Raw genomic sequence first — 72,089 nt, forward strand, 5'->3', positions numbered from 1 at the left:
AAGTCATGGTTTCATTTTAAGATCTGATATATAGTCACTTTACATGTTTTTTTGATAGCCAGTCCCAGCGGGATTCACGCCAAGAAATGTATGGGATCAGACCAAATGGAACCAAACATGAAATTCATGGTCCCGGCGGCCAGTCTATCTGCAAGAGTAAGAGTTCTCTTATACTTTGAAAAATAGTCTTACTATATCTGAGTATGAGAGCTGTAGAATATGAAATACAATCTTATTCTCAGACTTAATTGATTTCAAAGGTTCAATCTGCAGATTCAATGATATACATATTATATACAGTTAACTGATAGAAAGAAAACAGTTTATACAATTCTATCAACTGATATAAGAAGAACATTTCACATCTCTGATATAGAAGAGTTAAATCTGCTTACACATTAATAAGCAAAGAGAATAATTTATAAGATCTTATTCAAAAGCATTTTGTATGTCATATAGAACTCAGAAGTGAAGAAAATCAAGATAAAGAATATATGAAAGAACAAGCATATAAAGAAACTTCTGAAGAAGTATGAAAAGGTTTTTCAAACAGATCTTTCACTGAAATTGCTGCTAAAATGAGGATTCATATATAAGATTAATATAAGAGATGTAAAATCAGTCAATCAGAATGTATACTCTCTCTTATAAATGCATCTTGAAGAGCAGAAGTATCAGATCACAGACCTTCTAGAACATAATCTTATATAACTCTTATTAAGTATGTGAGACTTCTCAGTTCTATTCATAAAAAAGGCAGGTGAAGAGTGATGAATATGTATTGATTATCAAGCACTTAATAAACTTACAATTAAGAATGAATACTCATTGTCATAAATTCAACAATAGTTGAATACAGTTGAAAACACTCAATATCTATTGAAGATCAATCTTCTCTCAGAATATTAGTAGATCTGTGTAGATAAACTGTCAGTATCACAAATCACATTTAATATACAATGAGAGAAGTTTGAATTTCTGACAATGTTATTCAGTCTGATAAATATGTAGACTAACCGTGTGACCGTGTCTGAGACCAGGACCAGATTTTTTGATAGTCTTATTACCAATTCGACTGATCTCATTACACGGTTTTAACATTAGATAGTAGTTTCATACTGTCTCAGTGAGACTTACTGTCTACTCTTGTCACATTTTTCAAATGAGACCATGATTTCCACTTCTCAATTTAAATTATTTTCAATGCTTTAAATGACTTTAAATCTCATTTGAGTGTTATCAAAAAGCATTAATTTTTAAAAAATTAAAAATAGTCTAAAAAAAACCTTAAAATGTCTAAAAATAGTAACTTTATGCCAAGAATAGAATTAAATGGGACTAAATGAGACCACTTTCTCATTTTTTTCAAGTCATGATTTCATTTTAAGATCTGATATATAGTCACTTTGCATGTTATTTTAATAACTAGTCTCAGCGGGATTCATGCTAAGAAATCTATGAGATCAGATCAAATGAGATCAAATGTGAAATTCATGGTCTCAGCGGCCAGTCTATAAATATGCCTGTCATCTTTCAAATAATGATGAATACAATTCTTTATAAACAGAATAAAATCTTGTGTCTTGTATATCTAAATAACATCTTAGTTTTCTTAAACTTATATAATGAATATTTCAAGTATCTTGATAAAGTGCTTATAACTCTGACAGAGTATATGCTCTATATTAAATCAATTAAGTATGTGTTTGAAATGAAAGAGTTGAAGTTTGTGAGACATGTGATAAGTGATGACTGTATATATCTCATTTTAGAGAAATTGAATGTCATAGTGAATTGACCACAGCTGAGAAATGTACATTATATACAATAATTTCTTAAGTTGATCTTATACTACTGCAGATTTATCAAAGATTTCACATGAATAGCTGCATCACTCTCAGATCTCTTAAGAGAGATAAATGCAAATCTATGAAAGAAGAAGTTTTATTTAATTATCTAAAATGCTGTGTATAAAGAGGTCTTTCTCACACTGAGAGAATATATGATAATATTCTCAGTGCTTATTTAATCAGATTACGATAAATCTTTCTACATTGAGATAAATGCATCTGAATGAGCTATTAAAGACACTCTTCTATAAATAAGTAAGAACAGCAAGCTGTATCTGATAGTATATAATAGTAGAAAACTATCAGATACTGAGCTCAATTATTCAGTGTATAAAAAGAAATTGCTAGTGATTAAGCATACACTGATATTATAAGATAGATATATTAATAATGAGTATATAATAATAATGATCATGAATTATAAAAGCCTTATCTATTTACAATCAATAATGAAACTCTTGAAATACTTAGTATATTAAATCTCAGAGTTCTAAGTATATAATCTTCATATTAAATACTGAAAGAGATCAGACACTGTAATACCTAATATAATCAGTCACAGACCTGATTTCATAAGTGAGAGTTCTGTGAATCAGATATAAGAGAAGTTTGTATTAAACACACTGAGAAAATGTAAGAAATTAGAATGAGTAAATACAATAATCTAGACTGACCGTGTGACCGTGTCTGAAACCAGGACCAGATTTTTTGATAGACTCATTACCAATTCGACTGATCTCATTACACAGTTTTAACATTCAATAGTAGTCTCATACTGTCTCAGTGAAACTTACTGTTTACTCTTATCACATTTTTCAAATGAGATCATGATTTTCACTTCTCAATTTAAATTATTTTTATTGCTTTAAATGACTTTAAATCTCATTTGAGTATTATCAAAAAGTGTTACTTTTTAAAAATTAAAAATAGTCTAAAAAAAACCTTAAAATGTCTAAAAATAGTAACTTTATGCCAAGAATGAGACTAAATGAGACCAAATGAGACCACTTTCTCATTTTTTCAAGTCATGGTTTCATTTTAAGATCTCATATATGATCACTTTGCATGTTTTTTTAATAACTAGTCCCAGCGGGATTCACACCAAGAAATGTATGAGATCAGACCAAATAAGATCAAATATGAAATTCATGATCCCGGCGGCCAGTCTACAATAATCTCTTACTTAAAGAATGAAAAGATATCAGATAATAAGTATTTTATAAAAGTAGTAGAAGAGATGCTTTCAAACTTCAAGCTGAGAAAATTGAAAAAGAATGTTATACTTTGCTGTAATCTAGAATATATGAAAGCTCTCTATCTAAAACATTTATTTAGATGCAACTTGATAACTCACATGTATAAGAAATTCAGTCACTTAGAAAGTTCTGAACTTATGAATGTACTTAAATCAAGAGTGTACTAGTTAAGCATAGCTGAGAATATTCAGATATATACTTATAAGTATCTGAATTATCAGATTGTAAAAGAATCTAAGAAAGAGTTAGAATGTGAGAAAGTATAATATCAGATAAAATGTATAATACAACTGTTTAAATAATGAAAGATGAATCTTATAGACATATTACTATAAACATCAAATGAAAATTGTTGAATAATTACTACTATTGACTATGCTACTGACTGATCAGTTGTGAAAGCAGTTTCAGAGATAATAGAGAAGATAATAATGAAGTTTCTATATAATAAGATCTATGTTAACTATGAATTACTGTGTGAGATTCTAACTAATAATGATGTGAATCTTACAGAAGAAGTGATGAGGCATTTTATAAGTTAGTTATAGATAAGACATTGTAGAACAATGTCATATCACTCACAGATGAATGAGAAGATGAAACACTTGAATAGAATCTTAGATAACATGCTAATAAAATATCTAGTAAGCAAGCCTATAAGACTATAAGATGAATATCTCAGACAGGCACTATTAGTCATGCAGATTCAACAGCATACAGTCTTCAAGTGTTTATCATTCTACCTGCTGTATGAATTACATCCGCGCATCCCGGAGAATGCTTTGAAAAAGGTGAAGGAGAGAACAGCGGTTGTAGATGCAGTGAGAACAACAGTTGTAGATGCAACAGTCTATTATATAAGAATTATTAACTATCTTCTTTAAGATTTATATTTATTAGATAAGCTTTTTAATAATATCTCTATTATATTTAATAGTGATTTTACACAGACTCTGTCTGTTATATTATGTGATACTTATACTATAGTTATTACAGCTTATCTACAGTGTTTATATATATAACAGCAGTTAACTATACTCTACTTTATAAGAAATATAAGACTTACTATGAATAATAATAATATAATATTTATAAATTAACTTGATTAAATATCATATAATTCAGACTATATTAACTGTATTACTCTTTTATCATATATTTATTAAGTCACTAATATCAGTATACTATGTAAGAAAGTATTTTCTACAGCTTAATTCAGAACTGTAGCAGTTCACTTTAATTACTTTAAAAGTTATATTATTCTCACTGTATTAAATCAGAATATATTTTATATTAATGAATAGATTATAGTAATTATATCAGAGAATATTCATATATTCTATACTATAAATATAGCTTATATAGATAATCTGACTCTGAGCTGTAAGAAGTTCTTCTATAAATATCTGACTATTATTAACTATTCAGCTCTGTTATTATTTATATTAAAATTAAAAGTGAGTACTTTTATTATATTTCTGTATAATCTTCAGCTATCTGAAGAGCTCTGCAATAATATAAGAATAATTATTTAGTAAATAATAACTCATTTACTTAAGATGAAGATTATATCTAATATATATAAGAGTTCAGTTCATATACTGCTGCAGATTAATCTATATACTTAATTTATTAAGATTTTATTTAATATAACTCACTATTAGTTTTCAGTTCATTTATACTTTATAATAAAAATTAATAAGTCTCAGAGACAGTCTCTTTATACTGTTAATATTAATCTCAAAAACTCTGTACTTTTATATAATCAGCTATATATTATACTTTCTTAAACTATAGATATTAGTCAGTTGACTATTCTAGTGAATAAGAATAATAGAAGATATATATTAAATAAGATATATTTAAAGATTCTACAGTTTCTTAATTAATTCTTCTACTACTGCTGTTTTTTCTTTATTATTTTTAGAATATTATTTTCAGATATTAAAATAGAGATCTTTGAATATATAAAAAACTATCATTTTAAATTAATACTAACTATTAAAAAAAAGAAAAAAGTTATAATATTTTATCAGACTTATACAGCCTGCTTACATTACTCTCTATTTTTCAAATTTTTTAATCAGAACTGTAATATCTGTGAAAATACTCTATTAATTAAACTGAGTTATTTATAACAGACTTACAGTCTCACTTTACTCTTTATATAAATACTTCATCTCTTTCTCTATCTTACAGAGCTGATGTATTTTTACTTATAGCTATAATAACTTTAACTTTATAATCTTACTATTATTTATCTTATTATTCTACTCTTTATTCTTCAGAGTTATAAATATTATATTATCTCTTTTTAACTGAATTGAACAGCTTAGCTGTCTAATCTAACTTTATACTGATAGCTTACTTCTTCTTCTTTCTCTTCTTCTTCTTATTCTCTTCTACAGTAGTTATATTAATAAGAGCAGTAGTCTACTAATTCTCTATTATTTATATATCAGTATATATATTTTATACATATATTTTACTAATGAATTTATATACTGTAGAAATAATTTATTACTTATTAAATTACAAACTATACTATTTATTCAGTGAATTATAATAATAATTTATATAGACTCTCTTTAATATATCAGACATTATAATATACTTAATAAATAGATTATAGTTCTTCTTATATAAGCTGTATAATGAAGTGACTTTAATATCACAGTTATAAGTAAGTACTAATTTTATATTTATTACTCTTTTTAGCTAAGACTTAAAATTCTTCTTATATAGTATTATATCTCTCTTAAGCTTTATCTCTTACAGCTGTATAATAATCTTACTATTATTTTTAATAATCTGTTCTATCAGTAGTTATAGTCTATATTCAGATATTTACACATTGAGAGACTGCCGATATGACTATTAAGAGATAAGTATAGATAAGTTAATAGACTACTGAGACTGCTAAGAGTAGAGTAAGAGTAGATTAATAAACAGTGCAGACTACTAAGTCTCTAGAGCTTACTGAACTTACTTTATACTATTATTAGTTATAATTTCATTATTTCTGAGCTGTTTTTTTTAATTTTTCAATAGTTCTCTACTTATATTCAGTCATTTCATCTGCTTTAATATTTTAAGAATTGATAGATTTAAATTATGATATTTTAAATGCTTACTATTTAATTATAATTACTATATTCTTTATATAAGCTGTCTGATATTTAATTATATCTTACTTATAGACTGATTATATAATCATGTCTGAGACTAGAATAAGAATATTTAATAGTTTTATTATTAATTTAACTGATTTCATTACATAGTTTTAACATTAAATAGTAGTTTTATACTATTTTAGTGAGACTTACTATCTACTCTTATTACATTTTTCAAATAAGATTATAATTTTCACTTCTCAATTTAAATTATTTATATTACTTTAAATAACTTTAAATCTTATTTAAGTATTATTAAAAAGTGTTACTTTTTAAAAAATTAAAAATAGTCTAAAAAAAACCTTAAAATGTCTAAAAATAGTAACTTTATATCAAGAATGAGACTAAATAAGATCAAATGAGACCACTTTCTTATTTTTTCTAAGTCATGATCTCATTTTGAAATCTGATATATAGTCACTTTGCATGTTTTTTTAATGATTAGTCCCAGCGGGATTCACGCCAAGAAATGTATGAGACCAGACCAAATGGGACCAAACATGAAATTCATGGTCCCGGCGCCAGTCTACTTACTTAGAGCTTCTATATTTACTCTATAACACTACTACAGTGTTATTGATTTTTTTCATCTATGTGATTATTCTCTATTAACATATTAACAGCTGTGGATTACATGGAATTCACCTATACAAGTCATGTGCAGTTGTTCATATCTCATTACATTCGCCCGAGGGATTAAACAGCGTGTTTTTCAAGCTGAATAAGCAAGCGCAAGCGAGCGATTGAGGCTTGTTGAATGATTCTAGAGAAATGCGGATATTTTGATTTTTTTGTGGTGTTTTGCTACTAATTTTCATTGGGAAAATTCTGTTTTCGCAAGCAATACGTCCGCCACAATAACGCACCGCATCACAATACCACGCATCGCCCGCATGGTAAATAATATATAAAACCATGTCTGTGGTTAACTGGATATATAATAGAGAGAACGTGCGCCTCGATGCCGCGCATTTGGGACGGGCACACCATGCCATGCGCTGCCATGCAAATGTCATAATGTCTTGATAGTTAGGGAGGGGGTTTGAAAAAATTGATGGATATAGATAGATGATTTTAACAACTCCCATCCCCAAATCCCCCACCCCTCAAAATTCCCGTAATATAAGGGGAGGCAAACGGAACGAGAAATACCCATCCTGGATCGACATCGACCGCTAGACTCGACTTTTCTCAGACGGGGTTTTCATAAATCATATCAGCAGCAATGCTGATGCTGGTGTGGTCACTTGCTTGGTTGTCAAATTAAAATTGAGCGAGCGGGTAACTAAGGGAACGAGGAAAAAAAAAAAAAAAAAAAAAAAAAAAAAAAAAAAAAAAAAAAAAAAAAAACCGGTTGTTGCAACAGACAAGCATTTAATTTATGCGTCAAGCATTCCGTGCATTTTGCTCTCGTAACCCTGTCTTGGTATGAGGTGACATTTGTTCAAGGGGACGGGCGGGGATGGGGGTAAATACATACCTTTTCTTTCCATCCAGGTAAATAGTAACGATGATATAGCAATGCAATGGATGCCAACCACTCACTGATTACCGATTACCTAGGTATGTTGTAGGTATGGACAGCACAGAGTACAGATAGGTTGACGGCAGATTCTCCAAAATCATACCTTGCGACATGGTTCACAGAATAATAATAATCAACAATCAAACCACGCATGCCGTTGTTCTCCTTGGGGAAGACGAACTGGGGCCAAAACAAGCATCTGCTTCTCTTTTTGACTTCAGCTCTTCTCAACACTCAATAACTACAATAATGGATCGTCTTTTCCGCATCTGTGAACCCTGGCAGTTAGGCCTTAGTGCCCTTCCTTCGCCTCACCTCAAGGCTCAAGGTTCAGGGCTCGACTTCTCAACCTTGTCTCTTCCCCCCTTGCACTCCTCTCCCTCCCGCTGATGCTGCTGATGGCTTCCACGAGGCACCCCAGCAACTTCCATCTGCGTCGTAGTCTGTCTCTGTCCCGTTATGATTTACTTATGATTTATTATATTTATTTATTGGTTTTCCCACACACTGCTTCAAACAATAAGACATATAATAAGGGGCTGTTAAGTCAGATCGCGGACAAGGATAATAATAGTAGTAGTTTGTAACACCGCGCGCCGCCCCCCCTCCCCCCCTCCCTTCCTTCTGATGTACTGTAACTACACTACCGTACATCGTACGTTCATGGCCATGCCCATGTCCACAAGTGTGCATGTACGGCGTATGCATGTATGTGGCCGGGCGGCCGTGTGTGGCCCCGGGGCCAATAATAAGAATGACTTTTCATTTTTTATTTTTATTTCCCCTCCTCTTCCCCGCTGCGGCCTTTTTCTTCTTCGCTCTCGTCTGTCTTCCTTCTTTCGGACGCTGCTGGCTGGGAGAAGAGAGAGGAGAGAAAAAGGTGAGATGAGATGAAGTGTACTAATAATCATCATCAGAAGTTAATAATAATATCTCTCACTCCCTCGAACCTCATCAAGCGCGGTTGTCGACGGGGGCTGATAGGTAGAATATGTATGCGATGAATAAAAATGATAGTTATATTAGAAGAATATGGGTGAAGGTTTTAATAGAGTTTTATCATTATTGGATATTATGGCGAAATAAATAAAGAAATAAAATGAAATGTTGATGATGAAGATAAGTCATCGATAAAGCGGGCTGTTTTGCTTTTTGATTGGTTGGTAACTTAATAAACCATTTCGACCATTTGATGTTTTCTCACCAGTAGTAGCAAAGGGAGGGGTATTTTTGCCTGTCGGTTTTCGAAAAGGCAGTTAAGACAGAAGATGAGAGAGAGAGGGAGAGAGGGAGAGAGAGAGAGAGAGAGAGAGAGCAAGGAACCCTTGAACGTGCTTCATTTTCTCGACGACCTCGCATACTGCGTAGTTAGTCATGCAAGGAGCATGGAGGGATGAGGGGTATGGATACCACTATGTCGTAGTCGTAGGGGATGCCTAGGAGAGTTAGTAAGATACAGTAGTACATCGTCGAATGGACACTCAGCGTCCTGCGTGCATACATACTAGACAAGACATCGTCAGAGTTTCTGCTACGGATGTACGGGGCAGGACCATGCAGTCTGAATGTCTTTATGTCTCAATTTCTGTACTCCTTTCCTTCACACTGAGGCGATTTTTCCCCCTGAAACTGTTTGCCTTGCAGCGGAAGTCAGTGCTGAAGGCGGGTTCACAAGAAGAAATGAAAAAGAGGGAATCTCCAGAGGGGTGATCATCCATTGATAAAAGACGACGTAAGAGAAAAAAAAAAAAAAAAAAAAAAAAAAAAAAAAAAAAAAAGAAAATTGAAAGCTTTTCCAGTTCACAGAGTCATCCCCGGAAGCCCTCCTATATCAGACTGGTTCAGGCCGCACCCGTCCGTCCCGCACCTGGGTTCAAAGGCTGGCTGGCTGTGAGAACAATATTAATGGCACCACCGCCGGCTCGAGTCCGTCGCTGCAGAGACTCCGCCGGAGTCCGAGCCGTTAGCACCCCATCCATCACTTTGTATGTACCCGGACAAAAGCACCACTCATGGTTGTTGAACGGATGGAGTAGTTAACTTACAGTAACTTCTGTGATGCAAGCTGGAATTTAGTTTGTCTTGTTTTTTTTTCCTTCTCTTTCTTCCCTCTGTGCTTCTAGTCTCATACTGTAATTGGAGGCAGAGGGCAAATCGCATGCATTATGGAGAGTAAATTTTCTTCTTTTCTTTTTTTTCTTTTTTTCTTTTCTGACAATGCAGCAGTAGCATTGTACAGTATTTTGTCTAGAGTTAAAATTTGTTAATGATGATGATGAGCATTGGCGTGCACGGAAGCTGGTGACGGAGAATTTTTTTTCATATCCCTGCCCATGCGAGATTCCGTGTGGTTTGAGGAGTGTATTTTTGTCATTTTCCCACCGCTGCTGCTGCTGCTACTACTGTTGCTGATGATCATGATGATTTGCCTGCTCCATACAGTTTTACGATCTGGGGACGGATGGATGCGGGTAGTTTCGAGAGCCAAATTCACCGCCTTAATTTTTGATGCCCGTTGTTGAAGTGGTGGATTGATTGTCCCGTCCTGTGGTAAGAGTAGCGATCCGGCCACGCGAATCTTGGGCCCTGTTTGAGCCATGGTATATCGATGGATGCATTTTTGAGCAGTCCAAACAGACAAACAGACAAACCCTTTCCCATTTGTAAGAGCACGATACCATAGTCATGGAGGAGGTCTATTTCTATTTATTATTATGGAACTTACGCTGCGTATGTGTTGGCTGTGGGGAGGAAGGAGTTGCGTATATGAGGGGAGGGAGGTTCTGCCCCATTTTCTCTCCCTCTCCATCCGTTTCCATCAAGCTGGTAAGGTAGGTAGAGCAATACGCTGTAATAGAAGCTAATAATGGGGCAAAAAAAAAAAAAAGAGTTGACTCTTTCTTTCCCCCCACGATTAGGGCGCACTCTGTCCATAATGGGTCTTGGGAACAAAACGTGACGAGAAGAAAAAAGTCCACAGAAATCATCATCGTTAGGAATAGCGCCAATCAGAATGACAGAAGGGCAAAGTACAGTATGGCAAATAAATTACGGGGAATATTCAGACAGTACAGACTGTACGGGCACCAACAGCCCGAAGCGGCAAGGCGTCGTCTAATCTACCGACCCCTGCCCCCGTCCTTACCTGCAGCGGGTTCAACAGTCCTGCTTCCGCGGCTGGCGCTGGGGTGTGTTCGGGATTTGGTTTGCAGCTTCCCCCCCGGCTTAGGTTGTTTAGGCGGTTTGGCTTGGAGCTAAATGAAGGCCTCCATATCCCGGTGCCGTAGCGTGTATTTAGCTGTCATCATTAATACCCTCCGTTACCCGCGTATAGATGTTACTGTACATTACGTCCATCATACTATGTATGCCCCTGGTAGAAACCCTGGCGGGCCTAGCCCACTCTCGCTTCCCGCCGTGTGCAGCGAAGTGTCCGGTACAGTACCTCAAGGTATACCGAACCCCTAGGCTATTTACAGCGCTATGACAGCGCTATGACAGCGCTAGTCCCGGGCTTACCGCAGCGCACGACGACCACTGGGGGGGCAATCCAGGCCTAGCGCCGACTCCACAGTACAAGCTTGCGCTGGGCACTCCGACTAATTTATTAGTATTATTGGAGCCGCTGCTGCTGCTGCTGCTGCTGCCGCTGCGAGAGGGCAGGCGCTGGGCTTGGCTCCGTGCTTGTCGCCGCGAGGAGAAGTCTGGTAGTGACCGTCCGTCTGTCTTGTCTGTCTTGTTTCTCTTTGTGTGCCCCGGATCGTTCAATCGCTCCATCCATCTTCTTGCAGTTCCTCCCATCTCCTCCCATCTTCTTCTTCCTCCTCCCATCTTCTTTTCTCCTCCACATACATACAAACATATTCGCCGCACCTGCCGGTGGTTTCTTCTCTCGTCCTTTTTTAAATCACCACCATTATTATTACTTATTCATCTTACTTCTACGACTTCGAACTGGAAAGCCTTCAATGTGCTTCCTGGAATAAGAAGACGAAGCAGAAGAACAGTCCGGTTCTCAACCCTCCCGATCCCCCCCTCTTCTTCCCTACCTGACGATAGATATATATCCACGTACTTAATATAATTCGATGACTTTACGAACCACGACATTCTCCCTGAGACTCTGATCATCCCCGATCCTCGTCTCTCCAATTCGCCTCTAGAACCACTCGTTTCTTAAATCCCGCACATGATGGCTGACCGTTCAGTGGATGCGCTACAGTGCTTCACCTTCATTTCAGAGAACGTCCCCGTATGGGTCACTCGAATTACTGACCTGGCCGTACACACAAAGGCAAAACATGCTGAGTTTACTGCGGAATATGCCAGGCTCGCGGCCTCGGGTGAAGCTGCTACAAAACCTCGACGGAGGAAGAATAGCTCGGAACACTCCATTCAACCAGATGACATGCACCCCTCGATAAAAGGCGCTGGCGGCTCCAATAAAGGTTCCCAGAAGGACTCCAAGAAGGCAGATGAACACGAGGAGGCCGTCGAAGAAATCAATGAGGACTACATGGACCCTATCACCCTGCTGAGAATGTCGAAACACTACCCAAATGATTTGAACCAACGGAAGCGGAATATAGCAACTTCGAAATCTGCAGGGACGGATCGAATAGTCCGACCCCGCCAGCTCGTTGTCGTCCATTATGACTCAGAGACTCAATTGACCCTAGAGAAATTGGTGAGAGATATTGGAGGTGCTAGGAATAATATTCGAAAAGGCCGGATGAGCCAGATGATGAAGTCCGGGTTCGGTCTGAAGTTCTTGGATCACGCCAAGCGAAAGTCAACCACAAGAGGACCAGGAGAAGGCGCCCGCAATCCCCTCGATACACTCGATCCACCGTCGAAACTCGGTAAGCCAGTCATCAAGGAAACTGGGTTTGATCTCGTTGATAAACAGTTGGAATTGGCACAGTCCCTGTGCGAATCGGCCGCTCATCAATTCCTGCGGTGCGGAGATTGTGTTCTAGAACTGGAGAAGGCAAAGGAACGGTTCGCTACCGTTCTGGAACTGGCAATGGTGGAGGTTGAACGGTTAGAAAAGGAGGCAGAGGCGGAGAAGGGGCAGGCTGCGAAGGCGACTGCGGAAGCTCTCATGGTGGGAGAGGGGGAGGAGGAGGAAGTGGAGAGGCTCGCGCCAGCGCCTACGCTGAATGGAGACGAGAAGCGGGCACCGGATGGGTTGGTGGCGGCCATCGAGGTCGACGATGGCTCGTCGATATCTTCTATCTCCATCGATATTACCGCCTTCAGGTCAAGCCGGTTTCGGGCATGATTCAGATGTTTCCGGGATGCTCTTGTTCATACCCATTAAGCATATCAATTCTCCACCCGCACACACACGCACACACGCACACACACATATATATACAAAACATCTACCCACTCCTTCGAAAAAGTCAGCTTCTCCGCTGCATATATCTATATTTCATAAACACGGCTTACAAAACGTCCTCCTGATCTCCTTGACCAAATCTACATATACATGACAGGATACCTTCTCCCCATCTACCTCCCACACCCCCCAGCATTCGGGGCGGGAGGTATTCTACTCATCCCCATCAACGACGGAAACGATTTAGTGAAAGGAAAATCAAGAAATAAGTTTTCACCACATAACCGGTCCCTCCGCTATATACATTACATCATATCCATTTCCATATTATATCTTACTACATATAGTTCCACTCCTTGACATTTCCATCCACACCCCCATTTACATATCCCTACTCCACCAGACCCAACCCTCCCAAAGATTCGCAGAGGTACTTACTTTCGTTATTGAAACATGGCGCTACTCTACTCCGCACTCGTTGTCACGTCCTTTTTGTCCTTTTTGTCATGTTGTTTTTCTTGATTTTCGTCTTTTATTTTGTGTGTGTCCGTCTGTGTGCGTGTGTCTAATGAGGGTTTTTTTATTCTCTTTTCGACGGATAAGGTGGGAGAGAGGAAGGGGTGAGAAAGCTATACTCATCCTTCCTTTCCCTAATCCTTTCGCAGTCCGTCGCCCGATGATGATAGCGTTTTTCCTTTATATATATATATATTTGCTCGTTCTATCCCACTTGTGTTTTTTTTCGTTTTTAGTCCTGATACCTGACTTATGCTATCTTATTGATCTATCGATCTATCAATCTAGCATGGCGTTTTTTTATTTTTATTTTTTTTCTGAATATTTCCAAATGTCCAAATTCCGTTGCTTTTTGTTACCTTGCGAGATCGTTTGGCGTGGGCATATCTTTTAGTCATTTATTTATTTGTTTGGTCAATGATCGAATCTCTTTGCTGAAATTTGTTTTGGTTCTTCCCTCTACAGGGGAAAGATTGATGACCCGTTCCTATTCTTCTTGTTTCATGCCCATATCATCATATCATATTATATCCGTAATTCTTTTTTCTCTTTTCTTTTCTTTTTTTTTTTCCCCTCTTTTTTCTTTTCCCGTTTTGAAATTCTGAAATACTGCGATACTGACATCTGTTTGGTTTGAAACAAACAGAGGAGGGGGGGAAGAAAATGACAAAGAAGAAATACAGAGATATACATTACTCACTACCCTCACTCCTATACTCACTCCCTTGGGGCTTATATATATATATACATCTACATAACTTGCACAAACCGAAACCATATATTACCGATTATGACATTAACTACCATGGCAGATTTAATGTGATGGAATGAGTGGGTAAAGCAAAGTGAGAGAGATTTGCCCTCTTTACCTATTTGAGAGAGTGCTGCTATGTTTATGATTTTGATGATGTTGATGTTGATTTTGATTTTTTTGATTTTTGATTTTTTTAAATGGCTTTTGCTTTTCTTGCTTCATTGCTTCGTCGTCTATCATTTCTTGGTGAAAGCATTTCAAGCGTTTCTTTTTTTTCTTTTTTTCTCTTTTCTTTTTTTTCTTTTTCCTTTTATTTTCCTCCCCAGTTAATGTTTTGTTGGTTAAAAAATCCTCCCCTATTTAACAGAATATAACATCACATATCATACCTATCTCATAGCGCAGAGACAGAGAAAGCGAAACAGACAACACGCACGAGCATCGATCCATTATTATTAAATAAATAATGATTTGGAATCAAAACCGCCTGTTTTTAACCCTCGAGTAGGCTGCCGACTGGAAAACGACGCGAACAATCATGACGGTGTTGTCTTTCAAAAAGAAAAAGTGTACGAACAATACTGGATCTGCGAAGTAGTTATACCTAGCTAGGTAATTGGTCTTTTCCCAATCTCATGGCAACCCACAATTAAATTAAATTGGTAACAGAGCCTCGGAAGGTTGGTTGGTTGGTTAGGTGGGATATTGGTTTTCTAGGTTTAAACTAGTATTTATTTTCTCAGGTTGGAGGTGTGTGATATGTCATATTTTTCTTTTTCTTCCCTTTCTCTTCTTTTCTTTGTAGGGTAAGGTACATGCATACACACACACACAGCGTACAGTGTCCCGTCGGAGATATTATTATTTTTGTCCTTGCGTCGGAAATATTATTTTATTTTTGTTTCATTTTTATTATTTTTTGGGAGGGCGGCCTGCATTAGGGTATTCCTGCAGGACGGACGAGCTTTTGACAGGCGGGGGAGGCGTTAACTTAATCAAGCAAGCTAGCTAGCTGACTTTTGAGGAAATCTTCTTTTAATGTTCGTTTCTTTCTTTGACATGATTTCACGAAGTAAAGCAACGTAATGACACATTTCATTTTTAAGCTGGTTAACTACCTACAGGAAACAAATGAGTGGTAGTTAAAGGTATTTGGGCCGAACGGCTTTCTTTAAGAAGTTTATATAACTCTGTAAAACTATCCCTAACGGATAGTTACCGGAGCCGTCCACAGCTAGGTAAATAGGGTGGGTGCCACTGGAGCGGATGTCCGACCTATCTCTATCTGACGATGACGATGATGTTGTTGGCATATAGCTAGCTGGATATGGGATGTTACCAGGGCGGGCCCACCGCTCATACTACATGCTGTCATGCCTTGGATCGAGATCGTATAGTATGTACATTATATTGGCGGGAAGTGCAACTGGTAACACGTACAAGTAACCTGCTTTTCATTGGTTTTGGTCCTACCATATAGGAAGTGCGAATCGAGATTAATACATATTTTCTGTACCCTGGAGCTTGGGCTTGGTAGAGAGAACAGGAGGGATAGTTATCAGCTTGAAAGACGGCCCTTGCTATGGACATTGCTTGATGGATCGCAAGACTATATATCTAGTCATTTCAACTTCTTTTGAACGGATATTTTTCTCCTGTTGGTGGAAAACCGCCCTCTATACGTGCTTGATGTCATGCGAAGTTACCTCAAAGAAACGAGACATGCGTACTCACTCAATAAAAGGTGCGTTGTGAGGTGGGGGAGTAGATACAGCCAAAGGGTGCCGTGCCCTTTCTCCTGTCGCATATTTTTGACCGCTGATCATATATTTATTAGATGCCTGGATACTGGGCACACCACCTAGGCTAGGTCCTACCAGTAACCATCTTGCGCGGAGTGATCGTCAATAGATTGTCCTCTTTATCCCCTGATATACATACACCGTTGCATTGGACACTGCGATCGAGGATTCGGCATTCAAGTCTCTGGGGCTGTAAAGCATCGTAAGTTGTCGCAACCCTGGTGGTAGAAGGGAGGATCTACAAAATAGATCTATTCCCGTAGCGAGTGCTGTTTAATAATAGCGCTTAATCAAGGCACCCAGAACCCCGTCCAACCAACAACGTTCTTCGCAGCGCTAATGGATAGAGAATCCCTCACGCTGCCGTTGAGACGATCCATCCACATGTATTTCGTCCACATGAAGCCAGCTAGAAGAGTGTATAAATGAACTTAGAATGGAAATAACGGCTCGTCCTGGCGATACATACATACTGGTATTATTGTATGTATCGTATGAACAATACGAGAGATCATGCAGCCCGCCCCGCGTCTAGCGCCAATATTGATCAACCTCCTTCCCGGGGTTGCTCCGAGCTGTGTGGGCTCGAGAGCCTCTACCCGCGCCGACCGGCATTTAACGCCAAAGTTAACCAATAAAACTAACACACTAACACAGCTTTCTTGGAGGTGCAAAGACTGGTTCTGGCGGCGAATCGAACGCTTTTCTTTGTGCACACGCCTTGATACTTTTGGCCATTTGTACCACGCGAGACTGGGGTTTAATCTTTTTTGGTCTGGGCTTAAAATGGCAACTATTCGGCACTTAAGCATGTAGCTGTAATCCAGCATGCAATTATCGCAGTCCCCAACAGAAATGAATTCTTTGCAAGAAAATTTGATATGTCGCATAACGATCTAGCCAGCGCGCAGAGCGTCCCGCCAGGCAGACGCGCAATGCAAGTTGCCGCGCTCTGTATCAGTGCCCTCGACGGATCTCCTACCTCCAGGGATATGTGGCATGGTTGTTACTGAGTCTGTTGACGGTGACTTTGATTCCCGTATGCCGTGATGAGTCAACGTGTTTCTCGTTTATCCGCCCTTGTTGCTTTTTGGGGGCTAACTCTTCCTCCTTCCGATGCTAATTTTGGACCTGTAGGGAAAAAGCCGTTGAGACGAATAATAATAATAATAAGAATAAGAATGTGAGGAAGCACGTAATTTTTTGCGGCTGGGACAAGCGTTCTAGCATGAGCGCGAACGAGCGCGAAGAAGATGGCTGGGCCAATCAGCCGCCGCGAACGAAGTGCCCGGAGTTGATCCATCTCGACTTGGCAATAGATTCTGATGGGCCAGGGATGTTTTTTCGCATTCTGAGCCTCTATGGCCCGAATCATTGGAGGGAAGAAGAGAAGGCGAAAATATCCCGCAAAACTAATGCATGGATCCAAATGGTGCACGTATCGGATCAACGGATTGTGGATATGTTACTCTACTCCCGCAGCCGCAGCGATAACCTTGATTTTAGGGGCATTGGCAAATTTGGAGTAGACGGGAGAGAAAATATTAGATTCGTGCGAGGGTTTGGACAGAAATTCCAGATGACGTCCACTAGGAGTGTACCCGCGCCTTGCTGCACGAAATCAGGGGCTGAACCTCTCGATCATGTGATTTGAGGGAAGGAGTGAGGTCAGACTGCTGTCTTTTATGATGCCTGGACTTTCCCAATTTTGATTTTCATTTATTTCTCTTTCTGCTCGGCAAGAGTTGCGAAAGTTGCGAAATCCTTCTACGCAGTAACTAACTACTATCTCGGAAATATGTCAGCAGGTTCACAGAACACAAAGGATGAAGCGCCCCCCCCTCCATGGCCAAAGCAGCATGAGCTCAGTTGCTCATTGCTTTCAGGTCATAGGCTCTTTGGGAAGCGGCTACAATTCAATACATCATCCACCAAGAAAGATATGATCAATTCAGTGTGTTACTATCCCGGGTATCAGTTCTTCCCTAGAACCCTTGATCTCCGCGCAATTTTGTTCGTCAAGCGTGCGTGCTGAAGATGTTTATTTGTCACAATCCTTCAATGGAAGCGAGCTAGTTATGGGAAATGCGAAAGTCGAGTCAAGCTCACAAGCACAAACGCCCTATTCATTTTTCTTTCATCTTTCCACTCTTTTTTCAAAGGATGAGATTGTTGACTTCCATGAGTCCGTCGTTGGCTTTCATTGGTTTTCGGCATTGCGCTTGGATAGAAATCCTCAGCTCCGCTAAAGTTCTCTACTTTGCGGGATGGTTGGACTCCTCAAGAGGGCGTTCGAGACCACCTTACCCAATTTCAACTCTTCACGGGTAACTAACAAATTTTCCTTCTTTATGAACCTAGTGGCTATTGGCCACATAGTTGTTCTACCCTGATGTGGGAGGATTACCTGGCAGCGAGAAGCATCATGAATGCTTTGACGAATACTCTACGAGCTCCACAACAATTTTGATGCAGCGCCTGAAGCAACCACATTACACCTCCGAGGAGTACTGAAGAAGTGCGCGTCTCGCGCCTAATATAGAGAATTTCGAGTGTGGAAAGTCTACATTCAGCCAGCCCTTGACCCTCCAACCTTGCCAAACGAAGTGAGATATTTCTGTCCTTGATCAGTGGCTGGCTTCATTGGGTATCTTTGCAGAGGAGGAGGAGGACAGGAGTTTAGCCAGAACTACTGGATTGAACCATTCACCGGGTTGAGAAGCATGCCCCTTCCTTCGTCCTCCCATGCTATGTCGTGTTCAAGCTCATGAAGGCTGGCTGAGAAATTGCCAGGGTTGGACACCTTGTGTGATGACAAATCTATCATGATGAAGCGCACTATACGTGCGTGAAAACCCGAGGCGCCTGATGGCTGTGTCTATAAGTTTGGGTAGGTCTCCGCTCATATCTTGCGCAACTGCCAGACATGTGGTCGTGCTTGAACAAATTTCTATTCAACAGGCAACAATTGCAACTCATTCCTTAACTCATTTCTTAACTATACTAAATAATCCCCATCCGTGGCGGTTGTCCAGATTTCTACCAACGGCAATGAGTGCTATCAGCTACCCAGCAATAGCGCAGTCCAGCGATACATTGGGCGGCCAGTATATTACTGGAAGACGCTTGATGACAACGCCAAAAATGCCCAAATAGTGGCAAATGACCACGGTGTCTACCTGCGGCGATCGACCAGCATGGTTATGTACACTCTCGCGAGGGTGGCTCATGGAGTCTAATCAACCAGGGCGCAGCCAAGATCTGGGCTTCTGGCTCAAACCATTTTTACAAGTGGAACTTGGCAGCCCATTGACAAAAGTCCCCGGTTCAAGGACCTTGCCGTAGACGGCGATGCTTATACCAACTTCACATGGATGGTACTGCTTGGAGGTATAATAGCACCTGGCACCACCTTGATGCTAATGGTCACCTTTCCGAAATTGCTGCAGGCGGAGGACATCTCTATATGCGCCATAACAATGACCAAGTTTTCCAGTACCATGGTACCATTCATTGGACCAGAATTTGCGACATGGATTCGCACGCCATCCAGATTGCAGCAGGCATGGAAGGAGTCTTCAAGCATTGCCAAAATGGTGGGATATATAAACATGTCAGTGGAACCTCATGGAAGAAAGTTAGCGGAGAGATTGCCAACTTCGAAATCGCGGTAGAAAAATACCTGCACCGAGCGAAGACTGAAAATACCATCAGCCGTTTAGACTTCAATGGCACACCCTGGCAAATCATCCGACCACCGACAGGATGGCACACTGAGAAGGTTCAACCTGCGGAACAGTATAAAAGTGGTTACGCAGAAGCCCAGCGCATTTGGCTCAAAATAGGAAATGGTGCCCCGGTCAAAGTCACTTAATAAAGGGTACGTATGGTTTATTGTCCGTGGCCTTTGTCGGTGTTTCTTGCCCCTTCTGGTCCTTCACGTCTTTCTTGCGAATAGTGACCTTTGTAACAGCGCTTGCAGACGCCTTCACCCAGTTCAAGGTTTCCCAGGGGAAATCGCCTTTTAAAGTAGCTTGGTGCAAGAGCGATATGACGGAGTCGATCAATTATATGAAAAATGGTACCGTCGATGCGTGTATCACCTATCACGCGGCCGCAGAACAGTTAGCCATTGACCAAAACTTTGCTGGAAATCCCAGCTACTATGCCTTCCGGGAGCGCTTCCTACTAGTCGGCCCACCATCGAACCGGGCAAAACTCGACAGCAGTGATAGCGTGGAGGAAATGTTTCAATCAATTTACTCTGTAGCTGAGTCTGGCAAGAATGTAAAGTCCCTGAGCCGGTAAATCCGCCCCCAATATCAAGGAGTCGGAGTTGTGGATTAAAATTGGCGAGGTAAAGTCCCCGCCGGCGAGCCCTCTAACGATTGGAGGTCATAGACACATACATACTGACTGTCGACTATGAAAGGCTCCATGGGCTCAAACAAAGTCTCCATGGTACCACGAGAACGCAGAGTATCCAATCCAAGCGCTGACGACTGCGGTAAGGTTGGGAGAGTACACCCTTACAGACTGGGGAGCTTCTCTCTCGGTCCCTCACGAGGTCCAAAACAACCTCACCATCTATAAAAAGGGACCAGACAGGGAAGATGATCCGCTCCTTATGCCTGCTCATCTCCTAGTGAGCGATGAGCCTCCGCTTGCAAAGTATTTCGCGCATTGGCTGGTTAGTAAAGAAGGTCAGGCAGTCGTCGCTGGCTTCATGAAGGATGGAAAGCATGTTTACCCCGGTGCGCCGTGAAACCAACTGCACAATGTGAGTTCCTGGCTTTGTGTAATCAAGACCTGCTAAAGGACTTTCTCAAGGTTGTAGCTTAGGTTGCCCTACATAGCTATCGACTATAATACATGCGGATTAGTGCGTTTGACTTTAGGCGCGAAGTAAATTCGATTGTTATCACTTGGTTCCTTTCATTTTGATGGCCACTTCGAAAGGCTAATTCTCCTCTTTGTTTGCTTCATTCTTTCTTCTTATTCCTTTGGCCGCTTCATGTGATATCTTCCTATTGCTGACTACATCGGTGGGTACTGGCTATCGAATTGGTTATATCCGACTATCGAAAAATGAAAAGAAGCAAACCCCGAAAAAGACAAAAGGCAGGAGGTCCCAGACTAGAAATGTGGCACTCAAATTGATTATTGAAGGGGTAGCAAGTAATTCCCTGATCCATGATTCATGAGAAGCATGGAAGGCCAAAAACTATTCAAATGCGTTCATTATCATTTCACTATTTTCCATGCAAACAATATTGAAGAATCATTCTTCTTAGCACGGAGAATATAAGATTCCGTATTGGGGGATGATATGTCAGACATCTGAGAGAAAGATCAAGGCCGGAGCGCGATTGAAGATAAAATTCTTCTGGATGGAATTTGGAATGGACGAATACTTTGCCCCTTCCCACTTCCACCCCTTTGCCGCCGCTCGTGGGTTCGTTCACAATGAGACGTAAACCACACGGGTGATGCTCTGACTTTCCAATCTTCAATTGATCTAACCATCCGCAGACAACAACGATTCGACGTATATGATAAATAAAAAAAACCCTGCCATTAGTCTCGGACACGATGCGAGTTCATCCGCCAATTACCATGGCAGGTCGGGGGCAGCTCTTCATCCTGCAAGAGCCGTTTCAGGATATCGGGTTTTTGAAAACCCTTTTTATATATATTTTTGACTTCTAGAGCCTTTTGCTCTCAGATGCCGAAGAAAGGTTAATCCTCTGCCTCATGATCGCCATTATCGTTGCTTCCGGAGACTTAGCGGCCGCAGCTTAAAGCTGTTCAGATACTCATAAATGAGTTTTTTTTTTGTGCGTTGTTCCGCGCTTGTCCTGAGACGAACATCCATGAATGAGGATAATACGGGAAACGCGCGAGGATGACAAGTTATGTTACAATGCATGACAGCGCAAGGGAGAGATGCACCAAGGGCAAATGACCGCGTATAGCGCTGTACGTTCGCTCGGGCTTGCTTTGTTTCCCTCGTATGTATGGTAATATATGTAATATATGTACAGTACTTTACTCGGTCCTTACACTCTCGTTTTGATTGAACTGCAAGCCATTGATCCCACCCCGGCTTGGGCTGCTGCAAGTCAGCATCTGTGATGGTCGAATAATTATTAGTGCTGGCATTGAGCTTGGCCGCTGATTGTGGGGTGGGGGGTGGTGAGGACCAGACCTGAATCTTCCCTTCCTGCGGGGTGGGGCGATGAACTTTCGACGGATTCTCAGCTATCGAATTTTAGAGAGCCCCGCAAAGAGATGAACCATCTCTCAAGTCGATCGACCATCGCATGCTGGCTAGCCAATAAGGCAATGATCCTCTTGCCTCTCTCGATCATGATATTTGAGCATCATTCTCCAACGTTCGTGATTTGTTTAGGAGGGGATGGCCGCCGTAGAGAGGGATGGACGATCTGCAACACTGTTTGAAAAATCCCTGGTTTGAATTGATGACCAGAAGAATCCTGCCTGCAATGGCCGATAGATAGGGTGATGAAAGAAAACTACTGCGTAAATCCTAGGAAGTTCAGAATCAGGCTATCGAACCGAATGCCTCAAGGATACGTGGCCGTGTTCCTGGTATTTTCTCCTGGTTTCTACACCAGGGAGCTCCGGGGCAATGATCCTGCGATCGTCCGGGGAATGAGCGGAATCGTGCTCTGGCGTCTTGCGTGTTTACCACTAGATGGTTGCAATGTATGCACCAAAGGGCATCACACCGGGGTTAGCCGCATATCCATCTCCAGTCTACCTGGCTATTGAATTGTAATCCGTCTTTTCTGTGTGCGATTCCAACATAATGATGTTGGAAAAGGAATAGAGTTGAGATATCTCTACGGAGTACAGAGTAAAGTAATGTGCAGACGATTCCGAGTTTTTTCCCGAGTTGACTCGGACTTGGTCCGCCAAGACCCCGACTCGGCATCGGTCTCCTTCTCGTATACGCAGTATGTTCGACTCGGCTCGACTCGACTTGTCGGGATATTGAACCTGGCTCGAATACCTAGTGTTTCAAGTCGGGGGTAATCTGGATCCATCCGAGTCAAGGCTCCTCAAGTCATACCTCTCTAGCTCTTCCAACTTCGTTTTCAGTTGCTGAGCCATCATACCTCCCTACCCTACCATCCATCTCGAGATCGCATTCTATGTGTGCAACGGAAATGGGGTCACCCAAGAGCTACCAGAGAGCTTGTTGCAGGCTTGTGATATAATATTCCTTTTGGGGAAAAAAAACGCTACTGGAAAGGAAAGGTTACATGAGATTGGGATACAAAAATCAATCCACTTCCATTTATTTTGAATCAAATCCCAATTTCGATGCCCTTTTCACTGCTTCGGGGTCTCCTTCCCGCCATCTACAAATGCTAACCTTTCCAACCGATCATTCTCCTTCCTAGCCTGCGCCCTCCGTTTTTCCTGCAAAAACTTGGCTTTGCCAGGCTGGATAAAAGTCATTCTCCGTAATATCAGCTATGATTGGAGCGAATATCGTGTCGTGCGCGTTTCGCTGATGAAAAATGTTGCTATCGTGATTGTTAGGTCCAGGGGTAGAGCGTTTCCATTGCGGCCTATTTATTATTGCTAAGCTCAGGGAAGAACGAAGTTAGTCCCAAATCTGTCCAGATCTTAAAATCAAAGTCCATTTAAACTTGGATCAGACACTCACCAAACTTAATTCTTAAATCCCCTGACACGACAATCTTCTATAGCCAGCTTTGCGTCCTCCAATTCCTCTCTCAGAATTTTCGCCCAATCTTGGAATTTCTCAATTTCTTGATAAGCACCGTCCAGCCGTTGCCTGACCCTCTCGACTTGTCGCAGTAATTCCGGATCCTGAGCGCCTTCAGCCACTTGCGCTACAACTTGCATGACAGCGTCATTGAGCTGGACGTCTTCAAAGAGCTCGATGGATATGTCCATAAGCTGAGAAATCTGGACTTGAAACTCCTTCATCTTAGCATACCAATCATCTAGCAGCTGGAGCATTTCTTCCTGAATTTTGAGTTGATTCGTCTTTGATTCCGGGAGTTCGCCGGCCATCTTTTCTCCTTTCATTTGACTGCTATAGTTTTAGCTTCGCTTTTTCTATTTTGACATTATGGCCTGAATTGTATTACTGACCGATAGGGACTGGAAAGTTAACTGGTATTTGCAAGATGTCCACAAGGAGAATCGCGAGTTAGAGAGGTTGCATTATCCGTGAGAATTCAGTTGCGAGTTCAAGAGCACGGAAAGACGTACTGATCTTTACTCTTTTTAGAGGGTCCATAGGCTGGGTGTTAGGCGGTAGTGTTATTCGAGCTGGAGTGCTACGTTCACTTTTTCTGTTTGAGGTTCATCACTTACATTCTCCTTGGGTGATTATTTGTTTACTCTGGAAGAATTGCCAGTATATGGATTCATCCTACGAGCTCAATATTGAACACTTTATCCGAAACCTAAAAGGATTCTGCACATTGAATACTTGATGAGCATGTAACATATCGTAGCATTCTCCTTGAGTTAAGCTACTCCAATTGCTTTTTGTCGCGGCACACCTTTATTCATTGTTGATTTTTGCTTGCCACGCGATAGAGTGGGCCATATCCACAGATATTCCCCTTTCGTTTTTATCTTGAATCCTGCCCAAGCCTTTCGTGTACTGGGTGTGTGTTACAGCTGTCTTGTCCCTGCGTCTCATCCTAGATGATTAATTGAGGTTAACCATGGATGCTGAAAGCCCTCAATATCAATCTCAAGTAAAACATGAAGTTTATCATACTGTTTCTTATCCACGGGATTCAAAGCAGTCACTCTGATGGTTTGAAATATAAGGCGATTGTGGAAAAGAAATTAGAGGGACAATAGGAAGGACAACAATGCAACCATAAACCTCAAGGAAAAAGTCACTTCAGCCCCTATACAGAGTACAGTGCCGTGCGAAAGCTGATGAACTCGATTTAATGGTGAAATTGCCCGCCTTTGTTATTCTCCTCTCGGACAACAAAAATTGTGATATCATCGCAAAGGCACATGTTAACAGTAGGGACGAACGGGTCTTCACTATTCCTCGCGGAATATGTTTCATCTTCTTGTCCATCCTATTCATATCACTCGCACATCTGGAAGCTAGCTCAAGGAAACCGAAGCCCTGTCTTTTGTGTGTTCCAATACTTGGTTGAGACACCTTGCAGAACATTGGCTCCTTGTAATTGCCACGATTAAACATACTTGTTCACGAAGATCTACGTCCGGATATGTGCAGCGCTCTATTGCCCATGCTCTCTTCAATTTATCCAGATCGCCGTGCGTGATCCTCTTCATGAAGAAGTGCAACAGCAGATCCCCCCTAAGCAGCTGTCCCTAGTATCCGTTCTCTCGAAATGCAAAGAGAGTGGCATCGATATACTGCCATTGATTAGTGGGTTGACAGTACTTCGTGGCCTTGCACCTTTGACGCCTCGCAGCCTTCTGCTTTAACTCGCAAGGAATTCCCAGGCACCGTTATGTTCCGCTGACGTGCGATTACCGGTTTATCAGGAACAGACCTGGCAAAGAGCAACGAAGACTCTTCTCCAGGAGTGCTTCATTCTGCCCGTGGGTCTGGATGTTGTACCTGCAAGTGGCCTCGCGGAACCTAACTAACTTCGTCCCTTTTCAGGTATACACGATGCTCACTGCTCCAATTTGCGAGTATATTGATCCCGGGTCACGATTCACACACTTTGACATCCAGGTAAAATATTTTCTCTTTCGTTTCGGCGGGGATTTCCTCCAGCGAAGTTAAGCAGAAACGAGACTCCCTTAGATTGGTAGGACTTGCATTATTCATGCCAGTAACTTGTATCCATGTCTATTTCGTCCAAGAATACCTCCTACTTCCAAACCTAATGATCAAAAGCGAGTAGTCGGATTGCGAAATTTTCTCCTTGCCTGGGGAGGCAGCAATCTATTTGTCGCTTTCAGTTGGGGAGTGAGTTCGATTACATTTGCCCGCAGAGAACTCAATTGGGTGAACTCAATGCCCATAATTTAAGGGGCAATACAGAATGCAGCATCTCATACCTAAGTACGCTCCCCATATTCTGTCCCATTAATTAGCTGTGAGCTGAACAAATATGTAGGTAGTTTCAGAGAATCATCCGACCTATCTTGTTTCCTACAAGCAAATGTAGCTCTATACGCGATATAAGCCAGACCATCTTTTAATCAACCTGGGGAAGTGCGAAGAAGGATGGGCATATGGACAGGGGATATAGTTGCTTGCTGTACTCAGTTTTTATTTAGTATGATTCTAGAAGATATGGCTGTTATAGGGCAGTTCACAATCCAGGGGTACAATATAGCTCCCTGATTCACTGTTATTCAGCCAGCGAGTCAGTAAGGTAGATAGATACAACCTTGAATGACAATTCTGACATACCTAATGACCTCACATGCTCTCTTCCCTTGGTGAATATTGTTTGTATGACTGCGTGAACAAAACCCACGACGCGTCTATTCCTCCAGCGCGTGGCATGACCTCATTTGGTTTCCTTCTCCGATTCATAGCACAGGACACACACCTATATATATGCTTACCACACCCCAACCCATTCAGTTCCCTCACACCTACGCGTTCTCTCCCCCATACCGAACTGCTCAGTGCGGTCTCCTCCCACTAGATATCTCAGAAGATACCATATCACTTTCAATTTGCATTTACACAAGCTCCGTCAGGGGACTCAGACTTCCTCGTAGCAGGCTTGCCAGCAAACCAACAAACTCCCCTCCAAAGGCCCTAGGAGGCTGATATTCCCTTCCCTCCCCAGCCTGTGTGGAAAGGGGAGGATATCGGGAGTATATATATCTATACCATGCGACCCTGGGAAATATAATGGGACCAAACTATGTAGCCTACCAAGTCCACGACGCTCCATATTCCTATGGGGCCGATTGCTCAGGGATGGCAATGGCAAGCCCAGAATATGAGCATCAGTTCTGCAGCCTGGTAGGTTTTGAATGCAGGAAAACTCCACCAGAAACTGCATATGCTTCATTGGAGGAAAGCGGAAAGTTGGAACAAGAGCAAACTAACAGGTTCGTCTCTCCATCCTTCTCAGCGGAGTCATACAGGGAGACCTCGTCTGGAGATAGATGTGGAACCAGTTGATCTTGAAATGTCTCTGGATATAGAGGAGCAGGTAGGTTGACCATACGCGAATATTACGCGGTATATCACTTGATAAGGACGGATGACTAACTACTCCTGCGAGGCTGAGAAATAGGCAGCTTTGTCTGCGCAGCGAGAAAGGGATGAAAGGAGATGCAGGGAAGGTAGGAATGGTGTATGCGAGGTATTTATTCCTCGTAGTTTACCTTGAGGCGGACTCTCAAGAGTATGAGAATTAGAATTAAAGTGAGAGGAGACTTGCACAGAGAAGGGTATGCTGACAGAACCCTCAGGAACACGGGGGTCATCAGATGCCGCCAGTGGTTTACTCTGATGGGTACCACGGCCCTGATGTACCCCTCGGATGCCCCATATCCCAAAACACGAACAGAAACAGTGAAACCCCGCAACATATTCGCGTAGAAGAACAATGCGGGCCTAATCAAAAGGCGCCGGAGGTGGAAATGGACTTCAGGCCCTGCGCGGATGACAAAGACGAACCATGCGAACACGAACATAGCTACATGCACATCCACACCGGTGATCGAGTACTAACGCTGAGAATACCATATTTAGGTCCAGTGGGCTGGACTGTCCCTGCCCGGGACGGTCCACAAACCACCAGGCCATTTCTCATTTACCAGGATCCCACAGCTGGCTACCGGTCACCGCCCCCGCCACCAACAGCAAAGAGGCCAATTGGTGAACGCGTTCATTTGCTGGCAAGCGACGACAAGGAGAATGTAGCTGAGGACATGGATGAGAATGAGGAAGAAGGGAATATACCCGATCACGACGCTTCTTATGTGGAGGATAATATGGTTGCTGAGGCGGAGAGTATCGTCGAGCTTGCCGCGATGAACAATGGGTGGGATTTATGGACGTTGAGGAATAGACCACAACATCTAAGCTTGAGTCAGGGAGGGCCTGGGTATGGGCATGGGCATGACCTAGATCATCAGTACGGGCATGGACATGGACTCCAGCACAATCCGCAGCAGGATGATGAACCCGAGATAGAGTACAATGTCGCTGTTGGCGGGTCATTGGAGGCGAGTCCGGTGCGGTCTCAGCGAGCGCACTCGAATTCCATTGTTATTGTTAGTCCTCCACGGAGAGCTAGCCGTTTGGATGACGGGAATGCTGGAAACGCGCCCTCCGTGAGATGGAATGGATCGCCAAGGGCAGGGTCGTCGTTGTTTTTCTGAAAAAGTGAACAAGCGGCAAGGTTAACTAACTACCCTGCGTTTTTCATTTTCCGTTCAATTTCCCCTCGTCGTATGCACTTCTCTCCCTTTCCAGTTCTCGTTTTCCAACCAACAACCGTTGATACGATGGGATATTCGGCTGCACGCCGCGCCGGATCATTCCTGAATAGAGAGCAGTGGCTTCTTGGCGGCGGCATCAGCGCATCCCAGGGGACCATATCGAGCGCCAGGAGCGGGAAGCAAGCAGATCATCCTTGTCGTGTTCACCTCACATCACGACAAGCATGAGGAAGACAGGCAAGGCAGCCTTGCAGAGTTAAATACTCGGTAAAATGTTAAGAATATTATGGGCTTGATCGAATATAGAATAATGCTAATATTAGATAATTATTAATAATTAACTATCGTATAGTTAGTTATACAACAATATAAACAGTGGAACGTCCATCGTTGAACATTCAAACTCATTTAGGAGGGCAACGATGGGAGAAAATAATGAGGTCAGCTACTAGTGCGGTCAGTTGATGTGTAACTATAACCTGCCTGCCTGCCTGCACGGGCAGGGGCCAGGGGCGAGCCAGGGGGGGCGAGCCAGGCCAGGGAGCTCTCGAGTTTCTCGATGCATAGTTCCCCAGCCGCAAATGTTTAAAAGCCACGCCTAAGGATCAAAATATGAAAATAAACCTCGCTTTCCTCTTATCTTGCTATATTTCTGTTTTTCTTTAAGAAAAATTTCGAAAAAAGCATCGAGCGTATCAGCTTCTTTACATTTGGTTATGTTCGTTAAAGATTGAGTCAAGGCCATGACAAAAAGGAAAAAGAGCAATGAAACAGAGAAATGAAATGCAGTTGCACAAGTATCTATCTGTCCAATGCATGACAATATATGTGTGCGTGTGCTTCGGGTACCTGCATGAATATTGAGTCGAAAAGGGGGCCTGGTCCCTCTGATGTTTCCCCGAAAGAGGCTTTTACAGAAAAGGAAGAGGTGTCCAATATATATATAAGGGTTATTTTTTTATATATATTTTTTTTATATTTTTTTTTTCTTAAAAAAATCAATCCCTCACAAAACAAATGTCCCCAGATATATACATAAAAACAGGAGTTTGATTGAACTGGTATCATTTTGCTAATATAATTCAGGACTAGATCTCCACGGCGACTCGACACTGGGGAGGGAACTACACAACTAAAATTCAACAAAACCATGGGAAAATTCGACAAGCCGAAAAGAAGGTTGAAGGGGGAAATTCCTTCCCTTGAAGAAGAATACTAAAACAAAATGAAAGAAAATGATGAAAAAAAAAACAAAAAAAAAACAGCAGTTTGATAAAGCGAAGGGGTATTTCGATTCAGCAAAACGAGCCTCTCATACCAACCAACCAACCGCGCACTTCCCCCAATATATCCTGCCTGTTCCGTCGAACTGGCACAAAATAAGTTTTTAGAAACCCATCATATCGTCCTTCATACATACTCCCACCAGTTTTCATCCAATTATGATTAAATCGTATTATCGGAAAATAATAATACCTCGTGGGATGAGCAAACACAGCTGCTCGTTATAATTACCACAAACCAGAGCTTCTCATTCAAACCTACCGCATCGCCAGGGCACTGCATGGCATGTTTCCACCTCCCATCGTCCGCGATCACACCAAAGCGACAGAGGGGAACTTAAAACCTAGAGGCGATGGTAGAAACAAGTAAAAAAAAAGAAAGAACGACAGGAGAAGAAAAAAAAAAAAGAAAATTAATAATGAATCGGCTCCTCATAAATCGGCGGCCTCCCCTTCTCCTCATTCCACGTAATCTTATTCTTCTCGTCAATCGTCGCATCCTCATCGGTAATCGCAATCACCTTGGACGTATGCGCTACCTCCTGCCTACTCACTCCACCCGCGTCGCGCGGAATCCACAACAACGGCGGCTGCGAGCCGACAGAAGGGTGGAAATACGCATTTTGCTCTATTTCGAGGGTATATGAGATATCTCCGAAATCCTTGGGGACGAGCTTGCGTAGAGTCTCGTAGTTGGCATATTTGTCTGGGCGCAGGAATTTGCCGATGATGCCTTGTGGTTTCAGAGGCAGGAGGTCGGCTGGGTTGGATATGCCCTTTTCGGCATCTCCACCCTCTGCACCATTGGTGGATGGCCCGACGCCGTTCTTTTCTCCTGGCTCACTGCCATCTTGAGGGGAGCCGTCTCGGGCGAGCAGATCCTGTTCTTCAGCTTCGAGGTTCCGGGGCAGGTACTTGAGCAATGGGGTGACGGCCGCATTAAGTGAGAGGTGGTAGATAACGACGAAGACGAGGAAGATGATCATGAGGATTAAGGGGCCGAGAGCGCTCTTGTCGCTGCCGGTGCTGATGGCGAAGAGCCCGATCAGGCAGAGAATGAGGAGGTAGCAGCCTACGGCTGTTTGTTGGAGGGCGCGTGGGTAAATCATGCCCTTGGTGTCGATGTTGCTGTTAGTGACGTATAGCATGTTGTAACGATATGCGACGTAGAAGAGGAACAGGCCAATAGTTGCGAAGCCAAGGACCAAGGGGGCAATCGCGCCGTAAGTAATGGCTGAAAGAGAGGAGAAATCAGTATGGAGTTATGGTTTGATAGCAAGGGGAATGGGTGTTACGTACCAATCACGCAAAGATTGGTCAGAACGGGAAGGACAGTTCCCCAGCCCAGTCCAGACAGGGTTGACCACCGTTTGTACATTTTTCGGGGAGTGTTATCAAAGAGCTTGCCCAAGATCTTGGATACAATCAAGCCTACGATCTGGAGCAGAGCACCCGCACTGAAGGTTAGACCCTGGAGAATGAAGTACGCAATATAGAAGTTAGACGCTTTTGGGATATTCTGAGCGAGGAGTGTAGCTGCGCTCTGAGGATTTTGAATAATTTTCTCCACGACGCTGGAGGCGGCGGAAGACAACGTCGTAACGAGGAACACCTGGACAACCTGGAATCCGAAATAAAAGTTTTGGGTCCTGAGCTCAGCAGCGGCTGTGGTTGGGCAACCACCAAGTCTTGCCATTACTGCAAATTGGGAAGAGGTAGAAGCGATTAGCTCAGAGCGCGATTTACTAGGCTCGGAAAACAACACTTACATCGAAGGATGATGGGTAGGAGAGCCATGAGAACTGCGAGCAGCACGGCAGGGAGGAGGGCAGTGATAAGACCCAAGATGACCGGAGGGCAATCGTTGATGAATCTGAGGAATGGAACTTTCTCTGTCAGGAAGTTGATGTTCGAGATCGCACCGACAACGGCAACGGGAATCGCCCAGAAGATGATCAGAGCCACAACGGCACCGATGGTGGCAGCATTTCTGATAATGAGCTCCCACCACTTAATCCTCAAATTCGACCAGATGATATCATTAGGGTTAAGACCAATGTATCGTGGAGCCATGTGGAGGGGTTGGTTATGAGCAACTGGAGTGATCGCATTAGTAAGTGTACCCCCTAATGACTATTTTTTGGACATAGAGAGCAAGTTTTACATACCCATTTGATATGCCGACTGAGCTTCATTTTGGGTGTAAAACTCAACAAATATCGCCGATATCTTGGCAGCGTCACCAGCACGATGTTTCGCCTGGAGAGCTTCAATTTCCGGATTCAAGCGCTCGATCTCAGTTCTTGACCAGTTGATGGTATCGACCTTTTTACCGATGACTGGTTTGAGTTTATGGGTAGGTCTATCGGAAGGTTTGATCCAGCGAGAAGCCACTGAGCCCGATTCTCCCTGAGCTTCATCGCTAGTGGGATTATCTGTGTCATGGTTTTCTTCGTCAGCTGGCTTAGCCTTAAGCGACTTGATGCGCGCGACATTGGCCAATTTAATCAGCTTCGTTTCAGCACCCTCAAGGCGGAACGCAGTTTTGTCTCTTGCTTCGACCAAGTCCGCCAATTCCTTGGTGTCAGTTGGGATCCAAACGTTTTTCACTTTATCATTGCCATAGATACGTCGAATTTTTTCTTCATTTAGGTATTCCCGAGGGACGGAAGTGAAGAGAACGGTCTTCGAAGAGATACGAGAAGCATAGAGAGGGGAGAAGAAGTATGCCTGACGCAAGTTGATGAAAAAGAGCATTTCACGTGTGATCATGAAGAAAACAAAACCTATGCATGATATGTGATATTAGCATTTGGGTTTACTTTCTAACCACCCAAAACAAACTACAATGATTTTTGGGAAAAACAGGAACCTACCAACGAATATCCAAGCCACAAAAGTATGTGCATAGAATCTATTCAGGTTGTTTTTCACATTCCCAAAAGTGAGAAGATCCAATTGCTCCATTCCCCCACCGCCAGTGGCATTGACGGGGAAGAGGATTGGCCAGGTGATAAGGCAGCCGACCAAGCAGATGGTCGTCGCAATCTTCAGGTAACGAAGAAGGAGATAGGCATCGAGGGAGTGATGTCGCAGCACGTATTCATCGGACAACTTGGCCATTGAAGTTATCCAGCCGAAGATTCCTGGCTCTGGCGCTGGAGTGCGCTCCTGCTCCCGCAGCGAGCCAATATAGGTTCTCGGGGCATATTGACGACGTTGGCTTTGACGGAGAATGATGAAGACCAATACCATGGCCCCCGAGATGATGAGGGTGGGGACCAAGGTCGAGACAAGCCCGGAGGCGGAGTTGGAAGTGGACTTGGGATCCTCGTCCTTGCGAGCGGAGAGATGAGATATATGTTAGTCGACGAAGCCAAAGCAGGCTCAACACAGCTCTGCTTCAGGAGCGGAGACATTGAGAACGAAACTGGGATGTTTATTGCTTACCATGGCTGCGGTTTCTGCAGCTACTCGTGCTGCTGCTAAGTTCCGCTGCCAAAGCTGCACAACACAGGTGGGTGGAGAGCCGCCAACGACAGCAATGAGGAGAGGGAGGCTCAAGTAACGATATATATCAACTAGCCCCTCAAGCGCAACGGAATAGAAAAACAAAAACAAAAGGGAAACAAACGGTCCGAGAAGGGGGAGCAGAGCTGAAATAAGTACGAAAAGAAGGAAGAGGAAAAAAAAAAAAAAAAAAAATGGAATGAGAGACTAATCAGCAATAAGGTCCCTCCGCAAAAGAGTGAGTAGGGAGCAAATCAATGAGCAAAAGGGGCGGACAACAAAGATGAAGTGGACAAAACGCCCCAAGCTCAAACTGTTCAATCGCAAGCCACAGCTCGAATCCACGAGCCAGGAATTGCCGTGCTTGTTGTTCCGCCACCAGTTACCCCCCAAAAAGAAGAAAAACAAGCAATCCGGTGGGTGGGTGGTTGTGTGATGTGTTTTCGGCTCGGCAGCTTGGGAAAGTCGTGGTGGAAATTGATCTGGGCGGCGGCTTTGTTTTGTCTAGCGTGCGCTGAGTCGGCTCACAACAAGGATTCCGAAATATAAACTTATTCCTTTCTGTACTGTCGGGTTTGTTTTTACTCTTCCCAGTGTCTTCTTCCAGCGAGCTCAATATTATTATTTACCGGCTTAACAATATCAACAGCAAAGCACCCCACAGAGTGGCGAGTTTTTCTCCCTAGATTTGCAGGGCTTTTGCCCCGAGTTAATCGCCACCCCGTGACTGGACAAAAACTCAGCTGGATGCACTGTTAAATCTTTATTATTATTATTATCTACCCAGTTGACCGCCGACTCTCTCTTTGGAGATCTTAGATCGCGGTGGGTGGGTGTGGCTGGAATTACTGCGCGCAGGAAGGCCTGAAGGTGGAGCCAACACCCTCAAGCAGGAGTCTCTGCTGCCAATAGCCATCCACGTTCGGATCGGAGAGCTCGAGAGCGAGCGAACTATCGTTATTTAAACTTCGAGCTTACTGAATAATGAAATAACCCCCCTGTTTCGCGCTGCATAGCAGCCTGGTGTGTTTTTACCCAAACGCACGGATAGGGTTTGGCACGAAGCGGCGCCTTGCACAGGGTATTCTTGACAACCCATGATCTTCAGGCTGGGATTTATATTTTTATTATTATTATAGATATGAATGTTGTTTTTCGAGCCGTCTTGCCACCAGAAAACAAGGAAAACCTCGAGCAGCCGCCCCAGTCATATATTTCTCGCCGTTTAACTAAATTTGTAAAACCCCCAGTGAAAGGTAGTTACTGAGCTAACTACTGCGTATGCTTACACTCTGGCTGTGGCTCCTAAACAAGATTTGGCTAGCAATAGAACCTGAGGTGGCAAAAAGATGCTAAAAAAGCCCCAAAATTTCCCGCTGTTTCTCCAGCTCTGATTGATTTTGAATGTGGTTAGACTCTGCTGACAGCAGCTCATAAGTGACAAATGTGTCAAATGAGTTTTTTTGTGGTTTTATGTACTAGTGTTACATTACTATGTATATATATCAATTACATTCATTTTATTTATAATTAAATAAAGCTTATTAATTATATTTTTACTGTGTAAGAAATTAAGCTTTATAAGCAGTTATTTTATATAAATTATTAAATTTTATATAAATTATATAAGTAATAAAGAATTAAAGTAAAAATAAAAATAAAAATATAATAAAAAATAATAAATAGTAAAATAATTTTTTATATTAGTATTAAATATTATAAAATATATAAAAATATATTAATTATTTTTATTAATTAATAAAGAAGTTTTTAAAGTAGTTAATTAATATTATAAAAACTAGTATTATTATTATTATTATTATTAATGTTATTCTTTTATTATAAATGTATTCAGTTAGAAACTATAATATTTATCTGAAAACTTTAGTTTTCAGAGTTTTTCTAGTATCTATAAAGCTAATTATTATACATTTATTAATTTCAGATATGTAAAACTAGAAAATTTTAGCTCAGATATAAGAATAAGTACTTATAGATAGACTGACTACTGAGATTATAAATTTCACATTTAATCTCATTTAATTTAATTAGACTGGCCGTCAGAACTATGAATTTTATATTTAATCTCATTTAATCTGATCTCATACATTTCTTAGCATAAATCCTGCTGGGACTGGCTATCAAAAAAACATATAAAGTGACTATATATCAGATCTTAAAATGAAACCATGACTTGAAAAAAATGAGAAAGTGGTTTCATTTGATCTCATTTAGTCTCATTCTTAGCATAAAGTTACTATTTTTAGACATTTTAAGGTTTTTTTTGAACTATTTTTAATTTTTTAAAAAGTAACACTTTTTGATAATACTCAAATAAGATTTAAAGTCATTTAAAGCAATAAAAATAATTTAAATTGAGAAGTGGAAATCATGATCTCATTTGAAAAATGTGACAAGAGTAGACAGTAAGTCTCACTGAGACAGTATGAGACTACTATCTAATGTTAAAACTGTGTAATGAGATCAGTTGAATTGATAATGAAACTATCAAAAAATCTGATTCTGGTCTCAGACACAGTCACACAGTCAGTCTAAATTTAATCTTATACATTTCTTAGTGTGAATTCTACTGAGACTAATTATTAAAAAAACATGTAAAGTAACTATATATCAGATCTTAAAATGAGATCATAACTTAGAAAAAATAAGAAAGTAGTTTCATTTAATCTTATTTAGTCTCATTCTTGATATAAAGTTTACTATTTTTAGACATTTTAATTTTTTTTTAGACTATTTTTAATTTTTTAAAAAGTAATGCTTTTTGATAACACTTAAATAAGATTTAAAGTTATTTAAAGCAATAAAAATAATTTAAATTGAGAAGTGAAAATCATAATCTTATTTAAATAATATGATAAGATGTTATACCTCTAGCTATGTCAAGACTCTGCTGCAGTTCCGCACAACTCATTACTTCTCTGTGAATGATTTCATTTATCTCACAGACTGTTCAAACTGGTTTCTAATCACTTTATAACATATTTAAATATATTATAGAAAGATTCAATTGATGAATATAAGAATCTCACTTCTATATAAGATCAGCAGATTACTCTTTCTTAATAGTAAGATACTACTGAAATATCACTTCAGCTATTCTTACTTATGAAATGAGAGAAGAGTATTCACTTATTATCTATATAAAATAACTAGATACTGACTTCTTATTAAAGAAGTCAGTAATTCATTTTTTCTTCTATAAAATCATATATAAGAGTTACTATATTTCTTATATAATCTTTATAGTATATTAAGTATCATATCTGTGATATTCTCATAATAACTCTGTAGCTTATGAGCTTACTATTTAAGTAAGATAGTTAAGCTCACTTATACAGCTTATTAAACAACTATTTCTATATAATATCACTGACTAGTTACTACTGTGATTCTACTATATTACAATTCAAATCACTTAATCTGATTATAAGTTTGAATCAGTTAAGCTCTATTAACAGATTAATATAATTTTATGTGACGGGCTGCGCCTGATCAATTATATAGACTATTTCATTACACTTCACAGATTTCAATCACTTCATTCTTGAACATGTACACTTCAATTCTTGGCTATTCTCAATCACTGATTCTCAGCTGCTATGAACACATGTATATTCTTCCGCTCTGAAGCTTCACTGCATACATCACTACATACATGTATAAATATTCATCTTAATCACTGATTCTCACACTTTCTCTTTCTTTCCTTCTCTAATGTTTTTATCTTTGTTAAATAAGATCTATTAATATAATACTGATCTGTTCAGTATAGATCTCTTATACTATAAAAATATTCATTATCTTCTTATTAGAAAATAATTATTCACATATTATCTTCTCATTAGAAATGATTACTTATCAAGAGATATTTGAATATGTAATAATATGTAAAAAATAGAGAAACAGTCAAACAGTTAAGTGAATATTAAGTTCTCAGATAGAAGCTTGCTCATCAGTCACTCTGACTCTGTAACAAGATCTTATAAAGAGAATAAAATCTTATAAGAGAATGTCAGTAAAAGATCTGAGAGTTCTGATACTCAGATATATGAGAATATAATTACACTTTCACAGATATTATATATCTGATAATTGATATAATCATATCTAACAATAATATGAAACTCTTGAATGTAAGTATAGATATAATATCACAGTGACTCTGAGTAATGTTGAAATTATAATAATAATAAATAGCTGATATACATACAACTCAATAACTTCAATATGAAGAGATTTAATAAGTAACTCATATAATTTCAACATCTACAGAATCAAATATAAAAGTGCTGAAAGAATACTTAGATACTTTTATATATTTCAATACTTCTGATCTCACTCTCTACTTATTATAAAGAATGAAAATACTTGTAAAACTGAGTGTAGATAAAGATTTCATCAGTTCATTAATTAATTAAGATTAATATATTAATGAATAATTGAAGAATTACATGAAACAGAAGTTTCATTCATAAATAAAAGCATGTAAATCAGTGTTAAGAACATCTGATAATATTATGAAATATCTTGATATTCTGTTTTAAGACACTATCATACAATAGAAAGTATTAGATTGATTATAGAGTATCTGACAGAGAAACAGTTCTCTTATAACATTTATCTCTGACTTCAATATCAAGATTCTAGAAGCAGATAATCAATCTTGAGAGAATTGAATGAAGATTAGTATATTTAAGAAGATATTAACTTTCAAACTCTTACAGACTCTTATAAGTGTAGATAAAGACCAGACTTATGAAGACTTCTGCACACAGCTTCAGACATTGAATGACTGTCTTATCAAGCTCAAGAGTATACAGAACAGTGATAGATGTTACATCTCAGTCACTTATACATCTGCACTAAAGAGAAGTAACAGCAATGATACAGATATTATAAACTGAATAGATTTAAATATCTATATATAAGCAAGAGTTTTCACTGTTTAAACAGACTTCTGAGTTTCTAAGATCACTTTCAAAGAAGTCACTGATCAATATCAATATAAAGTGTATATTAACTGTAACTGATCAGAACACATTGCTTTCAACTACTGATCAATCTATGTATCTTCACACTTAAGAGAAAGATCAGTGTCTGTTCATGTTAATCACATTACAGTGAAGAAAGATTTGAAAGATAACTATAAGAATATCTCAGTGAAACAGAAAAAAGATTAACTTCTATTTAAATTTATAAACAGAAGCTTGAAGAGGTCAGATGACAATAATTTGAAGAGAAGATAATAATAAATGTGATTCTTATATCTACTATAATTGATAACATGTATAATATAAAAGCTATAATAGACAGCAGTCTATATCACTATACAATAATAAAATCTTCAGTTGTAAGATATTATAATCTTCAGTATATTCCTCTATTAAAATTCTGACTTCTCACAGAATTTGATGATTCAAAGAATATTTATACTTATTACATGATGAAGCTGATTATAGATGTGAGAGAACATTAATATGAAGATATCTATGCATATGAAGTTAATAATCTTAATTATAATCTTATATTAGAACTTATCTGACTATCTAAACAAGGCATCTTATTAAACACTTGAAACAGAAGCTTGATATTCTCTAACAATGATAGAGTTTATGAAGATGATATTCACAAGATTATAAACCTGACACAGATCTCTGTCAATGTGTATAAAATACTCTGAAAAAGAAGTCATTATTAAAATCACTGATAGAGTCACTGACAAGTTCACTGATAGTAGAATTATATATCAATCTATTTCATCAGTCTGATTAATATTAAAAAGACTCTAGAAAAGTTATTCTATATTATAATAATAGATTCTTATATAAAACTCTTTCAATAATATTATGAATATCTAGATGTCTTCTGATAAGATAATATTATAAATATACTCTTCTTACAAGATTCTGAAGTGAATTATAGTATTAAGTTAGAGAAAAAGAATGATAAGAATTCTGAATTATTATAAGATTCTCTTTATAACATGTTCTGAGATGAACTTCTTCTTCTTTAAAAGACACTCAATGATCTGTTGAATAAAGAATTTATACACATTAGTAACTCTTTCATCACAGTCTCTATTCTCTTTACAAAGAAATCAGATGAAGAACTTCAATTCTGTATGAACTATCAAGATCTGAATAGATTGATAAAGAAAGATTGATATCTCTTATCTCTCATCAATGAAACTCTAGTACAGATCAGATGAGCTTAATAATTTATAAAACTAAATATCATTGCTGCATTTCATAAGATTTGTATTACTGAAGAAGATGAATAACTTACAGCATTCAAATATATTATAGTCTCTTGAATAAATAGTTACATTCTTTGAACTGACTAACATTCTCAGTATATTTCAGAAGTATATCAACTAAGCACTTTGAGATTTTCTTGATAAGTTTGTATCTGTTTATCTAGATAATATTCTCATCTTCATTGATGAATTCAGAAAAGAATATCAAGAACATGTATAAAAGATATTACAACAGCTACAAGAAGCAGAACTACTGATAGATATTAATAAGTATGATTTTGAAGTTAAGAGTATCAAGTATCTGAGTTTTATTATAGAAGCTGATAAGAAAATTTAAATGAATTCTGAGAAAGTTTTCATCATTCTTGAATGAGAAGCTTTATATACTGTGAAAGATGTACAAAGCTTCATCAGATTTACTAACTTCTATCAGTGATTTATATAAAACTTCTCAGATATTATAAGATTACTTACAGATCTTACTAAGAAAGACTTAGTATTTCAATGATTAACAGACACTGAAGCTGTATTTATACAGATGAAGAAGATGTTTATTAATATCTCTCTACTAATAATATTTAATTCTGATTATAAAACAGTTGTTGAAGCTGATTTCTCTGACTATATAATAGAAGAAACAATATTGTAATATAATGATGAAGATGTTTTATAATTATATATCTTTATATCTAAGAAACTGAGTTCTGCTGAATGCAATTATAAGATCTATGATAAGAAACTTCTTATAATCATATACTATTTAGAAGAATAAGACTCTGAACTCTGAAGTATCTCTGAATTTAAGATAGTCACAGATTATAAGAATCTTAAATACTTCATAACTACTTATAAACTTACTGAATAATAGATGTAATAATCTGAGTTCTTAAGCTGCTTTCATTTTACAATAAACTATCATTCTGACAGTCAGAACTTGATGACAGATATTCTCTTACAATGAGAGTAGAATATATCATTCAATGTAATAGATACTCATTGAATGAACTGAGAGCATCAGCTCTTGAATTCAAAGATACTAGTTAATCAAGATGAAACAGCTCACAGCACTATATATGCTTCTCTAACTAGAACTGTTACTGATATCTCAACTTCTCTCAAATCTACATTAGATGAGCTATGGCATACAGCAGCTTAAACTGATAAACTTCTTTAAACACTCACTGAAGCAGTATGATAAGAAGCACTCTGATTTTTCTCAGAATTATATGTAAGAATCAACATCTCAGAATATTCAATCAATGATAATAATACTTTATAATTTCATAAACAATGCTGAGTCTCTCACTTTGAACTCTTATACATCTGAATAATACAAGAGATGCATGATTTGTATATAACTGACTATTCAGACTGTGAATAACTGTATAGAATGATCTTCTGAGAGTTCTATTAATCTGAGATATTAAACAGTATCAGATACTTCATCTGAAACTGTAATCACTGTTCTTTTATTATCTTATGAAAGAACTGTAGAAAAGATCTACTGAAATCACTTAATGTTTCTGATAGAATCTGATAAAATGTAGTAATTGACTTTATTATCAATCTATCTAAGAGTAAGAGTTATAGAAATATTCTGATTATTGTGAATTAATTAAGTAAAGATATAATATTAAAATCTTGTAATAAGATAAATGCTGAACAAGTCACTGAAGCTTTTTTACAGAGCTTATTCTATCAGATATATAAATTACTGAGATTCATAGTATCAGATCAGAGTCATTAGTTCATAAGCACTCTCTGAACTAGAATCTATCAAGTTCTCAAGATTATACACTGTCTGTCAACTGTCTATCACTCTGAGATTGATGATGCATCAGAACAGATAATTCAGACTGTAAAGAATTATCTTTATAAGTTCTGTAATTACTTATAAGATGATTGACATAATCTTCTTCTATACACAGAGATCACTATCAACAGTTGAGATGTTATTTCAACAGATATAAGTCTGTTCTTTCTTATATATGAATATTATATGAAAGTGTTGAATCTTCTAGAGATTACACAGTTCACACTGAATCTCTGCAGTTTAATTCAGATTATTAACAATATAGTAATAAAGCTCTGAGATGTCTGTGATTGAGCAGAGATCTTCATAGCAACTATGAAACAAGATTAAGAGAACTGAATCAATGTTCACTGAGATCTTATAGAATAATATAAGATAGAAGATCTGATATAATTGAATCTTAAAAATATATAAATCATATATTTATCTTGTATACTAGATTATCATCATATCAGATATAAAGTGATAGAAGTTCTAGATAGTCACAACTATTATCTTGACACATTATCAGAAATTCATAATATATTTTATATAAGCTTACTCTGCTGTATTATCACTGATTCATTCTCTTCTCAGCTGATTTCTAACTGACAGTCACCAGACATCATAGAAGAAGATAATGAGCTTAAGTGAGAGATTAAGAATATTCTCAATGAGAGATCTCACAGCTGCAGCTAATAATATCTTATGAAATAAGTCAGCTATAATTAACTGATCTGAACTCTGAGTTTCATGTTATCTGAAACAGCAGTTCTTGACTGATAAGAACTGCTTCTGAAAAGAGAGAACTAATGTGATGAGCTGCGCCTGATCAATTATATAGACTATTTCATTACACTTCACAGATTTCAATCACTTCATTCTCAAATATATATGCTTTGATTCTCAGCTATTCTTGATCACTGATTCTCAGTCACTATAAATGTGTGTATATTCTTCCGCCCCGAAGCGCCACCGCGTATGTTATCATATATGTGTATAAATATTCATCTCAATTGCTGATTCTTGCACTTTCTCTTTCTTTTCTTCTCTAATGTTTTTATCTTTGTTAAATAAGACCTATCAATATAATACTGATCTATTTAATATAGGTCTCTTATAACATCTGTCTCTTCTCTCACTCTTATTATTTTTATTATATCTGTAATAATAACTCCTGTCTCTCTGTAAGTATTTTCTCACAGAAAGATATTATATCAGCTCTAATAAGAAGCTCAGATACTTAAGTAGTACAGAGTAAGAATCTTAAAGCTTTAAGTATTGATAAATTCTATCAAGACTGAGAAGATCTCTCTTACTTATCTGTAAAAGAAGATGAAAGTATAAGTCTCTGAGATGAAAAAATATCTCAGAATAACTAACTCTAAGAAGAGATCAGTCAGCACTGTTATGAAAAGTACTATGAAGATTAATTACTAATTAAAGAGAATCTTACTTCAGTTGAAGTAGATAACTGAGATATTTTATAAGTTAATAAGTTAATACTTTCAGTATCTCTTATACTCTTCTATAGTATACTTCTCTGTAGTACTACAGTGCTAACTTCTCAGCAGATAAAGATACTAATACTGAAGACTTCAACAGTGAATAATAAGTTTAATAAGAGTGTGATTATTGATAAGTAGATTCTGATCTCTCTTTTTACTTTTTCAGTGAGCTGTAACTCTATTAGAATAGTAGTAATTTATAAATTAATAATATTAATCTTTATTAATTTCAAATATTTCTTTCTTTTCTTATTAACTGCTTCAGGAATTTTACACTTGTATAGTCTTATTAAACTTCTAAAAATTCTTTAAGAGAAAATAGAAGAAAAGTGTTACAGAGTTCACAAGATATCAGTTCATTACTGTAAAATTATCTCTAAAAAACTCTTTAAGAAAAATGAGAAGTCTTAAGCAGTATTTCTTACTCAATATCTCTGATGTATAATAAGATAGTCTCTACTAACTGTCTTATAGCTTGTAATCTCTTTCTCAGTATTTTCAAATATTTAAACAGTTCTCATGAATTCTCTGATAATAAATAATCTTCTTATTTAACAAGATATTGAAGCTTATTATAATATATTCACTTATTTAATATTTTCTTCATAAGATATTTAATATTATTCTCAATCTCAATATCATTCAACTGAGACAGCTTTATCTCAGAGTATTACTTATAGAGCTTTAAATAGAAAATATGAAAAATAGAATGAATTGATTTCAATTCTGAGAGTAATTTTAACTTATATATCTACTTACTCATCACTCTTATTATTAGAAAAGATTCTAGTCACTACTTACTGAGCTTCTTACACAGTCTTATTATCTTAATATTCTTTACTAAAAGTAGCACTTAATCTTCTATTAAGAACTTTATTAAAAGATGTTTTCAATTATAGTATTTTATCTACTACTTCTAAGTACAGTGAATACTTTTCACTGTCTTTTTATAAATTTTATTTAAAAGTTCTAATCTCACTTTTACTTCTAATACTGAGAGATACTCTATTCTCTGTATCTATTTAATATTCTGACTATCTATTCTCTCTTTTAAAATATTATTCATGATATCACTTAGTAATGAAGAATTATATTTATAATAAGTATAGAAAGAAGATACTTTTAAGATTGTATTCTCTACATTGTTATATATAAATTCAGTGATTAGAAGATGTTTAAGTCAATCATTCTAATAATATAAATAGAACACTTGAAGATACTATTCTAATGTCTGATTCTAATATTCAGTCTGATTATCTATCTGTGAATGAAATACAGTGCTGAGAAGATGTCTTATTATAAGATAATAGCAAAAAGCTGATCAGTATTTACTGATAAAGAGAAATTCTTGATCTATTATCAATGATCTCAGAGTTATTATTATTATTATTCTTCAATTATAGATGTATGCAGTCAGAGACTATGACATCTACCTGAGAACTTTAGTTCTCAGGGTTTTTTCTATGTCTGTAAAGTTAACTATTGTACATTCATCAATTTCAGATATGCAAAATCAGAAAATTCCAGCCCAGAATACAAAAACTGTTTACAAATTGCAGTGTTTTAACATCTTTTAATACTTTGAAACCATTTGACAATATCATGACAAAAGAAAAGAGAGAAAGAACACAGTCTCAAAGATAGACACATTAAATAGATAGATAGAAAGAAATTGAAAGGAAAAGATACAGAAAAAGATAAAGTAAAGAGAGACTATAACAAAACAAATTATTAAAAGAGAGTGTATAGCTGTTTTAACAGACTATATCTGATTGATTTCCTCCTCTTCATATTCAGATAATTCTGAATTTAGCCATTTTCTTGTAGCTGCTTGAGTTTCTGATAGAAAGTCTATTAAGTATTTAATTCCTGTCTCAGTTGAGAATAAGAATCTCATATTTAATTGATTTAGATCATACTTCTCTTTCAATCTGGCTCTGAGACTATTGTATAATGCACAGTGTATTATAATATACTCAGGGTTCTCATTTGTATTGCAGAATGAGCATTCTATTGAGTCAAATCTATCATCAAATCTTTGTATATAAGATTTGAAATAGCCATGTCCTAGTTTCAGCTGTATTATAGATGAGAATATTTTCTTTTTACATTTAATTGAACAAGATTTCCACTTGGGTTTTGTTTCAAATCTTGAATAATGTATACTCTTCTTTTGTTTCTGCCAGCTTTCATTCCACTTGTCTAAACAAGATTCTTTTATTTTTCTCTTTATAAAAGACCAGGACACAATTTTTTGAATAGATCTGCTTAATTCTGCACCCTTTTTTACAGCTGAATCAGCCAATTCATTGCCATGAATATTCATATAAGCAGGAACTCAGTGCAGATGAATTCTCAGCTTTGATGTTCTTCTCTTTTGAATTTTTAAAACAGAGTTTAAGATCAGTTCAAGATTCATTTGATCATTATGAATCTGACTATTTCTAAGTCTTTTTAAAGCAGCTTGACTATCAGAGAATATCCATGCCTCTTTCAAATAATTTCCTCTTTTATGAGATTTTATTTCAATGAGTTTGAAAGCTTTCACTATTGCAAATAGTTCAGCATCAAAGACTTCACATTCAGAGCCTAGATTCCAGAAATCTGAGATAAAATTAATATTATCTTCAGTATAAGCAATGCCTGCGCCTAATCTATTCAAGTTCTCATTTTTTGAGTCATCTGAATAAATCAGAATAGAGTCTTTTATATTGATTGTAGAAGTTCTCTTCAAATGCTGTTCATATTCTTTCTCTTTTGATAGTTCACTTATTTGTAAGTCTATAAGAGATTCAAGCTTTTTTCTCCAGAGAGATAACTTCTCATGATCAACTTTTTCAATATTTAAAGAAGAAAATTGATTTTTAATCAGAGAGCATAGTCTGTACAGTTGAGAAGACATTTTCTTTGAAGAATTATTTTCATTCCAATCAAGAAATCTATTCCAATCCAGTTCATTTCCAGAGTTAATTGATGAAAATGAAGAAGAGACTCTTTCTCTGATTATATGATTTGAGCTCATCTTTACAACTCTCAGAGTATAGTTCATACAGGCCTTTTCAAATCTAATAGCAGAAGGAGGAATTGAAGCTTCAATTTCCATTGCTTTAATAGGAGATGATTTGAATGCTCTCAGAATTCTTCTCAAGGCTCTGTTTTGCAGACTTTGAAAGAGTTCAGTGAAATTCCCTTGATTATTCCATCAAACTTGAACTTCATAATCAGCTACTGATGTAATACAGGCTATATATAACTGTCTCATAGCCTGGAAGGATAGACCCCTCTCTGTATTTAATAGTCTGATTATGTTGTTCAATAGTCTTTCTGCCTTGACAGTTCTTTGTTGAATGTGATATTTAAAATTCAACTTGGAGTTTAACCATACTCCTAACCATTTGACATTTACACTGGGTTTAATCTCTCTATTTAAAAGAGTTAGAGATAGTTCTTTCTCATTGAATCTAGGAAAGAAATGAATTAACTCAGTTTTATTCATATCAAATTGAATTTGATTGATATCTGCTCTAACAAAGATTTCCTTTGCAGCTTCTTCAATTACTTTCAAATTCTCTTTGATAGTTTTTAAGCTGTAGACTAGACCAATATCATCCACATAACTCAGAGATCACACTATTCTCATATTTCTATTTTTGAATAGATATGCAGTGTATATTGCAAATAAAATGAGTGAGATTGAAGACCTCTGTGATACTTCTATTTTTATCTCAGTCTTGTCTTGTTTCATTCCATCAAAGAAGAGTTGTATAATTCTTTTAGATATAAAACAGTTAACCCATTTTATTAGAGAAAGTGGCAGTTTTAATATCTTCAATGTCTGAATTAACTTTGACTTTGAAACATGATCAAATGCTTCTTTTATATCAATAAAAACTGCAGTTGAGACCAGACCCTCATGCTTTGCTATTTGAATATCATGAACAACTGAGAGAACAGTGTCAATTGCAGAACACTGTTTTCTATCTCTCATTTATTCACTGAATAAAAGAGAATCACCTATAGAGCTTATAAAAGATAGTCAAGTAGCTATTATCTTTTCTAAAACCTTTCCTAGGCAGTTCAATAGAGATATTACTCTATATGACTTAGGAATTGAAGTTTTTCTATTAGGTTTTGCAAGAATCACTCCAGTGGCTTCTCTCCAGCATTCAGAATGATATTCATTTTTCAAGAGATTGAAAAAGAGCTCAAAATACTCATTCTTTAAGTAGGAATATGTATTTTGAATAATCAAGTGATTAATTGAATCAGGACCTGCAGCAGTTTTAACAGAACTTGAGAAGATAGCTGACTCTAATTCATCTTGTGTAAGATCAGGCCATTCCCAGTCATTTTCATCAATGTAGTTGAGAAGTGATATATTCTCTTCCTCTGAATCTGAATCTGAATCTGGTGAGTTCTGAAAGAGAATTCTCATGAAAGCTTGACATTTTTTCTCAAAAGAGTTTGCTGTATATGATTCATTCTGAAACTCATATTCTAGAGCTGGAAGTTTTGCTACACTTCTTGTTTTAGTATAGTTAAAAGCTTTAAAAACTTCCTTTTCTTGTGCTTCTTCAAGAAATTTATTCCAGCAGTCTGTTTTAGCTCTTTTAATATCTGAAAAATATTCATTTCTGACAGCTTTGAACTCTTTATCAGATATTACATCATTCTTTCAATCTCTTCTAGCAGTAGCTAATTCTTTTCTTTTAGATGAGATATTCTCATTTCACCAAGGTTTTGAATACTCAGAAGATTTTCTTTTTGGAATATTATCTCTAACACTTGTTAGAATAATAGATGTAATAAGCTTCACTCTATTCTCAAGCATTTCATTTGAGATATCTTGATCAGAATTCCAATATAGCTCATTCTGTCTTTCAGATTTTAACAGTTTTATACTTTCTTCAACTGCTTTTCAATCCGCTTTTTCAAAGTTATACTGATTAGAGAGAAGAGGATTTTCACTCATTTGTTTTTCACTCAGTTCAATATTAAATTGAATAATCTCATGACCTGATCCTGATGTCTCATTTGAATCAATAAACCAGTTTACAAGTCTTCTTTCTATTAGATTTTGTGACATGAATGTTAGATCTATAATAGACTTCTATTTCATGCCTTTTCTAAAGAATGTTTGTTGATCAGACTTATTAACCAAATCTATTGAATGCTCAAAGGTTCATTCAACCAGATTATCAGCTCTCACTGCTCTCTTGCATTCTGAATTCCACCAGGGATGATGTGTATTGAAATCTCCTGCAATTATAGAGTTTCTTGATGGAGTTATGTTCAGAAATCCTCTATCAATTGTCCAGATATTGTTATTTTCCTTCAATGACTTTTCATTATAGATATTTATGAGCTGTATAGTATCAAACTCATTTTCTTTATCTATAATATCACTCACCAGAATATCAGAGTCAGACATGATATTAAATCTTAGATTAAATTGATATCTTGATCTCTTTCTTCCATAGATCACTACTCTTGACTTTATCTCAGACTTTTGAGGTAAAAAGCAGTAGTAGCTTGAATGAGAAATGACATATTTTTGCTCAGCATCAAAATTCAGCTCCTGAAGCAGTACAAAATCAACTTTCTATTCAAATGCAATTTGAAGACAAGAATAAATACAATTTGAGTTTCTATCCACATTATTTTGAATAAATGTGATTTTTGAAGAGTTTTTAAACTTTTTTTGTTGTTTTTGTTGTATATTCATACTAAAAGAGAGTAGAGAAGAATCTAATCACTATCATCAGATAGTAGATTATAACTGTTCTGAAAAGTAGGAATCTCAACTGCTTGCATTATATCTAGTTTATCACCAGAGTCATTTCTCAATTCTCTAATCTTAACAGGAGTTTGAGGATTCAAATTCTGTTTACATTTCACTGGAGAATTGAAGTTTGAAGACTTAGATAATTGAGAGTTTCTTCTTTTTGAGCTTGCAGTTGTGAGTTTACTGGCTTGACTCTTCTCTTCAGTTCTAGATTGACTTTGAGCTTCATCTTTTCTCCAGTTCTTTTGAGTTCTAGGAGCAAACATACATTCTTTTGAGCTAGATGCATGTTTTTCTTTGCAATTAGAGCACTTAAGCAGAGTATGTTGACAAATTTCACCTCTTTTTGAGCATGTTTCACATTTATGCTCACTAGTTTTATGATCTCTGGCACAGAATGCACATTTTGAGTCTCTAAAACATGAGATTGCAAAGTGTTCATATCTTTGACAGTTTGAACACTGTGTTTGAGCTTTGAGATTCATTCTTGAGTCTTTGTATTCATGAACTCTCATTTTCAAACCTGCTACTCTTACTTCAGAGATCTTTGACTGTTCAAGTGTTTTTGTATATACTAGAACAGAGGCATTTCTCCTGCTTTGTCTGAACTCAATTGAATTTAGCCATACAGGCTCCTTTCTCAGTTGAATGAAGTTGTATTCTTCCAATTCATTTTTGAGAAGTAGCATTCCTTCTTCACAGTCAAAAATTTCAACTGGAATATCATGAAGAATGAATTTGCCCCACTTTTCATCTCTTTCAGATAGAATTGTTGTGTTTAGCAAAGATTCTACTGCTGACTTCCAGAGATTCTCATTCTGAATAAGGAATTCAGCACTGAATTCAGGCATTGTAGTCAGAATGATAGAGTTTCCAAAGAATGATGGCTCAATTGAAGCTATAACTGGTTTTTGAACTTCAATATCAGTCATCAACTGAGAAAAGAACTGCTGATTAATTTTATTTCTGATTCTGAAAATGAGATTTGAGTTTAGCTTGTTTCTTTGCAGAATGTCCTGGTTTGAGACTTTGAGAATAAGTCTTCTATTTCTGGAGATTTGAAAGTTTTTCTCTTTTTGCATTTTCTTTTCCACTTTTCTATGAATAGAGGCATGAGCAGTATTCTTCTCAGTTTTCTCAGGATTTTGAGCTGGTTTTGAGACAGCAGGTTTAGAGACAGCAGATTCATGATCTCAGAGTACTGTGATTATAAATAATAATATCTAAAAACAGATCAGTTAATTCAGAGGCTTTAATCTTTTTATAAGTAGAGATATATTTAATCATCTTTATAAAGTAATTAATAATAATTAAAATTGAGTTATATTCTTTGACTCTTATTAACTTTAGCAGATTAACTATGAAATTCATTAATAGATTCTACTATAAACTCTTTAAAACAGACAGTGATACTAACTTATTATATTGCTTATACTGCAGAATTTTTATTCTTTGATAGATATTATAAGTCTTAATATACTCTTTAACATCTGTCTAAAGCTTGTTTTAAATATATTTATATTTTAGAAGCTTCTCAGTCTTCTCTAACTCAAAGTGTCTCATATGAGAATTATTATAATGAATTCTTAATAACTTCTGACATATTACTCTGCTATAAGAGATAAAGACTGAATTATTTAGCAGTAGAAGTTTACATTCTTCTAGTTATCAGTGACTTGATTTCTTAACAGCACTGCTCTGCTCAGAGTCTGTCTCTTTCAAGTTTAAACTGAATTCTTTCTTCTTCAACTTCTGAACTCAAGCTGCAGTAGAGATATCTCTCTTCTATAACTTATTAATGAATTTCAAAAGTAGTTAGATTGAAAGATTATAGACTATTTTATTCTTTATCAATTCAATGATAGTAAGATATAATATGAAAAGCTTATAATCTTCAGTGTCAGTTCTCTGTGAGAACTCAGGTTTTCTTTTATCTTCTATACTGAGTTATGCAGCTGTCTTATCAGCACTGTTCTCAAGCTTCAGAGAATTTTAATTCTCTGCAGTCAGCTTCTTCTGCAGTGATGATAGAGATTCTTTTATAAAATTCTTCTCTGTATTAATGATATTATAATCAGACTATCTAGATAATATATTAGTGAGATTATGCTGATCTGAATAATATCAGATATAGAAATTATACTCTGAAAGCAGCTTCACTTATCTGACTTGATATTCTATCAAGCTCTTTATTGTTAAGAAGTAACACAGATTTATATAATCAGTGAGAACTTATACTAAATACTTACTACTCTGAAGATAATATTATCAGATCTTAAAGAATTCAATAATTACTAATATCTCTTAATCATGAGTATCATATCTTCTCTATGTAAGTGATAACTTCTTGAAGAAGAAGATTACTGATCTTTATTCATAATATCTTATAGACTTTGTAAAAAAGCCTTCTCTCACAGACATTTTATTATCTGTATTCTCAGAGATTATTATTCTCTGATTCTTTCAATATTGAAAGGCCTCTGATGTCAACTGTGAAAAGATTTCACAGACTTCATTTCTGAATACATCAGTCTCACACTGACTGAATAAGTCAGAATTAAAGTGATTCAGTATTATAATATCTGTAAAAGCTTATTTCAATTCTATAAATATCTATATAATATCTTAAGTGAGAATAAACAGTTTCATTATTCTGTCTTTCACACTTTTCTTTAACAGATCTGTAAGAGAGATAGTAATCTATAAATATATATAGATGAATTATCTGCAGAAATTCACAAATTCTAGAAACATCTGCATCTTATAATATGTCTGCAGTGCTGATCAGTTCTCAATAACAGAGATTCAGCTTCTGTTCATTGAAATGCTGTTTATCTTAATAATATAATCTAAGAAATCAATCTCCTGCATGTAGAATGAGCATTTTTCAGTATTTGTATAGAGTTGATACTGTCTCAAGTGACTTAATACTTCTTAAACATGAGTATCATATTCTTTCTTCATTTTCAAGAAGATTAGAATGTTGTCTAAGTATACTATATAGAAGATATTAACAAGGCCTTACAGTGTCTCATTTATATAGATCTGAAAGATGACTGAAGTATTACAAAGATTAAAAGATAAAACAAGATATTCAAAATTACTGTACTTAGTATAAAAAGCTGTTTTTTAAACATTGTCTTTATTAACTCTGATTCTATGATAAATATTCTGTATATCAATCTTTAAGAATATCTTTACTTCAGATAATCAATTAATTATCTCATCAATTAACAGTAATGAATAGTGATTCTTAACTGTCATCTTATTAAGACCTTTGTAATCTATGCATAGATATAGTCTATTATTCTTCTTAAGTACAAAGAGTATAGATGTCTCTGCTGAACTCTTTGATAAATATATTCAGTTCTTTGATTATGCTTTCTCAAGATATTTACACAGAACATTTAATTTCTTTACAGATAAATTATAAAGAGATCTGTACAGTGCTGTTACATCATCTTCAAGATAAATCTTATATTATATCTTGATATTAGAAAACTTCACTGCTTCTCTTTCTGAAAAGACATTCTTATAATCTGTAAAGAGATATTGTGTATATTCATCTTCAATAACAGATACTACTGTTAATTTTATAGTGAGAGTGATAACTTCTTCATCTATCTTCAAGTCTCAGTTATCTGCTATACAGTATATTAACTCTATCTTTTTCTCAAGATTCTTTCAATAAAACTCTTCAGATTTCTCTATTACTGTCTCTTCATCAGTAAGATAATACTGTTATATCAGAGTAACTCAGTTAATAAGAGAATTATTTTCTCTTAATTATAGAAGATCTAGAATAATGTTTTCATCTATAATATTAACTGTATAAAGAAGTAGACTGCTTTTCTTGAAGATTTCTTCTAAGTCTGTGATTATACACTTTGCTTAAATTATGTTAAAATAGTGATATTTTATTTTATTGATAAATTTTATATGATCTGATAAGTCTATCTTCTTTCAACTCTTTATTAAAGAAAAGAAATAGAATATAAAGTTAGTATTTATCTCAGAGTCAAGTAGGTATCTTACTAATATCTCTCTATTCAGAGTATTCATTATAATTATAATATAAACTCAGAGATGTGAAAATTATTAATTCTTTATTTCTTTCTCTTCTTTATCTTCTATGAATATATTTATCAGAAGAGAAGTTAACTTTAAGAAGATATCTTCTCAGTTTCTTTTCTTCTTCAGCTTCTTATAATCACTAGTATAGTGATCATCAGCTCTGCAGTTAAAATAGAGATTTTTATCAAATCTTTTTTAATATTTCTTCACAGTGAGTGAAGAATTAAAATACTTGAAATTCTTCTTTACTTTCTCTATACTAAAGCTGTTACAGTATTATTTAGATTTTATTATTAATTACTTAGAAGAGATCTTATTAGTCTTTTTCTCAGAGTATTAATTATTTAAATAGATTCAGAAAGCTAAGTTAACAAGCTCAGTATAATTAATTAATAAACTCTGATACTGTGATATTATTGTCTGTATCTTATAAGTCAGTTTTATGAGATAAAACTATGTCTTTAATTGATTCAAATTATCAGTTAATTTCTCTTAATATTCTTTAAATCTTGTATTAAAATTAAAAGAATTCTTATTATCTTATTAATATAATAAGTTGAACTGCTGTGTTACTGTAAAGCTGCAGTTATAGTAATCTTTAATTTGATTCAGTAGAAAGTTTTTGAATTCTTTTCAAATTATGACAGTATTAGTACACTCAAGCTCTCTCTTCTTAATAACTCAAGTAGTCACAGAGATGTCTTAAGAAGATTAACAGTGTATATTACTCATATCTTATAAGTATTAAACTAGCTCAGATTAAGATGAAATTTTCATTTAAGAGTATAAGTGAAGCTGTGAAATTCAGATAATATATTTTTCTTATAATTTGAAGAATCTCTGATCTTAATCTCTCTATCTTTATAATAGATATAGGTGTGTAGAGGCTGCAGCAGTAATAAAGCAGTTGAAAAGCTTATATTAAAATATACAGTGAGTTCAGAAATCTCAGATTTCTGCTGAGATAGAGATATATATACTCTAGAGAATAATGTAAAGTTTCTCTCAGAGAATGAGATCAGATCAGTCTTAGTATAGATATATAAAATGTAAGAGGCCTACGCCGAATAGATCAGTATTATATTAATAGGTCTTATTTAACAAAGATAAAAACATTAGAGAAGAAAAGAAAGAGAAAGTGCAAGAATCAGTGATCAAGATGAATATTTATACACATATGTGATGACATACATGATGGAGCTTCGGGGTGGAAGAATATACACGCGTTTATAGTAGCTGAGAATCAGTGATTAAGAATAACTGAGAATCAGAGTGTACATGTTCAAGAATGAAGTGATTGAAATCTGTGAAGTATAATAGAATAGTCTATATAATTGATCAGATGCAGTCTGTCATATTAGCTCTCTCTTTTCAGAAGCAGTTCTCATCAGTCAAGAGTCACTGTTTTGAATAACACAGAACTCAGAGTTCAGATTGATTGATCATAGTTAATTCATTTCACAAGATATTGTCAGCTATGATCACAGAATCTCTTATCAAGAATATTCTCAATCTCTCACTCAAGCTTATTATCTTCTTCTATGATGCCTGGTGACTGTCAGTCAGAAATCAGCTGAGAAGAGAATGAATCAGTGACAGCATAGTAAAACAAGCTTGTATAAAATACATTATGAATCTCTGATGATGTGTCAAGATAATAGTTATAACTATTTAGAACTTCTATCACTTTATATCTGATATGACAGTAATCTAGCATATGAGATGAATATATAATTTGTATATTCTTAAGATTCAATCATATCAGATCTTCTATCTTATATTATTCTGCAGAGTCTCAGTGAACATTGATTCAGTTCTCTTAATCTTGTTTCACAGTTATTATGAAGACCTCTGCTCAATCATGAGCATCTCAGAGCTTTATTACTATATTATCAGCAATCTGAATTGAACTGTAGAGATTCAGTGTGAACTGTGTAATCTCTAGAAGATTCAACACTTTCATATGATATCTGTATGTAAGAAAGAACAGGCTTATATCTGTTAAAATAGTATCTTGACTGTTGATAGTGACCTCTGCATGTAGAAGAAGATCATGTCAATCATCTTATAAGTAATTACAGAACTTATAAAGATAATTCTTTACAGTCTGAATTATCTGTTCTGATACATCATCAATCTCAGAGTGATAGACAGTTAACAGACAGTGTATAATCTTGAGAACTTGACAGATTCTAGTTCAGAGAGTGCTTATGAACTGATGACTCTGATCTGATACTATGAATCTCAGTAATTCATATATCTGATAGAACAGACTTTGTAGAAAAGCTTCAGTGACTTATTCAGTATTTATCTTATTACAAGATTTCAATATTATATCTTTACTCAATTGATTCACAATGATCAGAATGTTTCTACAATTCTTACTCTCAGATAGATTGACAGTGAAGTCAATCACTACATCTTATCAGATTTTATTAGAAATATTAAGTGATTTCAGTAGATCTTTTCTACAGTTCTTTTATAAGACAATGAAAGAACAGTGATTGCAGTTTCAGATAAAGTGTCTGATACTGTTTAATATCTCAGATTAATAGAACTCTTAGAAGATCATTCTATACAGTTATTTACAGTCTGAATAGTTAGTTATACATGAATCATGCATCTCTTGCATTATCTGAGTGTATAAGAGTTTGAAGTGAGAGACTCAGCATTGTTCATGAAATTATAAAGTATTATTATCATTAATTGAATATTCTGAGATGTTGATTCTTACACATAATTCTGAAGAAAATCAGAGTGCTTCTTATCATACTGCTTTAGTAAGTACTTGAAGAAGTTCATCAGTTTAAGCTGCTGTATGTCATAGCTCATCTAATATAGATTTGAGAGAAGTTGAGATATCAGTGACAGTTCTAGTCAGAGAAGCATATATAGTGCTATAAGCTGTTTTATCTTGATTAACTAGTATCTTCAGATTCAAGAGTCAGTGCTCTCAGTTTATTCAGTGAGTATCTGTTACATTGAATGATATATTCTACTCTTATTATGAGAGAGTATCTATCATTGAGTTCTGACTGTCAGAATAATAGTGTATTATAAAATAAAAGCAGCTTAAGAACTCAGATCATTATATCTGTTATTCAGTAAGTTTATAAGTAGTTATGAAGTATTTGAGATTCTTATAATCTGTGACTATCTTAAATTCAGAGACACTTCAGAGTTCAGAGTCTTATTCTTCTAAACAGTATATAATTGTAAGAAGTTTCTTATTATAGATCTTATAATTGTATTCAGCAGAACTCAGTTTCTTAAACATGAAGACATATAATTATAGAATATCTTTATCATTATATTACAATATTACTTCTTCTATTATATAGTCAGAGAAATCAGCTTCAACAACTATCTCACAATCAGAATCAAATATTATCAGTAAAGAGATATTAATGAATATCTTCTTTATCTGTATAAATGCAGCTTCAGTATTTACTAATCATTGAAATACTGAGTCTTTCTTAATAAGATCTGTAAGTGATCTTATGATATCTGAGAAGTTTCATATAAATCACTGATAGAAGTTAGTAAATTCAATGAAGCTTTGTATATCTTTCACAGTATATAAAGCTTTTCATTCAAGAATGATGAAGACTTTCTCAGAATTTATTCAAATTTTCTTATCAGCTTCTATAATAAAACTCAGATACTTGATACTCTTGACTTCAAAATCATACTTATTAATATCTATCAGTGATTCTACTTCTTATAGCTGTTATAATATCTTTCACATATATTCTTAATATTCTTTTCTGAATTCATCAGTGAAGATGAGAATATCATCTAGATAAGTAGATACAAACTTATTAAGAAAATCTCAGAGTACTCAGTTAATATACTTCTGAAATATACTGAGAGCATTAGTCAGTTCAAAGAGTGTAACTATTCATTCAAAGAGATTATAATATGTTTAGAATACTGTAAATCATTCATCTTCTTCAGCAATACAAATCTTATAAAACACAGTGATAATATCTAGTTTTATAAATCATTGAGCTCACTCAATTCATGCTAGAATTTTATTGATAAGAGATAAGAAATATTGATCTTTCTTTATCAATCTGTTCAGATCTCAGTAGTTTACACAGAATCAGAGTTCTTTATCTGATTTCTTTGCAAAGAGAATAGAGACTGCAGTGAAAGAGTTGTTAATATATATAAATTCTTTATTCAACAGATCATTGAGTGTCTTTCAAAGAAGAAGAAGTTCATCTCAGAACATGTTATAAAGAGAGTCTTATAATAGTTCAGAGTTCTTATCATTCTTTTTCTCTAACTTAATACTATGATTCACTTTATTATTATTATTATTATTATTCTTTCATTATACTCATATGCAAGCGGAGCTTATGATGAGTCCTTGCGTGATGTTAAATACAGGTCAAGTGTTGATTATACAGGAGGAAATACAGGTGTTGAGACCACGCCAAGATAACAAGAACATAGGAAATACAAAGGAGTGACAATTAAATACATGCGATAATAACTTCCCAGCCCAGGAACATAGAGCAATTTTATTGAAGCAATTTGTACACCTCTGTATTTATTAGAAACCTGAGGTGCTTGGGTTCTGGATTTAATGTATCCCCTGCGGGTTTCGAACCCACACGCCCTGGTTTCCCACGCCAAGGCGCTACCGGGTGGCCGCATTAATCATTCGGCCACCGGGGCGCTATGATTCACTTCAGAATCTTGTAAGAAGAGTATATTTATAATATTATCTTATCAGAAGACATCTAGATATTCATGATATTATTAAAAGAGTTTTGTATAAGAATCTGTTATTGTAATATAGAATAACTTTTCTAAAGCCTTTTTAATATCAGTCAGACTGATAAAATAGATTGATATATAATTCTACTATTAATGAACTTATTAGTGACTCTGTCAGTGATTTTAATAATAACTTCTTTTTCAGAGTATTTTATATGTGTTAACAGAGATCTGTGTCAGATTCATGATCTTATAAATATCATCTTCATAAACTCTATTATTGTTAGAGAATATCAAGCTTCTGTTTCAAGTATTTAATAAGATATCTTATTCAGATAGTCAGACAAGTTCTAATATAAGATTATAATTAAGATTATCAACTTCATATATATAGATATCTTTATATTGATATTCTCTCACATCTATGATCAGCTTTATCATGTAACAGATACAAATGTTCTTTGAATCATCAAATTCTATAAGAAGTCAGAGTTTTAATAGAGAAATACACTGAAGATTATAATATCTTACAACTGAAGATTTTATTATTGCATAGTGATATAGACTGCTGTCTATCATGACTTTTATATTATATATATTATCAATCATAGTAGATATAAGAATCACATTTATTATCATCTTCTCTTCAAATCATTTTCATTCAATCTCTTCAAGCTTCTGTTTATAAATTTGAATAGAAGTTAATCTTTTCTCTGTTTCACTAAGATATTCTTATAGTTATCTTCTGAATCTTTCTTCACTGTAATGTGATTAGTGCAGACAGACACTGATCTTTCTCTCAAGTGTGAAGATATATAGATTAATTGATAGTTGAAAGCAATGTGTTCTGATCAGTTACAGTTAATATACACTTCATATTGATATTAATCAGTGACTTCTTCAGAAGTGATCTCAGAAACTCAGAAGTCTGTTTGAACAGTGAAAACTCTTGCTTATATATAGATATTTGAATCTATTCAGTTCATGATATCTGTATCATTGCTGTTACTTCTCTTCAGTATAGATATATAAGTGACTGAGATATAATATCTTCTACTACTGTTCTGTATACTCTTGAGCTTGATAAGACAGTCATTTAATGTCTGAAGCTGTGTGCAGAAGTCTTTATAAGTCTGGTCTTTATCTACACTTATAAGAGTCTGTAAGAGTTTGAAAGTTAATGTCTTCTTAAGCATGCTAATCTTCATTCAATTCTCTCAAGATTGATCATCTACTTCTAGAATCTTAATATTGAAGTCAGAGATAAATGTTATAAGAGAAGTGTTTCTCTATTAAGCACTCTATAATCAATCTAATACTTTCTATTATATAACAGTGTCTCAGAACAGAATATCAAGATATTTCATAATATTATCAGACATTCTCAACACTGATTCATATACTTTCATTCATGAATGAAACTTCTGTTTCACATGATTCTTTAATTATTCATTGATATATCAATTTTAATTGATTAATGAACTGATAAAAACTTCATCTATACTCAGTTTTACAAGCATTTTCATTCTTCATAATAAGTAGAGAGTGAGATCAGAAGTATTGAAATATATAGAAGTATTTAAGCATTCTTTCAGCACTTTTGTATTTAATTCTATAAATGTTAAAATTATATAAGTTAATCATTGAATCTCTTTATATTGAAGTTATTAAGTTACATGTATATCAGCTATTTATTATTATTATAATTTTAACATTACTCAGAGTCACTGTGATATCATATCTATACTTGTGTTTAAGAGTTTCATATTATTATTAGATATGATTATATTAATCATCAGATATATAATATCTATGAAAGTGTAATTATATTCTTATATATCTGAGTGTCAGAACTCTTAGATCTTTTACTAATATTCTCTTATAAGATCTTATTCTCTTCATAAGATCTTATTACAGAGTCAGAGTGACTGATGAGTAAGCTTCTATCTGAGAACTCAGTGTTCACTTAACTGTTTGACTGTTTCTCTATTTCTTATATATTATTACATGTTCAGATATCTCTTGATGAGTAATCATTTCTAATGAGAAGATAATACATGAATAATTATTCTCTAATAAGAAGATGATGAATATTTTTATAGTGTAAGAAGTCTATACTGAATAGATTGATATTATATTAATAGATCTTATTTAACAAAGATAAAAATGTTAGAGAAGGAAAGAAAGAGAAAGTGTGAGAATCAGTAATCAAGATGAATATTTATACATGTATGTGGTGATGTACATGATGAAGCTTTGAGGCGGAAGAATATACACGCGTTCATAGCAGCTGAGGATCAGTGATCAAGAATGGCTGAGAATCAGAGCATATGTGTTCAAGAATGAAGTGATTGAAATCTGTGAAGTGTAATGAAATAGTCTATATGATTGATCGGGCGCAGCCCGTCACAGATGTATAAGATCTTTTCTTTCTTCAGTTGCTTAGCACAGTATAGATATATAATAATATCAGTCAGAGACTGCACTGAAGCCTTCTCACAGAGAGAAGATAAAGAAACTGCAGAATTCTACAGACTCAACTCAGCAGTATTCTGAGCTCAGATGTATCATAAGAGAGAAACTATGAATTAAGCTTCTCAGAGTCACTGTTTCTGAAATCAAGCTCTCTCTGAGATTCTCTCTGAATAATCACACAGAGTCATATTTCACTGTGTTAACTGAAGAAAGAGACAGTGTTACAACAGTGATAAAAGAGGTAGAGAAAGAACTGAATATGAATAAACTGATCAGCAGAAGAGATGATATCTTACTACAAGGTATAATAACTACTATCACAGCTGTAAGAGAAGCAGAAGAAGAAGAAGAAGATATGACAATGAGAGTGATACTCTTGCAGTCTATCAATGCTACTGTCTTTATCTCTAATCAGACTTTCTTAACAGTTACAGAGACTGCAGCTGCATTACAAAGACATTTATTACTTACTAAAAAATATCAGAATAAGTTTCTTATTATCTTATAGAGATAATGCTCTCATACACTCACTATTAAAGATAAAGAGAGAGGAAAAATTGTATTACAGAGAGAAGAAATCTTTTCAAAAAATCCTGTCACTACTGTTAACTTTGTCTCTAAAATACATCACTTTTGCAGAGAATTTCATACACAGAATGAAATATGATAAAAGAACTGTAAGTTACTTATTAACTATATTTTTCACATTTCAATTTAATATATAAGAAACTCACTTATTATGTGTTTGATTTGAACAGAGATGAGAAAAGAAAGATTTATACAGTCAGTAGAAAAACTTATCTATTTCTTTATACTGCAGTATATATGTAATTAATCAGTTGATAACTGTTACTATATAACAAAAATAACTTCTAATCTGATAATCTTAAAAGCATCAGAACTATACTTTTAAAGAGAAGAATATTATCACACTCTTAACTGTATTAAGATCTTATTACAGTTTTATATAACTTATTACTTTTTTATGAATAATTTCATTCATCTTACAGATTATTTAAACTGATTTTCAACTACTCTATAACATTATTCAGATATATTATAGAAAGATCTGATTGATAAATATGAAAATCTCACTTCTATACAAGATCAGCAGATTACTCTTTCTTAATAGTAAGATACTGCTGAGATATCACTTCAGCTATTCTCACTTATAAAATGAAAGAAGAGTATTCACTTATTATTTATATAGAATAGCTAGATGCTGGCTTCTCATTAAAGAAATCAGTGATTCATTTTTCTTCTACTGAAATATATACAAGAGTTACTGTATTTCTTATACAATCTTCTTAATATACTAAGTACTGTATCTGTGATATTCTCATGATAACTCTGTAGCCTATAAGCTTACTATTTAAGCAAGATAGTCAAGCTCACTTATACAGTTTCTCAAACAACTATCTCTATGTGACACTGCTAACTAGTCACTACTTCAGCTCTGTCATGTTATAAATTCTTTATTATATAGTTATCTCTATATCTGTTATAAAATTCATCAGCTTTGCTATTGATTTCTCTTTTAATATCATTAAAATTATTCATTAGTAGTGTATAGTATTGTCAGTAATTCTCAATCACTAGCTTATACTCTCTCTAGAGAATATGTTTTTTCTATTAAAGAGTGTTTTACCTTCTTCTATCAGATCAATGAAGAATCTCATCACTGACTTAATAACTCTTATTATAGATTGAAAGATTAAATGTATTATCTTGACTTACAGACAGATCTTGTAAAACAGTAGAGTCTATTATTTAAGAATTCTCATTTCTAGATATGAGTCTGTCATTATTTTAATGATATCAGTCAGATTGAGATGTCTGAGTTTCTGATATCATTTCATCATTATATATTTTATAATCTTTATATCATTTCTCTCTGATAATGCTAATAATGCATTATTATTCATTATTCATATAAAGTTTACAGATGTGAGACTACTATCAGATGCAGAAAAATAAATCAGATCTCTGTATATAACTGACTTCTTCAACTCATAGATATCTCTATCATTTAATCTCATAGTAAAAGAGAACATTCTATCAGAAGATATAAGTAATATAACATGATTTTTTTCATATATTAATTACTTAAAGATGTAGTCTTATTGTACAAGCTTGTCTAAACTGATAAGATTAACTTTCAAATTCAGAGCATAGTAGATATTATTTAATATTATATTTATTTCTTTAACTGATATACTTATGTCTCTAATTATTATGACAGAGACTTTGATTTCATTCATTATTATTAATGATAACTTAATATTCTTCTTTTTTCTTATAATAAAATCTCTATAAGATGTGATATAAGCATCTGATTCAGAGTTCAATATTCAAGTATTCTTTGTTAAGTTATTACTTAAATAAATTTCATCTCTTAAATAGAACATTTGTTTTATAACACTGTGAATAAAATCAGTTTCAGTATTAATATCATTCTTATCTCTATCTTTTCTGAGAGTATGAGAATTAATAGAATGTTTCTCAGAGTATTTCTTTCACTAATTATTCTGAATATAATCAACTCTGTCACAGTGATAGTAGATTCTTATTATACTTTCTCTATATTCTGATTTGAAGTCTGTACTCTTATTATTGCTTTTTTCATTATCTGAGTTTCTTATATTATCAGCTGTATTTATTATTACATTCTTCAGAACTTCTCTCATTGTAGAGAGATATAGTAGAATATCTTGATAAAGATCTATAAAGTCAGCTTTAAGAGATTAACTATTATTCTTATCAATCTGATTCATCTGATTTCTAATGAATGATACTCATATCTCACTCACTTCAGTGAGTAGACAGTTAAAAAACATGTAGTTCTCAGTCTTAAACTCTAGATGTATATATTCAGTCTGTATAGTAATTAAACATTTAATAATAATTTAATCAGAGTTCTTAGTCTTAGTAAACAGAGTTATAATTTCTCTATATAATCTTATTCTTCTAATAACAGATCTTTCAGTGAAATTCTTCTCTATAATCTTTTACAGAGTGTAGATGAATAGCTCAGATTTTTTTAATACTGTAAAATGAGATTTCATCTGTAAAGCAATTGTGAATTATATATAATTATACAGTTATATGTTACATTCTTCTTAAAATTGTTATATATTATTACTCACATTCTTCATAGAACTGATTTACTTCTTATTAATGATATTAACTGTGTGAAATTACTTTATAGTCAGTAAGATCTCTTTCTTCTATAATAAATAGTTCTCAGAGTCTGTAAGAGTAACTTATTTTCTAATATACTTAATTTAATCTTGAAATTCTCTCAAAAGCTTTATCAGAGCAGATATTCTTTCTTATTTCTATAGAAATTATATCAGATCTGTATTAACAGTGTTATCAGTATCAGTCAGAGTCTCACTCACTCTGCTAGTTTTTATCTGTTTAATTTTCTATTGAAGTTTCATTATTTCTAACTTTATATAAGTTATCTCACTTACAGAGAGTGAATTATATAAATTATTCTTATAATCTGATATTCTAATAATGTTTTAAATAAGCAGATTATTGGTGATTACTACACCTACTCTAGTCACGTGTCACTTCAATCTATTCATTTAGTGTAACTCGCGTAGATAGATTACACACAATATAATAATATTATTCTTCAAGACAGATCTGTAAAATTATTCTTATAGTTACTTATTATAGATATTATTAAGTTAACTATTATTTTCTGTTATACTTTCAGTACTTTCAGATTTTATTTTCTACACACTGACATGTATTTCTTTGTTAAGTCTGATATTCTACTAAATCTTAAATTAATTATAGATTTAAAGAGACATCTAGATATGTTTAATAATATATAAAAATGTGATTAATACATTATTAGTGATTATTTATAGAAGAACTTTATAATCTATTGAAGAATAATGTTATTATATATGTGTAATCTATCTAAGATGAAACTATATATAAGCTGAGTAACATGTGATTAGAGTAGATGTAGTAATCATTAACAGTAGATATAGTAATCATCAACATTTTCTGCTTTCTGAGGTGAAAATATGTATACAGAAAACTTGACCTTACTAAGTGCATCAGTTAACCTTGTTACATAATTATAACCCCGACCTTGCATAATAGAGTAATAATCAGTTAGTAATTGACTTTCAATCTTTTAATTCACTTATTTATTCATTCATTCAACTTATCAATCAATCAAAGCATGTATAACTAATTCATAATCAATTAAATAAATAGATAAATTCATATAGAATATAAAGAGATGTTTTACAGAATTAAATATATTAAGATAAAAATATTTAATAATTGATTTTAAATTGATTTTAAATTGATTTTGAATTAATTCTGAATTAATTATTAATTAATTATAGTAATAAAAATAAATTCAATCTGTATATTTAAGTAATTAACAATTAATTGAAAATCAGTTGATAATCAATTCAGTGTAAATTATATAAATACTTACTTTATTATTAAATTCAAGAATAATTTCAGTATTAAATTAATTTTGAATTGATTTTGAATTGATTTTGAATTAATTGTTAATTAATTATAGTAACAAGCATTAAATACTTGCTTATACTTACTTTGCTGCTTACGCAGCTCTCTCTATCACTTTCACTCTACTTCTTCTATTACTTCTATTATCTCTTTCATCTCTTTCTCTCTCTATCACCTCTTTCACTCTAATCTCTCTATCACTTTTTTCACTTCTTTTCTCTTCTATTATCTCTTTCACTTCTTCTTCTCTCTTCATCTCTACTCTCTCTATCATTATCATTATCTCTACTGCTCTGTAGTTCTCTCTACTCTTTTTATTATTATCACTGTCTCTACTGCTTCTACTGCTCTGCAGCTCTCTCTATCACTTTCACTCTCTATCTCTATCTCTCTATCTTTCTCTTATCACTCTGATCATCTCTATTACTCTAATCACTCTCTTTCACTCTGTATCATCTTCATCATTATTATCAGATTAATCAGAGCTGTATAGACTGCAGAGTTACTCTTCAATCTCATCTGAATTCAAAGAAATATATATAACATCACATAAGATTATGTTACAGAGAATTTGACACAATAAACATAGAGAAGATTATAAGAAATGTAAGTACTGTAAAGAATGTATAAAAGAAGCAGAATAAAAAAAAGAATAAAGATTAATATCAGAGCTATATAGACTGCAGAGCTGACTGTTCAATCTTATTAAATAAATTTAATAAAGTGCATGTGATATTATATGAGATCACATTACAGAGCATTTTACTCGGAAAAGTTAATTTTTCTATAATATATAGAGAGATAAAAATAAATTCAATCTATATATTTAAATAATTAACAATTGATTGAAAATCAATTAATAATCAATTCAGTGTAAATTATATAAATACTTACTTTACTATTAAATTCAAGAATAATTTTAGTATTAAATTGATTTTAAATTGATTTTGAATTGATTGTAGAATTGATGGTAAATAATTAAGTGGTTTCAAATTACAAGAAAAGATGTATTGAGCGAGGTCAGATAGTGGCACGGGCCACATTTGCGAGGTCAGCTTACATAACGAGGTCAAGTGACATACTTAGCAAGGTCAAGTTTTCTGCTTTCTGAGTGAACACTCTTGAAGAATAACATTATTATGTTGTAATCTAACTACGCGAGTTACACTAAATGAATAGGTTGGGGTGGCACGTGACTAGAGTAGATGTAGTAATTACTAACACTCTCTCTTACTACATCATGATCTATAATAAGCTGTCACTCAGAGCCTCTCTCATTCTCAAATCCTTTAAAAATGCAATAATAATTAATTACATGAATCAGACTCTGATTTTCTCATTAGAAAAGACATCTGTACAGCAATAACTGTAAAAATCAAGAAATATATGTAAAATTCATTGATCTGCTGTATCATTATTATCATTCAATTATTTCTTCTTCTCAATTTTCTGAATGTCAATTCTCTTGACAAATTCTTCAAATGCAGGCTTTATCAGTGACTTGATAAGTCTGTCAGCTATATTCACTGTAGAATTAACATATTTCATCATAATTTCCTCTTTTTCAATTAAATTATGAAGAATATGATATCTAATCTTAATGTGATATGATTTTCATGTTAAGAATTCTTTCTTTGCTAGATTAATTGCTCTCTTATTATCAACTCATAGATGTGAGCATATTTTTGCTTTTTCATTATTCATCAACTCAGTATCATATAATATATTATTCAATCAGATTATCTCATAAGCTGTCTTACTAGCTGCAATATATTCAGCTTCTGTGATTGATTTAGTAATAGATGTCTGTCTCTGCAACTGCTATGAGATCAGTAACTTATTAATCAATATAATATAGTCAGTAGTTAATTTGTATTGAAGATTCACTCTCACTCAGTCTGAATTATAGTATATCACAGAACTCAGATTCTTATCACTGATCTTCTTTCTGTATAATATGTCATGGTTTTTCATCTTCTTAACATAACATAGAACATGCTTCAACACTGCTCAACATGCTTTATATGAATATGAGTTAAAATATAAGAGATAGTTAACTATGAATACCAGATCTGATCAGCTGCTTGAGATTATTATTATTATTATTATTCTTCAATTATAGATGTATGCAGTCAGAGACTATGACATCTACCTGAGAACTTTTAGTTCTCAGGGTTTTTCCTATATCTGTAAAGTTAACTATTATACATTCATCAATTTCAGATATGCAAAATCAGAAAATTCCAGCCCAGAATACAAAAACCATTTACAAATTGCAGTGTTTTAACATCTTCTGATACTTTGAAACCATTTGACAATATCATGACAAAGGAAAAGAGAACACAGTCTTAAAGATAGACACATTAAATAGATAGATAGAAAGGAATTGAAAGGAAAAGATAAAGTAAAGAAAGACTGTAACAAAACAAATTATTAAAAGATAGTATATAGCTGTTTTAACAGACTATATCTGGTTGATTTCCTCCTCTTCATATTCAGATAATTCTGAATTTAGCCATTTTCTTGTAGCTGCTTGAGTTTCTGATAGAAAGTCTATTAAGTATTTAATTCCTGTCTCAGTTGAGAATAAGAATCTCATATTTAATTGATTTAGATCATACTTCTCTTTCAATCTGGCTCTGAGACTATTGTATAATGCACAGTGCATTACAATATGCTCAGGATTCTCATTTGTATTGCAGAATGAGCATTCTATTGAGTCAAATCTATCATCAAATCTTTGTATATAAGATTTGAAATAGCCATGTCCTAGTTTCAGCTGTATTATAGATGAGAATATTTTCTTTTTACATTTAATTGAACAAGATTTCCACTTGGGTTTTATTTCAAATCTTGAATAATGTATACTCTTCTTTTGTTTCTGCCAGCTTTCATTTCACTTGTCTAAACAAGATTCTTTTATTTTTCTCTTTATAAAAGACCAGGACACAATTTTTTGAATAGATCTGCTTAATTCTGCACCCTTTTTTGCAGCTGAATCAGTCAATTCATTGCCATGAATATTCATATAAGCAGGAACCCAGTGCAGATGAATTATCAGCTTTGATGTTCTTCTCTTTTGAATTTTCAAAACAGAGTTTAAGATCAGTTCAAGATTCATTTGATCATTATGAATCTAACTATTTCTAAGTCTTTTTAAAGCAGCTTGACTATCAGAGAATATCCATGCCTCTTTCAAACAATTTCCTCTTTTATAAGATTTTATTTCAATGAGTTTGAAAGCTTTCACTATTGCAAATAGTTCAGCATCAAAGACTTCAGATTCACAGTCTAGATTTCAGAAATCTGAGATAAAATTGATATTATCTTCAGTATAAGCAATGCCTGCGCCTAATCTATTCAAATTCTCATTTTTTGAGCCATCTGAATAAATCAGAATAGAGTCTTTTATATTGATTGTAGAGATTCTCTTCAAATGCTGTTCATATTCTTTCTCTTTTGATAGTTCACTTATTTGTAAGTCTATAAGAGATTCAAGCTTTTCTCTCCAGAGAGATAACTTCTCATGATCAACTTTTTCAACATTTAAAGAAGAGAATTGATTTTTAATCAGAGAGCATAGTCTGTACAGTTGAGAAGGCATTTTCTTTGAAGAATTATTTTCATTTCAATCAAGAAATCTATTCCAATTCAGTTCATTTCCAGAGTTAATTGATGGAAATGAAGAAGAGACTCTTTCTCTGATTATATGATTTGAGCTCATCTTTACAACTCTCAGAGCATAGTTCATACAGGCCTTTTCAAATCTAATAGCAGGAGGAGAAATTAAAGCTTCAATTTCCATTGCTTTAATAGAAGATGATTTGAATGCTTTCAGAATTCTTCTCAAGGCTCTGTTTTGCAGACTTTGAAAGAGTTCAGTGAAATTCCCTTGATTATTTCATCAAACTTGAACTTCATAATCAGCTACTGATGTAATACAGGCTATATATAACTGTCTCATAGCCTGGAAGGATAAACCTCTCTCTGTATTTGATAGTCTGATTATGTTGTTCAATAGTCTTTCTGCCTTGACAGTTCTTTGTTGAATGTGATATTTAAAATTCAACTTGGAGTTTAACCATACTTCTAACCATTTGACATTTACACTGGGTTTAATCTCTCTATTTAAAAGAGTTAGAGATGGTTCTTTCTCATTGAATCTAGGAAAGAAATGAATTAACTCAGTTTTATTCATATCAAATTGAATTTGATTGATATCTGCTCTAACAAAGATTTTCTTTACAGCTTCTTCAATCACTTTCAAATTCTCTTTGATAGTTTTTGAGCTGTAGATTAGACCAATATCATTCACATAACTTGGAGATTGCACTATTCTTATATTTCTATTTTTGAATAGATATGCAGTGTATATTGCAAATAAAATGAGTGAGATTGAAGATCCCTGTGATACTTCTATTTTTATCTCAGTCTTGTCTTGTTTCATTCCATCAAAGAAGAGTTGTATAATTCTTTTAGACATAAAACAGTTAACTCATTTTATTAGAGAAAGTGGCAGTTTTAATATCTTCAATGTCTGAATTAACTTTGACTTTGAAACATGATCAAATGCTTCTTTTATATCAATAAAAACTGCAGTTGAGACCAGACTCTCATGCTTTGCTATTTGAATATTATGAACAACTGAGAGAACAGTGTCAATTGCAGAACACTGTTTTCTATCTCTCATTTGTTCACTGAATAAAAGAGAATCACTTATAGAGCTTATAAAAGATAGTTGAGTAGCTATTATCTTTTCTAAAACCTTTTCTAGACAGTTCAATAGAGATATTACTCTATATGACTTAGGAATTGAAGTTTTTCTATTAGGTTTTGCAAGAATCACTTCAGTGGCTTCTCTCCAGTATTCAGGATGATATTCATTTTTCAAGAGATTGAAAAAGAGCTCAAAATATTCATTCTTTAAGTAGGAGTATGTATTTTGAATAATCAAGTGATTAATTGAATCAGGCCCTGCAGCAGTCTTAACTGAACTTGAGAAGATAGCTGACTCTAGTTCATCTTGAGTAAGATCAGGCCATTCTCAGTCATTTTCATCAATATAGTTGAGACATGACATATTCTCTTCCTCTGAATCTGAATCTGATGAGTTTTGAAAGAGAGTTCTCATAAAAGCTTGACATTTTTCCTCAAAAGAGTTTGCTGTATATGATTCATTCTGAAACTCATATTCTAAGGTTGGAAGTTTTGCTACACTTCTTGTTTTAGTATAGTTAAAAGCTTTAAAAACTTCTTTTTCTTGTGCTTCTTCAAGAAATTTATTCCAGCAGTCTGTTTTAGCTTTTTTAATATCTGAAAATATTCATTTCTGACAGCTTTAAACTCTTTATCAGAAATTATATCATTCTTTCAATCTCTTCTAGCAGTAGTCAATTGTTTTCTTTTAGATGTGATATTCTCATTTCATCAAGGTTTTGAATACTCAGAAGACTTTCTCTTTGAAATATTATCTTTAACACTTGCTAGAATAATAGATGTAATGAGCTTCACTCTATTCTCAAGCATTTCATTTGAGATATCTTGACCAGGGTTTCAATACAGCTCACTCTGCCTTTCAGATTTTAACAGTTTTATACTTTCTTCAACTGCCTTCCAGTCAGCTTTTTCAAAGTTAAACTGATTAGAGAGAAGAGGATTTTCACTCATTTATTCCTCACTCAGTTCAATATCAAATTGAATAATCTCATGATCTGATTCTGATGTCTCATTTGAATCAATAAATCAGTTTACAAGTCTTTTTTCTATTAGATTTTGTGACATGAAGATTAGATCTATAATAGATTTCTGTTTCATATCTTTTCTAAAGAATGTTTGTTGATCAGACTTGTTAACTAAATTTATTGAATGCTCAAAGATTCATTCAATCAGGTTATCAGCTCTTACTGCTCTTTTGCATTCTGAATTTCATTAGAGATGATGTGTATTGAAATCTCCTGCAATTATAGAGTTTCTTGATGAAGTTATGTTCAGAAATTCTCTATTAATTGTTCAGATGTTATTATTTTTCTTCAATGACTTTTCATTATAGATATTTATAAGCTGTATAGTATCAAACTCATTCTCTTTATCTATAATATCACCCACCAGAATATCAGGGTCAGACATGATATCAAATCTTAGATTAAATTGATATCTTGATCTCTTTCTTCCATAGATCACTACTCTCAACTTTATCTCAGACTTTTGAGGTAAAAAGCAGTAGTAGCTTGAATGAGAAATGACATATTTTTACTCAGTATCAAAATTCATCTCCTGAAGCAGTATAAAATCAACTTTTTATTCAAATGTAATTTGAAGACAAGAATAAATGCAATTTGAGTTTCTATCCACATTATTTTGAATAAATGTGATTTTTGAAGAGTTTTTAAACTTTTTTTGTTGTTTTTGTTGTATATTCATACTAAAAGAGAGTAGAGTAGAATCTAATCACTATCATCAGATAGTAGATTATAACTGTTCTGAAAAGTAGAAATCTCAACTGCTTGCATTATATCTAGTTTATCACCAGAGTCATTTCTCAATTCTCTAATCTTAACAGGAGTTTGAGGATTCAAATTCTGTTTACATTTAGCTGGAGAATTGGAGTTTGAAGACTACGGGCGCTAGCCACCCGCAGGATGCACCTTAAGCTAATTACATTTAACCCCCTATAATTAACCGACCACCGCGTCCGTCCTCTCGGGCCAGCCACTAATTTCCAGGGGCGTTAGTTAGTGGCTGCCACCGCCCACTTGGTGGCGTACACACCAAGCTTCCGGTTGCTGATCTCGGCCCCATTAGATGCCCATAGGCCTACCAATCAGCCGTCGTGGCCTCGCCCCGTGTTAGGGACTAATCATAGGCTTGATGACTGCAGTCCTCCCTGCCAGTATTAGGGGTTGGCAGTGAGCTTGCAGGCACTAGCCTATCAGGGTGCCCTGTCTAGGGCCTAGATGCGCGTCTAGGCCTGCTAGTCAGGTGGTTTTCAAAATCATTCCCTGTATTTGGGGGGGAGCTAGGCTCCGATGACGGCCCTAGTTAGGGACTTGCTTAAGTAGTGTATAACCACTACATTAGGCTTGACTCTATATCGTTAGAACCTTGACGGGTGCACAGTAGGATAGTGGGACATTGGCACCCCATGCCGGCCCTGGTGGGTGTTCGCAGGATCTCGCTTAACTAGTGGCTTGGCTTGCAGTAGAGAGTTCTACCCCGCACCAAGCCTTACTAATTAGGCTCAGCCCCTATTACATGGGGGCTTTCATGGGTAAGAAGTGGCAGGTGCCAGCGGTGGGATTCGAACCCACGCACCCCTAATGTGTGCGGCCTTGGTTACCAGTCTTACCAACTGGGCCACGCTGGCGCTGCTTGAGATTAAATACTGTAATAATTTCAATTCTTGACAATATCTTGTAGCTGTAAAGTTGTCATTCAATTCATTATTCTCATCAGATGAAAACTTCAGTTATATACTCATCATCATTGAGATTCCTGCAGGA

At 35.2% G+C, this 72,089-nt stretch overlaps 10 protein-coding genes and 1 pseudogene across 11 annotated transcripts; 4 read left to right on the top strand and 7 right to left on the bottom strand.

Moving 5' to 3' along the window:
• Positions 1–9,217: 9,217 nt before the first annotated feature.
• On the bottom strand, positions 9,218–11,021 carry BDBG_01114 (uncharacterized protein). Its single transcript, XM_002628160.2, has 4 exons — positions 10,530–11,021; positions 9,850–10,456; positions 9,310–9,738; positions 9,218–9,240 (listed from the first exon to the last, which is right to left on the bottom strand). The coding sequence occupies exons 1-2, from the start codon at positions 10,792–10,794 to the stop codon at positions 10,068–10,070; spliced, it is 654 nt and encodes a 217-aa protein (XP_002628206.2). The 5' UTR covers positions 10,795–11,021; the 3' UTR covers positions 9,218–9,240; positions 9,310–9,738; positions 9,850–10,067.
• Positions 11,022–11,313: 292 nt separating this feature from the next.
• On the top strand, positions 11,314–14,928 carry BDBG_01115 (uncharacterized protein). The gene has a single exon (XM_031720190.1). The coding sequence runs from the start codon at positions 11,994–11,996 to the stop codon at positions 13,086–13,088; it is 1,095 nt and encodes a 364-aa protein (XP_031576262.1). The 5' UTR covers positions 11,314–11,993; the 3' UTR covers positions 13,089–14,928.
• BDBG_16296 (uncharacterized protein) lies at positions 11,418–11,615 on the bottom strand (the record flags this gene model as incomplete). The annotated part of the gene is made up of 1 exon (XM_031724280.1): positions 11,418–11,615. The coding sequence occupies one exon, from the start codon at positions 11,613–11,615 to the stop codon at positions 11,418–11,420; it is 198 nt and encodes a 65-aa protein (XP_031576261.1).
• Positions 14,929–17,370: 2,442 nt separating the features above from the next.
• On the top strand, positions 17,371–18,058 carry BDBG_01116 (uncharacterized protein). The gene is made up of 2 exons (XM_031720191.1): positions 17,371–17,887; positions 18,037–18,058. The coding sequence occupies exon 1, from the start codon at positions 17,449–17,451 to the stop codon at positions 17,872–17,874; it is 426 nt and encodes a 141-aa protein (XP_031576263.1). The 5' UTR covers positions 17,371–17,448; the 3' UTR covers positions 17,875–17,887; positions 18,037–18,058.
• A 1,694-nt stretch (positions 18,059–19,752) lies between these two features.
• Positions 19,753–20,985, top strand: BDBG_01117 (uncharacterized protein; the record flags this gene model as incomplete). The annotated part of the gene is made up of 4 exons (XM_031720192.1): positions 19,753–20,018; positions 20,066–20,100; positions 20,194–20,507; positions 20,653–20,985. The coding sequence occupies 4 exons, from the start codon at positions 19,753–19,755 to the stop codon at positions 20,983–20,985; spliced, it is 948 nt and encodes a 315-aa protein (XP_031576264.1).
• Positions 20,986–23,263: 2,278 nt separating this feature from the next.
• BDBG_01119 (uncharacterized protein) lies at positions 23,264–24,727 on the bottom strand. The gene is made up of 3 exons (XM_002628165.2): positions 24,375–24,727; positions 23,920–24,312; positions 23,264–23,834 (listed from the first exon to the last, which is right to left on the bottom strand). The coding sequence occupies exon 2, from the start codon at positions 24,306–24,308 to the stop codon at positions 23,925–23,927; it is 384 nt and encodes a 127-aa protein (XP_002628211.2). The 5' UTR covers positions 24,309–24,312; positions 24,375–24,727; the 3' UTR covers positions 23,264–23,834; positions 23,920–23,924.
• Positions 24,728–24,978: 251 nt separating this feature from the next.
• Positions 24,979–26,187, bottom strand: BDBG_16297 (uncharacterized protein). Its single transcript, XM_031724281.1, has one exon. The coding sequence runs from the start codon at positions 25,459–25,461 to the stop codon at positions 25,144–25,146; it is 318 nt and encodes a 105-aa protein (XP_031576265.1). The 5' UTR covers positions 25,462–26,187; the 3' UTR covers positions 24,979–25,143.
• Positions 26,188–27,108: 921 nt separating this feature from the next.
• On the top strand, positions 27,109–28,592 carry BDBG_01120 (uncharacterized protein; the record flags this gene model as incomplete). Its single annotated transcript, XM_031720193.1, has 4 exons — positions 27,109–27,222; positions 27,335–27,415; positions 27,500–27,568; positions 27,678–28,592. 4 exons carry the CDS (start codon positions 27,109–27,111, stop codon positions 28,590–28,592), a joined length of 1,179 nt encoding a protein of 392 aa, XP_031576266.1.
• A 1,015-nt stretch (positions 28,593–29,607) lies between these two features.
• BDBG_01121 (DUF221 domain-containing protein) lies at positions 29,608–34,264 on the bottom strand. The gene is made up of 6 exons (XM_002628167.2): positions 33,386–34,264; positions 32,812–33,271; positions 32,104–32,721; positions 31,705–32,031; positions 31,235–31,633; positions 29,608–31,169 (listed from the first exon to the last, which is right to left on the bottom strand). The coding sequence occupies exons 1-6, from the start codon at positions 33,386–33,388 to the stop codon at positions 30,349–30,351; spliced, it is 2,628 nt and encodes an 875-aa protein (XP_002628213.1). The 5' UTR covers positions 33,389–34,264; the 3' UTR covers positions 29,608–30,348.
• A 14,506-nt stretch (positions 34,265–48,770) lies between these two features.
• Positions 48,771–49,658, bottom strand: BDBG_16298 (uncharacterized protein; the record flags this gene model as incomplete). Its single annotated transcript, XM_031724282.1, has 3 exons — positions 48,771–49,049; positions 49,076–49,279; positions 49,437–49,658. 3 exons carry the CDS (start codon positions 49,656–49,658, stop codon positions 48,771–48,773), a joined length of 705 nt encoding a protein of 234 aa, XP_031576267.1.
• Positions 49,659–71,872: 22,214 nt separating this feature from the next.
• On the bottom strand, positions 71,873–71,953 carry BDBG_16299 (annotated as a pseudogene). Its single transcript has one exon. The product of its transcript is annotated as a tRNA-OTHER (tRNA).
• Positions 71,954–72,089: the final 136 nt, after the last annotated feature.

This window comes from Blastomyces gilchristii, assembly GCF_000003855.2.
Source record: "Blastomyces gilchristii SLH14081 genomic scaffold supercont1.2, whole genome shotgun sequence".
Taxonomy (NCBI): domain Eukaryota; kingdom Fungi; phylum Ascomycota; class Eurotiomycetes; order Onygenales; family Ajellomycetaceae; genus Blastomyces; species Blastomyces gilchristii.

Excerpts from the sequence above, each read along its gene's own strand:
- BDBG_01114 (XM_002628160.2), bottom strand. The coding sequence starts at position 10,794 with ATGATGATTTCTGTGGACTTTTTTCTTCTCGTCACGTTTTGTTCCCAA. Across the intron at positions 10,457-10,529 it reads ACAGCCAACACATACGCAGC|GGTTTGTCTGTTTGTCTGTT; the intron begins GTAAGTTCCATA and ends CAAATGGGAAAG.
- BDBG_01115 (XM_031720190.1), top strand. The coding sequence starts at position 11,994 with ATGATGGCTGACCGTTCAGTGGATGCGCTACAGTGCTTCACCTTCATT.
- BDBG_01116 (XM_031720191.1), top strand. The coding sequence starts at position 17,449 with ATGAGCGCGAACGAGCGCGAAGAAGATGGCTGGGCCAATCAGCCGCCG.
- BDBG_01119 (XM_002628165.2), bottom strand. The coding sequence starts at position 24,308 with ATGAAAGGAGAAAAGATGGCCGGCGAACTCCCGGAATCAAAGACGAAT.
- BDBG_16297 (XM_031724281.1), bottom strand. The coding sequence starts at position 25,461 with ATGTTTAATCGTGGCAATTACAAGGAGCCAATGTTCTGCAAGGTGTCT.
- BDBG_01121 (XM_002628167.2), bottom strand. Across the intron at positions 32,722-32,811 it reads TGTGGCTTGGATATTCGTTG|GTTTTGTTTTCTTCATGATC; the intron begins GTAGGTTCCTGT and ends TATCATGCATAG. Across the intron at positions 31,170-31,234 it reads GACCAATCTTTGCGTGATTG|CCATTACTTACGGCGCGATT; the intron begins GTACGTAACACC and ends CCTCTCTTTCAG.